Below are 60,713 nucleotides of genomic sequence, written 5' to 3'. Positions count from 1 at the left end.
ATTTGCTTTGTTGATTAACTTTGTTGTAAGTGAGCACATGCTATTTTTTTTTCCTGTGGACCTAGAAGAATTCAAAACTGCTTCTTACAGGTGACAGGCATGCTTACACATTGAAGCCTCTGTGCCATTGATAAAAAAAAACAGTTCACTCATGTGGGCACCTGCACTTCAAGTGAATGTTGTAAATGAGTGTGACAAATGGATGTCAGTGAGACTTTGGAGAACTGATCTTCTCAGCTGGTCCTCTTTTTCACTGCACGTTGGTGATGCTAGATTCAAGAGATCTCTTTCTGGCACCCTTTGTGTTTCATGCCTGAACTGTGCTCTGAAAGTTCTTGAGGAGAACAGCTTAGAAGTGCAGAAGTGAAGCTGTTTGTTGAAGCAGCTTCAAGTGGCACAAGCTAACTTGTTCTCAGTGAGCACCTGGGGATTTTCCCTGGTTGAAGCAGTGTGAATGAGAATGGCTTCTCAGAGCTGGTAGGCATGTTTGCATTTGGCAAACTTTGCCATGTGCCACCCAGAGTTCCTTGCATGAAACCTACATTTCCAGTGTTTTCAGAAAGGTGTGATGAGTGGGTTTCCATGGAATTTTGTGGAATTGATCTTTTCAGGCAGTCCTCATTGCCTTCTCAAAATTGTTGATCCTGGTGCAAGGGCTCTCTTGTCAGCCAACATTGTATTTTGGGCCTGACCTCGGCTCTGAATGTACTTGCTGTACTTCCCATCTTTCCTCTCTCTGGTCCACTCCTCAGATCCCATCCTTCTTTCAATAGGGCCTCATCCAGGAAGCCTGCCCATGTGCCTCCCACTTGATTTCAACTTCTCCAGTGCACTTATTGTCAAAGCAGGGACTCCCAGGAGAGATGGCTCTCCATTCTGCACACTGAAATTTCTCAGCAGGGAGGACTCCTCCATGCTTGGATGGCGGGGCTGCAATCACCTGGAAGGTGGAAATAGGAGGCTGGTGGTGTTCCTAGCCAGGATGCTGGTGACTGCAGTGCATTTAATCTATGACCCTCAAGGAGGTTTATGCTGCAGATTTGTGTACTTCTGCATCTGTATGCACACAGTTCTTCATGTGGGGAAAAAAGCAATGTTCTCAAAGTTTGCTTTATATTATACTCAACTGGTAATTTACAAACCCCAGTGTCCCATCTTTGCCCAGAGCCATTCCATCAGCCCAGGGCCAGTGGGTGGTCCAGCGGTCAGTACTATGCACAGCTCCCAGGTGGCTCCAGTGTGTAGCTGAATTTGAGAGCCAGTGTACTGTAGGATTTGCCCTTGAGGTTAGAATTCATTGACTTCCTCTTATGTCATTTCACTGGTTCAGGATATTCCTTGTCTCATGGACTATTCTGTGAAATCTTCAAGTTAGCCATCTCTGGTCATTTCTTCCCTTTGATGGCACCTGGTTCAACAGCTTGTTGTTGGGTGGGGTCGGTCATGGGCAGTCCTGGGTCACAGAGAGGGACAGGAAGACCCTAATGTGGAATGGTGGTGTAGAGAGTAAGGGTGGGGCCAGAGCCCACACTGTGGTTAGGGTAGGGAAGGGATCTGAAGAGACTACCTTGAAAGCGAGCTCTGGCTGCAGTTAACCAGGAATCAGGGCCTGGAAATGGAAGCCATGACAGGGCTTCTGACTAGAAAGGACACATATTTCTGGGCTCAGTTGGAGGTCCATCGAGGCAGAGGAAAAGAGAGAGGATGCAGGAGAGGGGGATGGTCTAGATCACAGAGCAGCTCCGTCATCATATCTTAGAGAATGGATTTTTTTCTTCCAGTTGTTGGTAAATGCTAATTCCTTCACGTGTTACATTCACATCCACCTCGTCCATTGGAAAGGCTGCTCAACCACCACAGGCAGTGGTATCTTGGTGGATGTGTGCATTCTAAAAGGAGGTGAGGTTGGCGCCAATAGAGTGTGTGGGCGCTCAGGCATTGGCAAGCTTGCTTTGGAGAGTGAATCCTCTAAATGTTATTGGGCTGTTTTTGAAAGATCGTGTGGTTTGGCTAGACCTAGAATGCTTCCACACAATTTAGCATGGTGTATATTTTAGAGAGCATGATCACTGAGGGTCAGGTTGCTGGTGTGAAGCCGTGAGCATTAACATCTATCAAGTTTCTCACCTGGAGTTGGCTTCCTACAACTGGTGACAGTGTTTTGCTCCTACGGAGCAATACTGAACAAGTCTCTGGGCCAGTAATCCATTGCTGAACTCCATCACCAACAAAAAGACACTGAGTGAAGGTGAGGACCAGAAGAGCCCGGGAACCACCTGACAGCAGCCCTGAAGTCCTGAGCTCTGGCACATCATATGCCAACTCAAATGGGTATCAACCTCTTCCTGGGCTCATTAGAACTGTGTGCTTCAACTTTCAGAAACAAATGCAGAATGACAGAATCTTCTCTGAGGACACTTCTCTAAGTCTTGTTTGCAGCATGTCTTCACTGGAATGAGTAGTCATTTGGCATTCTGTTGTACTTAAAATTTCATGAGATTCTACTCCTACTTGGTAGGTTGAGTGAAAGTGACTCGGCCTGAATGCATTTTACATCCCAAAATATGGCTTGTCTTTTCTCCTAAACCTATCAGTGCAATCAGAGCAGCCAAGGAGTACTATAAATTCAGGCACAAAATGGCCAGATAGACTGGGATCACTGTATATCTTTCTAGAACCTTCTTTCATGCTCTGGCTTCCCTGAGGTAAAATGGAGACTCTGTGATCCAGATTTGTTAGCAAGTAGTTTTCTTGGGAGGTGATGCTAGAAAACTCCAGGTGGGAACAGGAAGTGATTAGGAACTGGAAGACAGGGTGTACCAGCCAGTTGTTGTCACTGAGTGACTAAGCACAGTTCTGATAAGGAGTGCTGGGGTCCATGTAGATCATGCTACTAGTAGAAGCCCTCCTACAGGGTGAGAGAGCTGGGGTGTTCTCCACCCACTCCTGCCAGCCATGGTTGGAAGCTGCTTCTGGCCTTCACTGTAGGCAAATGGGCCATGGTGTTGGGTGCTGGAGGTCAGCTGGGTGTGAAGAAATGGCATAGTGCTGGACAATGTCATCCAGCTTTGAATCCCCAGACTGGGATCTATAGCAGGGCAAGGTCAGAGACTATGCTTAGTGCAGCGTCTACTTCTCAGCATAGTGCCAGGCACACAACGGAACTTCATCAATACCCGTGGAATGCTCTGACTCACCCCAGCCCTTCTCTAGGCCTCTCAGCTGGGCTCTCTCTGCTGGTCCTGTCTGTTCTAGTATATTCAGCTCTTGCTTCTTCGTAATTCGCTTTCCTGAATTGTGTCCTCTTTCTCCACACTCCTTTGGTCACTCTTTCTCCACACTCCTGTGGTCCCAAATGGCTGTGTGGTGGGGCTGTGGCAGAGAGATCTCATTACTACCAGAGATGGAGTTTTTAAGCCAAATAAGACACGTGCTCTGCTGCTAAGGATGGTCTTCAGCATAACGTGAGGTAGAAGGTTTGAAATTAGGATTTTCCTCCCAATCTTAAGGCATGTAATCCCTGTGTGCAGACCAGGAAGTGCCCTGGGAAGAAAGGCAGGTATGGGTTTGGAATCAGAGACCAGCATGAGAAGAACACTTTCACTGTTTACTGGACAATGACCTTGGGCATGTTCTGTAACCTCTTGGGACCTCAGTGTTTGCATATCTGAAATGGGGATAGTTGTATGACTGACTTCAGGAGGTGGGTAGAGAGAATCCTAGAAGTAGAGGAAGAAAACACACAGCATCTGTGAAGCACCCCGCCCCCACCTTTAGTCTTTCCATGATTTTCTAAGCGTGTGTTGATTGACTGTTGGTAACAGCATGCCTGTAGAATACCTGAGGGCCCGTCTAATTTTGCCCAGTTGCCACATTTGCAAGGACACCTTCTACTAGAATCCGATCTAGGAAGCTGGGGTCCCTTTGCAGAACATACAAGATCCACAGCAAAGTTCAAGCCCCTGAGACAGAGGGCTTCTGCTGGTGTCCTCATGTCCTCGTGGGCACTGCAATGCCTTTCTCCACCGATGTTCATTGAGAGCCTGGTCCAGGCCAGGCAGGGCTCCCTGCTGAGAATGTGGCAGAGAATGAAGCACATGCCTGGCTGGCTTGTAGGGGAACAGTCGGGGGCAAGACAGGCCAGTGATGGTGAAGACAAGACCAGTTAGTTGACTTGTCCCAAGGTCTTTTAGCCAAGCACTCTTCTAAGCACCTTTTCATAAAAGCTTCCTCATCCCTCAATAGTTGCACGAGGAACAGTACTTTGGTTGTCCCCATTTTCCATAGGTGACAACTGAGGCACTGAAAGATCAGGTCACTTGGCCAAGGTCATGGAGATAGCACAGGGGGAAGTGTTGGCTGCAAACCCTCCCATGTGGCTCCAGCTTTGGGCTCTTTATCCCCCCCGGCCTGCAACCTCTTGGTCATGCTGTGGCCCCTGTGACCTGTCTGTCACCAAATAGTGATTCACTGCAGGGCCTTTCCCGAGTCCTCTTCCACCTCAGAGTGCCTGTGTCTCACAGAGAGTTAACCAGTTTCCTGGGCCCCACTGGAGTTCCTGGTTTTGCCAATCTGGGGTGGGGTCTGAGAATGTGTGTTTGTAACAAGGTCCCAGGTGACCCTGAAGCTGATGGGTCTCAACACAGGTGACTTTCCTCCTCCCCTCAGGTCATTTGACAATGCCTAGAGACCTTCTGTGTTATCACAAGTCAGGGGTGCTGGTGCACAACTCAAGTAGAGGCCATGGGTGCTGCTAAATGTCTACCACTGCACGGGGAAGGCCTCTACAGACTAAGAAGGCAGGTGTGGGTTTGGCATCTGTGAAGCACCCCACCCCCGTCATTAGTCTTTCCATGATTTTCTAAGCGTATGTTGATTGGCTGTTGGTTACAACATGCCTGCAGATCTACCTGAGGTCCTGTCTAATCCACACGGATGGAGAAGCTCACTTTTGCCCAGTTGCCACATTTGCAAGGACACCTTCTAATAGAATTGGATCTAGGGAGCTGGGGTCCCTTTGCAGAACATACAGGATCCACAGCAAATTCAAGCCCCTGAGACAGAGGGCTTCTGCTGGTGTCCTCATGTCCTCATGGGCACTGCAATGCCTTTCTCCACTGATGTTCATTGAGAGCCTGGTCCAGGCCAGGCAGGGCTCCCTCAACACAGGTGACTTTCCCCCTCCCCTCGGGTCACTTGACAATGCCTAGAGACCTTTTGAGTTATCACAAGTCAGGGGTGCTGGTGCACAACTCAGGTAGAGGCCATGGGTGCTGCTGAATGTCTACACTACACGGGGAAGACCTCTGCAGACTAAGAAGGATGTGGCCTGATGGGCCAAGGGCGCCAAGGTGAGGAACCCAGTGTGGAGTACAAGCACATGAGCTTGGGTGTGTTCAGGTATGGCCTCGGGGCTTGTTTCAAATGTGGCTTCTGTCAGTGCAAAACTCCAGCACCTCTGAGTGGCAGCGTTTCTGACAAGCTCTGAATAGCAGTGTATTCTGAAATTTTTTTGTATACATATAATTTTACCCATTTTCACAATTATTTGATAGGTGTCATGAATGTTTTAATTGTTAGAATTTGTGTGTGTGTGTGTGTGTGTGTGTGTGTGTGTATGAGGTTTGGAAACAGGACATAAATTTGGCCTTCTTCATGGGCCATATTAGTATACACAACTGCTAACAGATGCTTAGCAGTAATTATAAGTCACATTTCTTTCCTTTAATCTTTCCATGAAGATGTGCCTTTCATGTGTAAAAACAAGTGTTTTCAAAATTGACTCTCTGGACAGATCTTTGGGCTCAGGTGTCAGTGTTCCAAACTGTGCCAGAAAACACCAAATCTGATTTCACAGACTGGGCTGTCCTTAGCTCTGGCCTCCAAATTCATTCCCCTTCCTGGCTGTACAACCCATGAGACTTGCCAGAAAGGAAGAGCCATGGAAGACTTTAAGGAGGACAGCCACAGGATCCTCTTTGCTCCTAGCCTCTTGAGAAAATAATAAAAACAATCACATCAAGCAAACACATGGTCTAGAACCTTCTTCTGTAAATAATTACTATTTACCATATTGATATGTGTGCCGTGGTCCAAATTGTATTTGAGAGAGAGAGAGAGAGAGAGAGAGAGAGAGAGAGAGAGAGAGAGAGAGAGAGAATGTGTGTGTGTTTGATTCTTAAGAATCAAAGCCAGAGAACAGAGATAATTCTATTAGCTGCATTTGAATAGCACTTGGCCTCCTTTCCTAGCAGGGAAGGACCTGAAGTCAATGGCAGAGCTTGTTCATGGTGTAGCCAAGTTGTCTCTGTGGCATTTTCAATGCTAGAGCATCTGTTCTGAGAATTTTAGTAGAGCACCTAATTTTTTTATCTTTGCAGGAACTTGCAGATGTGGGTGTTGAATGAGGGGTATCCATCAGAGGAGAAAAGTTCTTGTTTTGGAGATGGGGAATGTCTAAAGGCTTGTTAGAATGAGTGGAATGAGGTCACTTAAGACTTCAATGAGAGATAGCAAAAGCAGGGGTAGGGGATGGGGTTATGGCTCAGAGGTAGAGCACTCACCTCACATGTGCAAGGCCCTGGGTTCAATCCTCAGCACCACATAAATAAATAAATAAATCAAGTTATTAAAAAGAAAAGCAGGGGTGAGGGTGGATATACAACAAGCCTCTGAGATGTTCTTTCCATGTCAGGAGGTAGCAGGACATTGGAGCAATGCCTCTGCATCCACTGCTCAGTTCCATCTTGGGGGCAGACCCAGCACTGCAAGCTGATGAGGAACAGGACATAGGAAAGCCATTTACTGCAGATGACACGATTGAGCATCTGGCTCATCCCAGAGAATGGGGGGAGGCAGATGCAAGCCAGGCTTGGAAGACCCCATGGAGTACCACCAGGTGACCAACAGCCAGTTCAAAACTCTATTGTTCCTTAGAAAACTTGGATTAGAACCACCATTTAGCCCAACTACCCCACTCCTCGGTCTGTACCCAAAGGACTTAATATCAGCATACTGTAGAAAGGCAGCCACACCAATGTTTATAGTAACTCAATTCACTATAGCTAAACTGTGGAAGCAACCTAGATGTTCTGCTGTGGATACAAAAACATTATCCTATATAAACACAATGGACTAATGCTCAGCATTAAAAGAAAATATAATGATACCATTTGCAGGTAAATGAATGGAGTTGGAGACTATCATGCCAAGTGAAGTAAGCCAATCCCATAAACCCAGAGGCTGAATGTTCTTCTCTTAAGAACTAGATGCTGATCCAAAATGGGGGGAATGTGAGAAATGGAGAAATTTTGATCAAATGGGAGGGAGGAGAGGGAAGGATGTATGGGGCAGGATAGATGGTGGAATGAGATGGACATTATTCCCCCAGGTACATGGATGAGTAACATAGGGTGCAATGCTACATCGTGTCCAATTAGGTAAATGAAAAGTTGTGTTGCAATAGTGTACAGTGAATCTAAATGCATTCTTGCCGGGGTCCTGCCCTAGCGGGGTCCAGGGAGTCCTGAAGGATGAGTGGCGTCGGCGAAAAGATGAGACAGGAGTCGTTCCATTGGAGCAATCTCCAGAGAGAGATGCAGTTTTCTCTGGGTCATCTTTTATTACAATTTTTCTCATCATTATAGATTCAGAATACGTCATTGATTATATAATTTAAAACTTTGCCGAGACATGAAATTTCCTTAACCATGATTGGGGGTACAAAAAAATGTAACATTAATTTACATTTTTCCAGGATATGACCTTCAGTTGTGTAATTATTAAAAGTACAGAATCATTAATAAAATATGTCACTTATTTACATTTTTCAGATTTTCCCAAGATTTACTATTTTTCCCGAGATATGTTATATTCTTATTAACTAATGCCAAGCTACGTAACCAGACTCTAAGTCTCTTAACCAATCATTGACCTAAAGTACACTTGTACTTTATTTCTAATCTAAAATTCCCATCTAAAAAAGTCCCTTTAAATCTTATATTTAAAATATCCTAAAGCTTATGAAGCATGTGTGAGGCCCCAGGTTCCATCCCCAGTATCAAAACAAATAAAATAAAAATCCCAAAGCCATATACCCTTTGGAAGATGGAGGTGTGGATGTGGCAAGCCGTCATCAGGGCTCACCCCTTATTACACATCAGAGAATTCATGCTGGAGAGAACCTTGGGGTGTGTGTGTCGGGGGTGGAGCCATCCCTTCAGAAGCCGGAGAGCTCCCCCTGCTGGTTACAACCCTGGAATGTGGACCATGTGGGGAGCCTCTGCTGGCTCTTCTGCTCTTTGTTATACTGGATAATTTGTAGAACAGTCACCTTTTAGGCAAGTGGGTCTATCAAGCTCCTAGTCTACCATGCTAGAAGTTAGTATTATTAAGATTGTTGTTTTGAGATGGGATCCTGCTGTTTTGCCCATGCTGGTCTTGAATTCCAGCAATCCTCCTGCCTCAGTGTGTGGGACTACAGGTGCATGCCATTGTGCCTACCTCTAGAGCAACTCTTTGAATTTGGTAAAACTGAGAAAACCCACTAGTATAACTCAGAACTCGGTATACATCGATTCTTCACCCCAGAGAAAAACCCTGGGAGCTGAAGGAATGTGAGGAAAATTCCTTTCAGATTTGAAATCCACCACATGAGCTGAAAGGAAGCTGAAAATGGCCTGCCCGGTGCCTTCTACCTGCGGAGGCCAGTGTTTAACTGTGCCTGTCCTTGGTCACCACATCCTGTGGATCACAGGGAGGGGTGTCACAGGTGCCAGAGTGACAAGGCTGAGCAGGTGGACAGCCATCAGTGACCTAGCCCAGCCATGATTAGGCTAAGGAGATGGATCTTTAGAGAGCATTGCCCTGCAGACCTTCCTGGGCTGGCCTCCTCCCGTGGGTTCAGCTGTAGTTTGGGGATGAGACTGAAGGCCCTTGCTATAGGACACCCTGTGTCCTTGTTTCTCTGTAGCACATTACCTTCTCTGTGAGGCCACAAGTAGTCTGTATCTGAGCAAGAAGCAATTCCCATTGCAACTGCATGCTACTAGATTTGGAATTTTTGGAATGAAATCTTCTTTTAAGATGAAAACCACTAAAATATGGCTGTCATAAAAATAAAAACCTCAAAAACTTTTTTCTAAATGAAAGACGGCAGATATCAGAGTCCATATTATATGGTTTTATCCTTAGGAAATGTCCAGAAAAGGACATTTTTCAGAGACAAATGAGATTTAGTGGTGTCCTGAAAATGGCAAATGAGAGTGACCACAATGTTATGGGGACGGGGGGGGGGGGTGGTTCTAAAACTGAATTACGGAGATGATTCAATGTTTTGGTAAATTACAAATCTCTAAAGTGTGGAGAGCCACAATGAATGACCACACCTTCCAGAGGTTCTCTGGTCTTGTGATAACCATTTAAGTAATTTTCTGTTCATCATCTCACCACTCTTATCAGTTGCTGAAGGTCATGTCTCATGCTTCCTCTGAGAAGGGAGCTTCCAGTGGGTTCTCACCAGTTGGGAGTTACTTTGAAAAAAGAATTTGACTTTCCCACGTTGTCTCAGTGCACCTGGCTGATTTCATATTTTTGTACTAGTTGAAAAGCTTGCCTTCTAGAAAACTGCCAATTAAACATTTCCTTAGAAAAATGTAATGGTGCCTCCTGTTTTTCAAATTCAGAACTAGATTAGCATAGTTTCATCTTTAGGATAGTGTGGTGTGTTTTTGTGTGTGTGTAATAGAAATTGAGTGCTTTTAGATTTTGCACTGTAATAGTTTCTGATGCCAACTGCTCAGAATTGGGATAAACGTCATGGGTTAAAAACATGGTAGTTTACAAGGCTGCCCTCACAGATTGAGGAGTCCCCAGACCACCTTCACTTCTGAGAGCTGGCTACAAATTCAGGGCTCCCCACTACCCCTGTATGTTAGGTAACTCACTAGAATGATTCTCAGAACTCAGGACAAAAAGGTGTGTTTTTGTTGCTTGTTTTTGGTACCAGGGATTGAACCCAGGTGTGCTTAACCACTGAGTCACATCCCCAACCCAACCCTTTTTTATTTTTTATCAGAGACAGGATCTCTCTAAGCTGCCTTTCTAAGATGCTGAGTCTGCCTTTGAACTTGAGAACCTCCTTCCTCAGCCTCTGGAGTCACTGGATCATGGATATGCACCACCATACAATATTACATTGTCATCATAAATTTAATGATAGCTAAAAGAGACCCAGTAGAACCAGCCTAAGGAAGAGATGTAGATTGGGCAAGGCCTAGGAACTTCCAAATGCAAAGCTCCTGTCATTTCCCAGGAGCACATTAGGCTACCTGCACACTTATGTGTGACAATACACAGAGTACTGCCAACCAGGGAGGCTCACCTGAGCATCAGGGTCCAGGGTTTTAATTGGACTTTCATTACACAGATATAGTGGATTCTATCCTTGACCCCTCAGTTGAACCCAGTCACCAGCCCCCTTCCTTTCCCTAGAGGATGGACTGATACCACATGGCTCAAAGCCCCAACCCTCGAATCATTTGGTTGGTAATTCTGGCAAGGCCAGGCTGCCACTCTGCATATCATGCATGGTCCAAGGGCTCTCTTGTTGCTCAGGAAATTCCAAGGAACCAGCAACAAGGATCGGCCAAATACTTTATTACATAGCACCCACCCTAAAACAAATCAGTCAAAAATCCTTCTTCACTTATTATTCAATTAAACATGTACCGCAGTCTGTCTGGGCCAAAAAACTGGGAGGTGACAAGCAACTTGAAGGTTGAAGCGGGAACTGCTTCATTTCGGGAAAACTCAGCGGGAACTGAGTGGGAACTCAAGTAGTGGGCACCCAAGGTAGTAAGAGCCGCTTTATTGCAGAACAGCAGAGGTATACATACCTAACTGATTACACACAGCTTGACTCAATTAGCATTATCTAGATACAACAGTCAGCCAATAAGGAATCCCCACCAACTTAATGGCTCGGTGGCGTTGTCTTACAAACCACTCCTCCTGGCAAACTGCCAGGCGCCATCTTGATTTGCGGTCCCCAACAAACATGTAACAAACATGAAGATTACAGACATTCCTCAATAAACAACTGCAGTGTATCACTCCTGCTTATAGACTCCCTGTTGAGGAGACTGGAAACCAAAGTCTTTGTCTAACACAGCAGGAGTGAGCTCAGCTACAATTACTAAGGAAGAAGAGGGGGACAGGAATCTGTGCCAAATACTCCAAGACATTTGGAGGTCCCCTCGATGACCTTCTCTGGGACTTGGTTTTCTTCTCTAGAAGAGGAAGGGCTTTGCCCATGTGGAAATAAAGGCCTTTCAAATAAGAGCAGTCAGAGATGATTCAGAGGTTCCTATAACCAAGTCATCAGCCACCTCCACCTGCAGCAGACATCCAAATGCATGCAGGGAGTGAGACACCTTTACAATGAAAAAAAAAATAATAAAAGGAAGCTCAGGTGTGCCCCAGGTTGAGAGCTGTTGGCGTGGAAAACTGGGCTGACCTAGCTGGGAGCAGGACATCTCATGTGGCTGCTTCAGGGAGATATGTGACTTTCCATGGTTGGTCCTGAGTTGGTAGTGGGGGCAAAAGACAGAGGAGCTGCAGTGATTGACCAAGTTCAGGCCATGTCTGAGATGACTGCTGCACACGTCACCTTCTGGCTTCCTGGTTGCTGAAGAAGTGTGAGCCAGACCTGTGGCTCAGTGGTGTGGCCATCTTCCGCTTGTGTGCTTATGGATCCCCCTTCTGCACATTCTCTTGCTGGAGAGAGGCTGGCCAATTCAGGGACCACTAGAGATGCTATCTTCACCACGTGGGGAATGTTCCATTGTTCATGTACACCGTAGCACATGATCTTGTTATATCATCTTCATAATATCTGATAAGAAATGGAGGCCGTGCAGAAGAATGGAGCAAATTGTTCTCTTTAATGTGACGTCTAGCCTGTTCATTGATCCAAGTTCAGAAACAAGCGCAGATGCCACCACGTCAAGCCAATGAGAAATCCAGAGCAATGCAGCAGCCCATCACTTCCTTTGCCAATGCACAGACACAGATCTGTATCCCAGGGAGAGCTGCTGTCAATAACTTATTCCAGAGTTAGTGATACTTTTGTTAGTGGTTCCTTGAAAGGTCCTTTGCAAGGAGGTTCAACCTTTCCCCTGTGACTCTTAATAGACAAAATCTTGTGGTTTAATGTAACAAAGAGGTCTTTAGGAAGATGCTGTGGGAAGGATCTAGACCCAAGTCCTTTGCAGTACTTTTCCATGCCTGAGAATAGCAGTGTAGATTTATCATTGGAGGCAAAACCCCTAAGTAAGTGGGCCTTACTGTACCAGTACTCAGGGGAAGAACTGATGTGTCCCAAGTGAGTGAATCTTATGGCCATAAGGAATTCTCTGAGTAAAATTTTTAGCTAGGAGTTCAAGGGTTTCTGAAAAATTTGCTCATTTTAATTTAAGAATAATGTTGGTTCTTTCAAGCTTTCTGGGAGATTATGTATGGTAAAAACAGTGTCATTTTTAAACGTGGGGTAATGCCTTATGGAGTTCTAATGATTCCTGTAAAATATGTGCCTTGATCACTTGATATGAAAGTTAGGAGCCTCAGGTTGGGGGAAAAAAAGCAAGCAGCTGCTAATGGTTGTAAGGACTGTGCATGTTTAACAAGGAAATGCTTCAGCTCATCCTGAAAACAGATATACATTGATGCATACATATTCCAACTCTTTAAGAATGGAAGCTGGGTAAGACCCACCCGAAGGTACGCAGGGTGGCCCCGGAGGCCTTGGTTCCTGGCCAGGCCCCACCTTTACAGGATTTCCAGAATTATGCTGACAGGTGATCCATAATCTGAAAATAACCTGTTAAAAAGCTCCCTTTTAAAAGTTCCTTCTCCAATACTAATTTAAGATAGTGACCAAGTTGTCTGTATTATGATGGGCAACTACATGGAGAAATTTAGATAATATCCATCTGAAATAATCTGATACCAGAAAGCAGCCATTTTGGGAGCACTAGAGATTATCCAAGTGAAGGTTATAATTTTTAATATTATTCTTTTTTCAGAACCAGGGTCTTCACGTTGATAATGTGTAATACTCTCTTTGAATCACTCTAGATTTACTCTTTGGGGTCCATTTAGGAGCATCATTTTGGCTGAGGCTGCTACTTTGGCATAACTGCTTGCTAGAGCATTTCCTTTCACATCCATGGTGCCATTTCTCATTCTGACTTTGCAGGGGCCACAGCCCTGATGATAGCCGGCCCTCTAAGAAGGAAGGAAGCTGCATCTACATGTTCCTTAATTTGTTCATTTTTATGGGGGTTCTAGCAGAGGTTAGGAAACCCTCCTTGTTTTCAAAGCATCCTAAAGTCACATGATGCTGCCAAGCAAACCTACTCTCAGTGCACATGAGTTCACAAACTCTGTGTGGTAAATGCAGTACATTTTGCCATCTGGTCTGACATCCCCTCAGGTCGACTATATTCTAAAGAGAATTCAAATTAGTGATCACGTATTCTGCTTGATAACCTCCAGTTTCAGTTCTGAGAGAGGATTCATCAACAAATAATAAGACAGGTTTCTTAATTGGAACTTCTAACAAATCCAAGTGAGCTACAGAGATTCTGTGATTAAGGAAAGACAACTGTGAGTGTCCCCTTCTGTTAAAAGCTAGAGAATGTCAGGATCCAGAGCACGAGAGTGGTAAAAAGAAATGTGAGAGGGAGAGAACAACACATGTCCTAAGAGGCTAATTAGCTAGCTGAAAGTGAAAACCTCTTTGTTCACAGATGACATGATTTTGTACGCAGAAAATCCTAAGCATCCACTAAAACCTATTAGAATACAAGAGTCCCACAACATTGCTAGAATCAAGATCAATATACAAAAATCACTACTACTTCTGTACATGCACAACGGGCAATCCAAAAATGAAATTGAGAAAACAATTCCATGTATAATGTCACCAGAAAGAACAAAATACTTAGGGATAAAATAAAAAAGGAAGTGCAACATTTATATTCTGAAAGCTAAACACACTGGTTGAAAGAAATTAAAGAAGTTATAAAAGAGAAGTGGAAAAACATCCCATGTTCATGGTCAGAAGACATGCTATTGTCAAGATGACTGATCTATACAGTAAAGCACTCTCTATCAGAATCCCAGCTGTATTATTTGTGGAAATTGACATGTTGATTCTAATATTTACATGGAATTGCTAGATATCAAGAGTAGCCAGAATAACTTTTAAAAAGAAGAACACAGTAGAAAACCCCATACTTCACAACTTTGAAACCTACTACAAAGCAACAGCAGTTAAGATAGTGTGGTACAGATGTTGTAGATCAATGGAATAGAATCGAGAGCTCAGAAGTAAACCTACATGTCTATGGATGGCTAATTTTCAACAAGTGTGACAAGACCATTCAATAGGGAAAAAATAGTCTTTCCTTTCTTCTCCTTATCTTTTTCTTTCTTTTTTCCCTTCCCTTAACCAATGATGATGGAACACTTGGAGGGCCTATGCACAAGAATAAAGTTGGACCACATCTCGCCAATATGAATACAAAATAGATTAAAGACCTAAATGTAAGAACTCTTAGAAGAAAACATGGATCAAATCTTCACGACCTCAGATTTGACAGTAAATTCTTAGACATGACACCAAATGCATAAGCAATGACAATAAAATAGAAAAACACAATTGAAACTCAAGTCTTTGTGCTTCAAAGGATACTTATTAAGAAATGGAAACAAAACCTACAGAATGGAAGAAAATAATTACAAATCATGTACCAATAAGGAACTTATATCCAAAATATTCAAAGAACCAATAAAACTGGATAATAAAAGACAACCAGATTAAAACAGCAATGCTGGAACTCCAAAACTATTGGCGAGAAATCAGAATCCTAAGGACTGCTGGTAGGACTGTAAAATATTGCAGCCACTTTGAAAAACAGTCTGGCAGAGTTACCATGTGACCTAGCAATTCTGCTCTTAGGTACATATCTAAAAGAACAAAAACATGTTTACACAAAAGTTGTACATACATGTATATGGCAGCATTATTTATAATGGACAAAATGCAAAAGTAACCCAAATGTACATCAACTGACGAATGGATAAGATGTAGTATATCCAAGCAAACAGAATGTTACTCAGCCATAAAATGTAAGGAAGTACAGATACCTACGACAACATGGGTAAACCGCAACAATGTTATACTAAGTGAAAGAAGCCAGCCACAATGGACCATGTGTGACTGCATTGATAGGAATTTTCTAGAAGAGGCAAATCTATAGAGATAGAAAGTAGACTAGCTATTGCTTCAGGCTGGGGTAGCAGATGGGGATCGGGGGAGTGGCAGAGGGTATGGGGATTTCTCTTTGGAGTGATGAATGTGATCTAAAATTGACAGTGATGATGTTGCACAGCTCTGGGAATACACTAAAAATGGCTCCAGGGCCATGTGGATGGCTGACCACACAATGACAGATGAGCTCAACAGTAGTTTATAAAAGGAAGATACAGAATGTCCCACTGGGCAACATGGGGATGCATGTGGGTGCAGAGTGGACTAGCAGTGGCTGTGGGAGGCACTTTTGTAGAAATGAGGATAAGGGGACCCCTGGCTCCTGGGGGAGGAAGTGACTAGCTTGTCTGAACCCTTCTGCAAGCCGACTTCAACCTCACACATCTTACAAAAAGAAAACAAAATAAAATGGATTACAGACTTAAGTGTAAAGCCGCAAACTACAAAACTTTTATAAATTAACAGGAGACAAGCTTTAGACCATGAATTAGGGATATGGTTCTTAGACACGACACCAGAAGCACAATGCATGAAGGGAAATTAATAAACTGGACTATCAAAATAAAAACCTGTTGCTTGGTGAATGGCCAAGTGGCCTTGCTAAAAGAATGAAAGGACAAACTGTGGATTGTGAGAAAATATTCGCAAATTATCTATTTGAAAATGGAATTGCCTAGAATAAATAAAGAAATGAACAGTAACTGAACAGTAAAAGAAATCATCAGGGTGGAGCTGTAGCTTAGTGGTTAAGCTCTTGCCTAGCATGTGTGTGGTCCTGAGTTCAACCCCCAGTACTGGGGGGAAAAGAAAGAAAAAATAAACAAACAAATAATCCAACTAGAAAATGAGCAAAACATACAAACAGACATTTCACCAAAAAGGATATGCAGATAGATGTTTAAGAAAAGAACACACACACACGGAAGGAGTTCAGTGTTATTAACTATTAGGGAAATATAAATTAAAGCCATAAGGAGATGTCACTATATACCCGCTAGAACAGCTTTTAAAATGGTGATAATACTACATGCTAGTGAGCATGCAGAGAGCATCTATCTCTTACACGTTGCTGATGGGAATATAAAATGCTAAGACCACTTTGAATAAACAGTTTGGCAGTTTTTTTGTTTGTTGTTTGGTACCAGGGATTGAACCCATGGGTATTTAACCACTGAGTCATATCCCCAGCCCTTTTTTATATTTTATTTAGAGCTAGGATCTCACCAAGTTGCTCAGGGCCTTGCTAAGTTGCTGAGCTGGCTTTGAACTCATAATCGTCCTGCCTCAGCCTCCCAAGCCACTGGGAGAACAGGCAGATGTCACGGCACCCAGCTGGCAGTTTCTTTAAAAACAGAGCATATACCGACCATACATCTAGGAATCTTAGAACTTGGCATATTCCAGAGAAATGAAATCTTATGCCCATGCAGAAATAGGTATGGGGTTGGTATACACTTCAGAGAATTGAAAGCAGGGACTCAAAGACATGCTCATACACCCATGTTCATGGCAGCATTATTCACAATAGACAAAAGGTGGAAATAACCCAATTGTCCCTTGACAAGTGACTATATAAACACCACAGGGATGGAGTTATATATAGGCAACAGCTGTATACATGACATATATATGGAGTTATATGTGTGTGCACACGCATGTGCATGCAAATGTTATTGATCTCTAAAGGTCGATTCTGCCAAATGCTACTAAAGTGAAATCAACGAGAAAAAGGAGAAATACTGTGTGACTCTACTTGTATGAGGTACTCAGAGTAGGCATACTTCTTGAGACATAAAGGGGAATGGTAGGGCTGAGAGACAGGGAGGGGGAGTTAACATTTGGTAAGTACAATTTCAGTTTTTCAAAATGTAAAGAATTTTCCCCCCAGTGCTAGGGATTGAATCCAGGGGTGATCTACCACTGAGCCGTATCACTAGCTCTTTTTATTGTTTTTATTTCAAGATGAGGTCTCATTAAGCTGCTAAGGCTGGCCTTGAATTGTGATGCTCCTGCCTTAGCTTCCTAAGCAGCTGGGATTACAGGTGTGCGCCACCACACCCAGCACAGAGGAAATGAATACTATGAACAGAAGGTGATTATGATAGCACAACAATATGAATTTATTTAATGCCAATGTTCTGCACACTTAAAATGGTTAAGATGGTAAAGTTTACATGTATTTGCTACAATTTTTAAAGTTTAAATGTCTAAAATATGTACATGAGTGTTTATGATAGCTTTGGTTGGAATAGCCCCAAACTGGGAACAAGCCAAATATGCTAGAAAGGGCAAATGGTTAAAAAAAATGGCAGTAATAATAAGTACTTAGTAATAAAAGTAAGAAACTATAAACCAACTTGAATAGACATCAACAGTCTAAAAGCCAACTCAAAACATCACACACTATGTGACTCCATTTATTTTTTTTATTTTTTATTTTTGTATTTGTTTCAGTTTAAACTTTAATGAAATACATATTTTATTTCAATTTCTTCTCTCTACATTTGAATGGTATCTATAAATAAATTTTATTCATCTTATATCAACACATGAATTTCTTCTTTTGTGAGTAGGATGGTAATAACTAAATGTTCTCAAGTTTACAAAATTATAGATATGAAGAATAGATTGGTGGTTGCCATCTTCCAGATGTTGGGAGGGTGGATGAGTGTCTCTACAGGTGAAAGGAGGGATCTTTGTGGAGATAGAAGTTTTGTACATCGATGGTGGTGGTGGTTACATAAGTCTACTTCTGCTACAATTGCATAGAACTCCACACACACACTTTCACAGATGAGTCCATGCAAAACTGATTAATCTGAACAAACTCAGTGGGTTACATCAATGCCAACTTGCTGGTTTTCATATTATAGTTCTGTAAAATATTACCATTTCGGGAAACTGGGTGAATGGTGCATGGGTATCTTTTTGTACTAATTTTGCAACTTCCTGTGAATGTATAATTATTTCAAAAGTATAATTATTTAGGTATAAACAACATGCCAACCAAAATAAAAAACAAACTTGCTAGTGACCTTACAGCATTTGAAGGCTTGACCACAACACAGACCAGAAAGTTGCCACCGATCTGACCTGGGCTGTCCATACTGAACTGGCTTTTGTCTCACTTAGCCACAAAGGTCAGCAGTGCACAACAACTGTGTCACTTTTTTTCTTTTAAATATATACTTTTTAGTTGTGGTTGGGCACAATACCTTTGTTTTATTTATTCATTTTTCCGTGGTGCTGAAGATCGAACCCAGGGCCTTGCATGTGCTCTACCGCTGAGCCACAACCCCAACCCAACTATGTCGGTCTTGGTCGGCTCTGCCACGATTTCTACTTTTCTGTATATCTGAACATTCTAACCCTGATCCGATCGATCTAAAGACTATCTGAGCAGGAGTCCGTTTCTCACAACACATTCCTGCCGTCCTTTGTGGCAGGTTTGTGCATCATTTGTGCAAGAATGGACTGCATAAAGCGGAGCCTGAGATGAACGGGAAAACCCTGGGATACGCGTGTGTGACGACCACACGTTGGAATCAGAATAAATGCAGAAATGCCTGTGAAACTGGAGAAAGTACTTCATCTGCAAAACTCCAGGGCTTTCCTGGAGCGGGTTTCAATCTCTCCACCCTGTCTTATCCACCCTGTGGATCCTCCCTACACTTCGTGGGTCCCGGGCCTGGATAGCTTGGAGAGCTCCCTGCGCCAGCCCGACCTCCCAGGCGCTCACAAGCGGCCGCCTCCAACTCGCAGACCCGCGCCCGGGGCTGGCCCCGCCCCAGCCCCGCCCCCGGGCCCTAGCGCGAGGACCCCGCGGAGCTGTCCGCGGCTACGCCTGATCCAACCTACCCTGTGGCCCATCCGGATAATTCTTCCAACACGATATGCGCTACGGCGTGGTCCTCGGGTCTCGCACCTCCAGCCGAGGGCTGGGGCCCGCCGTTTGACGAGGAGCCTCGTGGCAGGCGAAGGACCGGCTGCCCCGGAGGGAGGAGGCGCGGCTCGCGCTTCAGCATGGCGGCGGCGGTGCGCGCTGAGGGCCGCTTTCCTGCGCTGTGCGGTGTGTCGACCGGTGAGCGCGGGGAGGGGGCGCGGGAGCCGGGGGTCGCCGGGGCCTGCGGGAGTCCAGGCGGAGGGAAGTGAGCAGCGTCCCGCGGCTCTCCCATCCAGCCCGGGACCGCTGGGTGACCTTGCGCGCGTTCCCTGCCTCTCTGGCGTCGGGGCGCTTGGCTGTAAAGTGACCGTGAAGTGTAGTGGGTTCTTCACGGTTCGTTTTGGTGAAGAGGAGGGAACTGGCGAGCCTTGCTTTCCCGGCGGGCAGGCGCGACCCCCCCCCCCCCCCCCCCCGTCACATGGTGATGCCCACCGGGTTCGGGGCTGAGAGGCGCCCGCGGGGCTCTGAAGGTGATGGTGGTTGTCCAGGTGGAGTCGGAGAGCACTGGCCTCCGTCAGCTGAATTCCAGCTGGCCGGTGGCCTCCGTGCAGAGACGGATGACTCGGACGTCAGCCCTCAGTGTCGCCTTTCCTGTCCCCCGGGGCCCTGGTGGGTTGTGTGCACCCTAGGAAGGCGCCCTGCTGCTGTGTTGCCTAAGGTTGGCTCCAGGGCCGCTGCGTGGCCGCCGCCTGCCTTCTCTGCCCTATTTTGTTGTTAAGTCCACAGTTCAGCATTTCCAATTGTGGAACTCAAAGCCCCCTAAAACCCTCAAAGTCCTTTTTTTTTTTTTTTTTTTTTTTGGTAACTCATTTTGTAGCAAAAAATTTCACCAGCAATCTTGGCAGAAAATCTGACCTTAATATTCTTTTCTTTTGTCTTTATGATTGTCTCTTCCCTTTTATTTTTCTTTCCCCATCTCCTAGTATTTCAAGGCTCTCTTCCTTCATGAGTCTAAACTGTGTGCCAGCCACTGTCTTCCTCTGTTCATGCGTTTTCCCTCACTGCCTTCCCAGTCCCTTTATGGAGTAGATTCTGTTATTATACTCTTTATACAGGTGGTGGAGGGAGCCACACAGATTGAGCAAGGGACATAGGTTTTTGCACCCAAAATTCCTGCCACCAAAGTGTGTTTCCCCGCCCCCCCTTTTTTGTCTTCTTGTGTATAACTATTTTTTTTGTTTTTTTTTTTTCAGCTTTCTTGAACTATAATTCACATACCATACAGTTCATCTATTTGAAGTGCACAATATTTGCACAAACCTGTGCATTTATCATTATAATCTAATTAGAACATTTTTATCACTCCAAGAAGGAAGCTTTTTAGCTGTAGCCACCACTGATCTATTTTCCACTCTTCTTAGCTCTCCTGTTCTAGACATTTCATGTAAGTAGAACCACATACATGGCTGGCTTATTCAGTGCAAGGTCATCAAGATTCATCCACATTGTAACATGTATCATCCTGAATTTCTTAGGGCTGAATTGTAACGTGTCCATCACCACACTTTATCTGCTCATCAGTTGAGGGACACTTGGGTTGTTTTCCATCTTTTGGCTATTATGCCTAATGTTGCTGTAAACATCAGCATGCCATGTTTTTACATTGTGTGTCTATTTTCTTTTCTCTTGAGTATGTGCCTGGTAATTCCACACTTGAGGGATGGCCAGAATGTTTTCGAAGTACCTGAGGGTACAGTGAGGGTTTTGATTTTTCTTTAGCAACATTTCTTATTATCTGTTCTTTTGATTATAGCCATCCTAGTGAGTATGAAATGGTATTCATTTGAAATTTTGATTTGCATTTCCCTGATGGATAATGAATGTATTTTCATGTGCTTATTAGCCATTTTTACATGTTTTTTTGAGAAATGTCTGTTCAAGTGTTTTGGCTCTTTTAAAATTGGGTTTTCATTTTATTATTGAATTGTAAGGAGTTCTAAAGATGTCTAATCAGATGTATGATTTGCAGAATTTTATTCCATATGTTGTTTTTTAACTTTCTTAATAGTTTGTGGGTTTTTTGTTTTTTGGTTTTTTTTTTTTTTTGTACTGAGGGTTGAACCCAGGGGTGCCTAATCACTGAGACACATTTCCAACCCTTGTTTATATATGTATTTTTAGAGACAGGGTCTCACTGAGTTGCTTAGGGGTTTTCTAAGGCTGGCTTTGAACTCAACAATCCTCCTGCCTCAGCCCCTAGAGCTGCTGGGAATATAGGCATGCACCACGAAGCCTGGCTTGATAGTGTTTTTTTGAGGCATACAAGGTTTTTGTTTATTTGTTTTTGTAGTGCTAGAGACTGAACCCAGGCATGCTGGTTCTTCTACCGCTGAGCTGAGTTTTATCCCCATCCCCGAAACACAGGTTTTAAATTTTGGCGAAGTCTGGTTTATGGGTTTTTTCTTTTTTTTTCTTTTTATCACTGGTACTTTTGGAGTTATGTTTAAGAAACATTGCTAGACCCGAGGTCATGATAATTTACCTCTGTTTTTCTTCTAGGAGTTTTATAGTTATAGCTCTTACCTTCAGGTCTTTAGTCCATTTTGAATTAAGTTGTACATAAGGTGTGAGGTAGGGCTCCAACTTCATTCTTCTTCTTCTTTTTTTTTTTTTTTTTAAAGAGAGAGAGAGAGAGAGAGAGAATTTTTCATATTTATTTTTTAGTTCTCGGCAGACACAACATCTTTGTTGGTATGTGGTGCTGAGGATCGAACCCGGGCCGCTCGCATGCCAGGCGAGCGCGCTAATGCCTGAGCCACATCCCCAGCCCCAAATAATTAAGTTGTATTTTTTAAAATATCTTTTTTATTGTTGTTGTTTATTTTTTTTTTTATGTGGTGATGGGGATTGAACTCAGGACCTCATGTGTGCTAGGCAGGCACTTTACCACTGAGCTATCTCCCCAGCCCCCCAACTTCATTCTTCTATGGGTTGACACCCTGTTATTCCAACACCATTTATTGAACACATTCCTTTTCCCCTATTGAATGGTCATGGTCCCTCTGCCAAAAACCAGTTGCCCACAAATGCTGTCTAAGTGTGTTCTGGAGAACCACACTGTATGAAGGGTTGCACAGGGAGGTACAGTCAGCCTGGTGCTGTGGGGGCTCCAGAGGGTGGAGGTTTCACAAGAGCTGCTGAGCCTCCAGGATCTGGTGGATCCAGGATCTCATATACAAAAGTGTATGAGAGCGAATTCAAGACTAACTGTGTGTTTGGATGGCTATGGGGAGGGTGGGGCAGGGGCAGCAGGAGGCTGGTGTGGAAGCCTGGGGCCATGTGGCAGTCCTGCAGGCTGTGCCCAGAATTTGTAACTTGGCAGCAGGAAGCCAGGGAAGGACATGTCAGGGCTGTTAATTGATGAAGCCTCTTACTGTAGAAAGGTGGTAAATACAAGGGGAGAGGTGGGAGACCCATTAAAAAACCTTGAACCTGTGTCTGAGTGATGCTAAGGCCTGAACAAAGAAGTGGCAACAGGACCACAGCAGAGGTGTGGCCCACGGCAGAGGGATTTTTAAGGTGACTGCCAAGCATGAAGCCTGGTTGATGGGAGGGTGAAGAGAAGGTGCAGCATGATGGCAGCTACCTGGCCAGTGGTCACTAAGCCTGGAAATCACTCATCCACTTCTCTTAGTTCTTTAATTCTGTGGATGGTATTATTCTGTGAATGTTACTGTTTTATTTATTTTTGGGGTACTGGGCATTGCACCCTATTGTGCTTTACAGAGCCACATCCTCAACCCTTTATATCTCGAGACCTGAATTTGCACTTCCCCTGCCTTAGCCTCCTCGGTATCTGTGGTTGCAGGTTTGTGCCACAGTAGGTGGCTCACCTTATTATTTTAAATGTCCCTCTTCATGTAGGAATGTATCTTTAAAATTTATTTATTCTTGTTGGAGGCCTGTGGACATAGCTAAGTGGTAAAGCACTTGCCCAGCATATGTGAGGCTCTGGGTTCTATTGCCCACACCATAAAACAACTCCACTTTTTGCTGAGTGCAGAGGCCTTCATCTGTAATCCCAGCAACTTGGGAGCCTGAGACAGGAGAATTGCAAGTTGGAAACCAGTCTGGGCAACTTAGGGAGACCCTTTCTCAAAAAACGAAGAGGGGATGTGGCTCAGTGGTGAAGCACGTGCCTGCAGGCTCCGGGCCCTGGGTTCAACCCCAGCACTGGAACCAAAAAATATTTATTTACTTATTTTTAATTGACAGGTCATTTCTGGAGCTGGCAGCTTTCCCTGAACACCTTTCCAACAGCTTCTGTTTTGGCGCTGAAGACCACTCTCAGCAATGGTGAGATTCATTTGGGAAGTATCTGTTCTCATAAGATTTAATAAGAGTTTCTGTAGATTTGAAAATGTGAATGGACAAGGCATGTCCTTGATGATGGTATTGTACCGTCTTGAGTATTTTTCAAATTTTTTATGAGTGCAATTGTTGTAGTTCAAGGCTTTAAAAAATAATGGTTGCCATTTTTGAGTAGGTATTGTGCACTAGGCTTGAAACATATCACCTTGTTCAGCCCTCACACTGGCTTTCATGAGCTTATTCGCATTTTAGAGATGATAAGGTGAATCTCTGAGAAGCCAAGTGACTTGTTCAAGATCATGCAGCCAGGCCAGGCACAGTAGTGCACACTTGTAATCCCAGTGACTTCGGAGGCTGAGGCAGGAGGTTGCAAGTTCAAGGCCAGCTCTGTCTTAAAATAAAAATAAAAAGGACTAGGGATGGGGCTCAGTGGTTAAATACCCCTGAATTCAATGCCCAGTACCTTCCCCCAAAAAAGAATGAAAGAAATCACACAGCCAGTGAAGCAGGGCTGGTCCCAGAGCTTTCTGGCTGCTGTGATGCCCCCTCCTGTGGACACAGACTTCCTTGACATAGTGCAGGGCCTCTGTTCAGCTGCCTTCTGGGAAGTCCAGGCCAACCTTGCTGTGCAAGGAAGCCTGGCCCTTTCACCTTGAGCTTCTGGGACTCCTGAGTGCTGGGCTTTCCTGTGAGTCTCCTGCCTTTTCCTCTTGTACACCCACCTGTGAGATGCCTTGGAGATCCTGGGAGAAGTCCAGCTGACAGGGCTTTCTCCCTAATGGCAGATTTCCTAGGACCTGTCACACCCACTGTGAATCAACCAGTTTGATTTGTTGCTTGGTTGATTCACTCACTGATTTATAAACAGTTTATTTACCCCTTAACATGTGCCAGGCACTGCCCTGACCTGAGCCGGTGTAGGGCCTGATAGGGATAGCTGTCCTCACTGCAGGTTGCTGTGCTATTCATTAAAATATTAACTTTCAGGCTGGGGGTGCGGCTCAGAGGTTGAGCCTTGCCTAGGGTGCCCAAGGCCCGAAATTGAATCCCCAGCTCCACACCAGAAGTAAAAAAAAAAAAAAAAAAAAAAAAAATTTGAGTTTCCAAAAGGTCGTAAAAGGCTCAGAGCTTTCATTCCTAGTCCTTTTCTGCTCCTTCCCATCATCTAGGAACACTAATTCTTTCACCTTCCTCTGGTTATATTTCTAAATACACTCAGTCTTCTTTAAACAACATTGTTATGCTAATTGGAGATGTAGCAGTCTATCCTTACCCTTACTTTCTTCCAGTATAGGTAGAAGCCAAGTTTGGACTGAATCTCTGGGCATTGTTTTTGTTATTAAATTATGTGCACATTCAGAGTGGAGCTAGGTAGTATTCTACTGTTACATTTTTTCCTGAAATTCATAATTGCCTGACTTTTAAGAAGTTGATTGCTTTCCTTATCACTCTATTTTTCTAAATGCTGCAGCAAATTAGTCAGAAACATAGTAATAAATTTTCTAAAATCTCTCACCAACCAGTTTTCCTAGAAGAGACCCAAGTGAGAAGGAAGGAGTTCTTGGTGTAGAACGTGATGTGTGCTGAGGTAGAACCCTGGGGGCCTCTCCGTCCCCACCTGAGGGGTTGTGGCCTATCCCACTTTAGGCTGCAGGGTTGTTGCTTCCTGAGTCTGGGGTCTCATGACCTAAACTTAATAAGAACTCAAAGGATCAGAACAGAGTTGATAAGTGAGGTGGATTGTGATCTGTAAGTGAGCTTCAGAACGTGACTCAGCCTGAACTACTGAACTTTCTTCTTTAAAAAATCATAACACGGGGCTGGAGATGTGGCCCAAGCAGTAGCACACTCCCCTGGCATGGGTGCGGCCCGGGTTCAATCCTCAGCACCACATACAAACAAAGATGTTGTGTCTGCCGAAAACTAAAATGTAAATAAAATATTAAAAAAAAAATCGTGACACAATGTAAGCAAAACCATTTATACAAGTGTGCATGAAAATTGACTGTTGTTTTGGTGGTACTGAGGATTGAACTGAGGGGCACCCTATCACTAAGCTACATAACCAGCCCTTTTAATATATTTTTTCTTTGTTTATTTTTTTGATGGTGCTGGGGATTGAATCCAGGGCCTTGTGCATGCAAGGCAAGCACTCTACCAACTGAGGTATATCCCAGACCTATGTTTTATTTTGAAACAGGTTCTTGCTAAGTTGCTAAGGCTGGCTTCGAACTTGCAATCCTTTGCCTCAGTCTCCTGAGTCACTGGGATTACAGCCATGTGCCATGCACCCAGAAAAAGTGACTATTTCTAATGTGTACAAAGCCCTGGGTTCAATCCCCAGTTCTTCCCTGCCTCCCATTAAAACAAACAAAAAATAAGTGGCTATTTCTAAATTCTAAAGTTGATTTCTTTTTATTTTTGACAGTTGGTTTCTTTTAGGCTGGGTACATTATTAGCTATGAGTGATATTTCAGTCTTTCCAAAAAATCTGTTAATAATTTTTACACTTCTTGAACTACATTAAAGATTATAATGCTGAACAGAGCAAGATGAAATGTTTTAATATTAGATATGTGTTGAAGATGAAGGTGTTTACAAGAAAGGCTGTGTATAGCAGAATGAGATTTGTAATGATAAAATTCTGGTTTGTTAAACAATGAAGACCCAGGGCTGGGGTTGTAGCTCAGTAGCAGAGTGCTTGCCTAGCATGTGAGGCACTAGGTTTGATCCTCAGCACCACATATAAATAAATAAAGATCCGTCAACAACTTCAAAAAAAATGAAGACCCAATGTTTTCTGGCTACATTTTATTTGGTAGTTCATCAGGTGGGCTACAGGTCTAGAGGACATCTGTGTGCTAGGTGCGATCTCCCTCCCCACAGGTGAGCAAATCATCTGGAATCGAAATTAGTGTTGAAATCTCATCCAGTCATCCAGTTCCTTGTGGCATTGGCAAATGTATCTCATAGGCCTACATTTGAAACAAAATGGTCGTATTAAGTGCTGTCCAGTAATCAAAGATTATCCCTTTGTGTTTGGGTCTCTGTATTCAGTGGAACTATTTCGATGGCTTCCTACCACCCTTAGATGTCACTCTCCCTGTCCTTACCCGCTTTCTTTCTCTGGTCCTGTGAGTCATGGTTGATGCTGCTGATGAATCTGCAGTTACTGTCCTCTGCATGGCTTCACTCAGACTTGAAAACAGCTGTTGTCAGGTTTTTGTTTTGTGTTTATCAAGCCAATACCCTAAAGGCCACTTTCCCTCCAGGGCTGTTTGGATCCTGTCACTTCTCTAGTGAAGCACAGAGCTCAAGAATCTGTGCATGCACTGATCTTGCCAGCACTGTCCCACTCCTTCATCACCACCTGTTCCTGTCACCTCTGCCTTCTTCCTCACGTGAAACCGCCATCCCTGGGACTGGTCAGATGGCTTCCTCTCAGACATGGCTGTTCTAAAACCTTTTCTCAAGTAATAGATGCATGTGGTTAAAAAAAAAAAAATCCCTCAAAATACAAAAATGTGGGTCTTTCACATCCAACCTTAAGTGCCCCTGTTTTCTTCCACAGAGACAGCCGCTCCTCAGTCTCTTGCCTGATCTTCTGGAGCTGTCTACAGCATGCCTTCCCTGCTTCCCTGTGTTTTGAACATAAAGGGCAGGGTACCCTCTACACATTGAGTCTTGTTCTTCTGAAGAGTTTCACTTGAAGGTCTTTCCTCATCTGTCCACTGCCCAGCTGCATACAGCAGAGGGCGCCATTTGCCCAGAGCAGCCCAGGAGCTTGGGCTGGATAATGCAGGGCAGAAACCCTGGCTGTACAGAGCTTTCTTGAGACTGGGACATCCACTGTGGAAATGAACCATGACCTCTCTAGGAAGGGCATTTAGGTGGCTTTCATTCCTAAAAGTTTGGTTTTATTTTTTAAATAACAATTGTCCTCAAAATATGATTCTTAAAAGATTAGAATTTTTAGAGACTTATTTTCATCAAGTCACAGTTATTTGGTGCTGGCAGCTCCACAGCCAGGGAGCATCTAACTTGGTTTTGTTTCATCTCTCTGTAGGCCCTTTGTCACTGCAGGGAACCAGAGACAGCCGACACTTCACCAGCTTGAGTCATGCGCTACAGACACAGTGCTGTATCTCTCCTCCCACCAGCCGGTCAGGCCAGCAGTACAGACCCTACAGCTTCTTCACTAAATGTAGGTAGACTGGCACACACTTCCACTTCCTGCAACAGGAAAGTAGGGGTGCTTTCCTATCTTAATTTTTCTTCTGTCATAAACGAATTAACATTTTAGTGATTATTCAACTAAAAATGCAACTAGAATTATCTCATGTGCTACAGCTGTATTTGGAGAGCACTAGTTTATCTGAGCCCCTCATTTGGGGCACCCAAGGCCTAGAAGTATTGAATTGTGCCCCAGATACCCTGCTGATTTAGAGTCACACCAAGAAGGCCCTTACTGTTTTTAGCTGGGCCTTTGCTAGGACGTATCATTTGGAGAAGTTCAAGAGACGTCACTACTGAGACCTGAGTTGTGATTGGCAGACATCAGGGAAGCAAGTCTACTTACTGGTCAGGGACTTACTGGGATTTAATGTTAGCCATCTTTTGTGGAAACAAAGTGGAATTGTCTCCTCTTGTGTTTTCCAAATGTAATCATGTTTTATGTTCACTGTATGATTTTATTTTATTTTCATTCCCTCAGTGACATGGATGAAGCTGGGCTTTGTGGCCTTTCTTATTCTTAGGAGAGTGTAGATCTTTGCTTTACAACTACAGAGTTTTTCAAAACCCCGTTTCCTTACAGTGACAGCAGATGAGCTCTGGAAAGGTGCTTTAGCAGAGACTGGTGCTGGGGCAAGAAAAGGAAGAGGCAAAAGAAGCAAAAAAAAGAGAAGGAAGGATCTGAACAGGGGTCAGGTCATTGGTGAAGGTAAACGTGTTTGGTTGTTTTGACAGTTTTCAGATTTGGTCCTGAACTTGGGGTGGGAAACTGATGATCTTGGGAAGGGGAGAAATAGCAAGCAAGCTGGGTCTGAGGGAGGCCTGGGGGGGCCCAACGGCAAACTTTGTTCTAAAAAGAGTCTATGTGCTTTTAAAGTGTTTTCCCCCGATTTTATGGATATTTGGCAAACTGGAAACATTCTCATTAAGTGCATAAGAATCCATGGTTTAGAGTCCAACCAGGGGGCTTACCAGCTGCCCCAGAGTGTCACGTACTCCATGGGGCACAGCTGTGATAGGTCCTGTGCTGCACACAGCCCAGTGCAGGCAGGTGGAGCTCGCAGAGAGCTGGCAGGCTTCCCCTGCCCAGAGAAGACAGTGACCAAGAGCAGATCTGTAGTCACAGGGCCTGTTGCCGCTACTCAACTGGGCTGCTGTCACACAGAAACTGCCCTGCACAGCGCATGGTTGGACAGGCCCAGCTGTGTTCCGGTAAAACTTTATTTACAAATCAGCTGGTGGGCCGCACTTGGCCTTGGTCCTTCACGTGCTGATGTGATTGTTTATACTTGTGCTTTTGAAAGCAAAAATAGGATAGGTGAACTTGAATTGGCTTATTTTTACTGTTGTGCAGACTCATCGCTTTTGATACTAACAACCTTTCAGAAATAAAGGAAGCACCTTGTGCTGCACTTCTAAGATTGCACATCTGCTTGGGTGCTTTTACTACTTGTATCTTGTTTTAGTTTTTAAGCATTTGTTATTTATTTTTAATAATGTTAATAATAATAATAATAATAATTATTATTATTATTCTTGAGACAGGTCTTGCCATCTGGTCTTGCCAGGCTGGTCTTGAACTTGCAGGTTAAAACCTCCCTCCTGTCTCAGCCTCCCACCTAGCTGGGACTGCTCACATGCACCACTGTGTCTGGCTATAATTTATGTTTTCAAATTATAAAAATCGTATGCATACCTTCTCAGTAAAAACGCAGAGTGTAGAGAAAACTAAAAGCCCCTGATGTCCTTCCTGCCGTCCACATTCCCATTGTCTCCCCTGAGGGGCCACTGGTCTCATATTGGTATTTCCTTCAGTTGTTTTTGTGTGTGCTGGTGCGCGCTTTTGTATCAATTCCCTAAAAGAAATAGATATCGTCTTTAAAAAGAAAAGAAAAGAAAAAGATAATTATACTATATGGTACATGCAATTGTATAATCTGCTTTTTTTTTTTTTTTTTTTTTTTAACCCAATAAGAGGTCTCAGGGCTGGACATGGTTGGCAAACCCCTTAACCCCAGCGACTGGAGAAGCTGAGGCAGGAGGATGACAAGTTTCAAGGCCCGCCTCAAGAATTTAGTGAGACCCTGTCTCAAAATAAATAAAAAGGGTTGGGGATGTGGCTCAGTGGTAGAACGCCACTGGGTTCAATTTCCAGAACCAAAAGTAATAATAATAACATGTCTTAGAAATCATTCCACATCAGAACCTGGAGAGCAACGTTTTTTTTTTGTTTTTTTTTTTTTAAGAGAGAGAGAGAGAGAGAGAGAGAAATTAATATTTTATTTTTTAGTTTTTGGTGGACACAACATCTTTATTTGTATGTGGTGCTGAAGATTAAACCCCGCGCCGTGCGCATGCCAGGCAAGCGCACTATTGCTTGAGAGCCACATCCCCAGCCCGAGAGCAACGGCTTTTGATTTTGTGCAGGATATGGCACCTGCTGGCTGTGCGTTCAGCCGTTCCTCTGTTGCCGACTCTGTTGCCGACCTGCATTACAGGTCGTGTTTCAGCAGACATCTTAGCGCTCACAGGCCTCACGAGTGTTTCTCTTGGTAAAAGTGAAAATGCGGTCACATGCCTGTAGGGTAGATGTGCATAAAACTGTGACAGTGCCAGGTCACCTGCCAAGTGATCGCATCAGCTCCAACTCCACAATACTGTGCTGGTGTCTGTCCACGCGTTCCCTGGCATCTTAGCAACATGAAGAGTGAGCACCTTTTAGAAGTTGTCACTTACCTATAATCTTTACCCTTCAGGACGCTCCGGCTTCTTGTGGCCGGGTCTGAATGCCCCTCTCATGAGAAATGGAGCCGTGCAGACCATTGCCCAGAGGAGCAAGGAGGAGCAGGAGCAGGTGGCGGCTGACATGCTCCAGCAGAGGGAAGAGTGGGACTGGAAGCAGAGGATGAAAGTGAAGCGGGAGCGAGGCTGGAGCGGGAACACATGGGGTGGCCTCAGTGTCGGTCCCCCGGACCCTGGTCCCAATGGAGGTAGTGGAGGCCTGGTTTGCTTGCCTTTGGTAGAGGACGTATCGTCCTACAGTGTTTCTGAAAATAATTTTATTGTTTACTTGTCTGTTTAGATTACCCTTTCTGAAAAAAGAATTTGACCTCTTTGACTAACTTTCCACATTGTTATCCCGGTTGCATTTGTGGGACACTAGAGGCCTGTAACCAGGAAGTGTTCCTCCAACAGGATGGAAAGCCCTGGGTCCCAGTGCCTTAGCAGGTGCCTTAGACATGGTGGTGTGCATTATAGATCTGTAGGGCACAGCGTTTCCCAAACACGTGGCCTCAGGCTTGGAGTGCTGTTTAACAGCAGAGTTGAGAGACCCCAGAGAGCTGTCACTAAGCCTTCGTAAAAGCAAACATGAAACAAAAACTGACGACACTTAGGCTGAATTAGAAAACAAAGCCTCCCCCTCCCCACAAAGGCAGATTCACCTGAAAATCTTGCTCTTGCCAGTGAGTGGGAGAGGAGGAAGCAAACAGGAGTTTGGCTCAAAGTAGAGGAATGGTTGGGCTGGAGAGGATGGGGCGAGCGTGCAGGAGGGTGGAGGTCTGGGAGGGAGAGGACCTGCCCACGAGCCAAGTCCCCAGTAACCAGATCCAGAGTTTAGACAGACAGGCTGCTGTTAGCCAGCAGGGGCAGGGTGCAGGTTTGGGTGAGCCTGTGCAATGGGGGTGGAAAGGCGGGGAGGTCACCTGGTATCTGGTAGCTTTGGTGAGGAGTCATCAAGCCAGATAGTGGCATTGGTGAACATGGCCACCAGAATATTTCTTGATGAGAAGGTGGCACTTGGCACTGGCTTCACTATCACCCAGTGGGTGGGACCCTGGCAGTGTCCAGGAAAGAAGATTGACTCTGGAGCTGACCGCTTTCAAAGCCGACTGCTGGGTACAGAAGCTTTTATTCTGCTCTCCTATTTTATTTTGTAATTGAGATTTTGTGTAATAAGTAAAAGCAAGAGAATTGGGGAGTGTTGGAAACAGCTGTGGTGGTAAGCAGAGGCTGAATTAAGAGAACTGAAAGCTGAGGAGCCGGGAGTTCCCGAGCGGGTCAGACCCGCAGTTGAGAGTGGTGAGCGTAGGCCAGGCTCTGATCTCTCCTGGCAGCAGCAGCAGGCCACTTGTGACCAGACAGCTGCGTGGGTTCTGGCCTGGAGAGGGCGGTAGAGACAAAAGTGTAGGGATTGAGGACGTTGGCGAGATCTATGAGGAGTGAGGGACTTTGGTGTCTTTGAGGGACTTTGGTGAGAGAGGCTGTGAAGAGCCCAGGAGACCAGATGGGAAAGCAGCGAGGAAGGCTCTGGAGGTGTCGGCGCTCCAGGAACCTGTGCCTCGGGAGCCGGCAGCAGGGAGCTGGAGAGGGGGAGGCTGCGGTCAGAGAGTCGTGGCTGAGCTCGTGAAGTCAGGCCAGGCAGTCCCCGTGGATGATGGGAACTGGGGCGCAGCCTGGAGAGCGGCACCAGAGAGCTCATGTTCTTCCCATTAGAAGTCTGAGGGCACCTGGGAAAGGCTGTCACACGTGAGCAGCGTGGATGCTCTTATCTGTGTGCTTTTTCTTCTCTCCTTGTAGAGACCTATGAGGACTTTGATACCAGGATACTCGAGGTAGGCCTGCCGAGCTCAACTCCCAGGGTCCTCTGGAGAGGTTGCCGGGGTCGGGTGGGCAGGAGGAGCTGAGCAGAGCTGTGGTGACAGTGATCTCTCGGACACAGACTCAAGTTCAGGGAGGAATTAACACAATTTGAAGTTCAGTTCCTTCATGTTGGTGGTCCCCACTGCTGCCTTGGTTTGTGGGGACTATGAAATTGAGGTTTGTGAGGGGCAAATTCAGGAGCACAATTTGGAGATTATGTTAAGTTCCTTCTTCCTGGAGCTAGAGTGTGCTATGTGGTGGCCTCTTGTGGAGCTGTACACCAGTTGTATCTAGGACACAATCAGAGAACAGGTTGGGAGGAGCAGGGGCAGGGGCAGAAAGCCTCAGGTTATGGCCAGTGTGCAGTTTGACTAGGGCAGTGGTCTCTGGGCTGCTCACAGATCCTGTATCAGGTGTGCTTGAACCACCCTTCCAGGGTGGTTCTCTGATGGCCAGTGTTCCTTGGAGCTGGCACTGTGCATTTAATCAGTGTTTCATAATGTGGAACAGAGCCGGGCTCGGTGGTGCACAGCTGAAATCCCAGTAGTTTGGGAGGCTAAGGAGGGAGGATGGTGAGTTCCACAGCCTCAGCAAAAGCAAGGCCCTAAGCAACTCAGTGAGACCCTGTCTCTAAATAAAATACGAAAAAGGGATGGGGATGTGGCTCAGTGGTCAAGTGCCCTGAGTTCAATTCCCAGTACCTCCCCAAATTGTGGAATAATTTATATATCAAATTTGTGACAAAGCCTCTCTGAATATGTATATTATTTCTTCAATATCAGTTATATTATGGAATTTTTAAAATATGTTTACAAGTGTTTTATGTTGGTATCCCATTGTGTGTTATTCCCCCCACCCCAATTCTAGAGATTGAACCCAGGGCTTTGTGCATTGCTAGGCAAACACTCTGCCACCAAACCACATCCCCAGCCCTTTTAACTTTTTATTTTGAGAAGGGTCTCGCTAAGTTGCCCAGGCTGGCCTTGACTTTGCCTTCTTCCTGCTTCAGTCTCCTGAGTCACATGGATTACAGGCGTGTGCCCCTACACACACCCCAGTTCATAGCTTTTGAAAGTTAATCCCACTGAAAGAGTCTTTCATATGTAGGTTGTTTCCTATAAGATCATTCAAAAGTGTGGCCTCAGCCTCCCTTTTCCTTAAACTTCTTCCTAGGAAGGAAAGGGGACAACTGTCATTTAAGCAGTTTAGTTAATAGTTTCATAATTCCTGGCCTTTAAAATAGGCTGAAAAAATGGGAGATTTTCCTGAAGTTTATAATGAATAGGTGTTTCCAAATTCTGTATTCTTGTTTAAGCCTGATCCTTAACATAGCAGTCCAGTCCTGCGAAGTTTTTTCCTTACGTTGCATTTCATCATTTCTAAGATATTTTAGTACCTTTGATACTGGAATTTGTCTTATAATCAGTGTTAAACTATTTCAAAGTTTAATCCATAGTGTTTTCTTTCCTGTGTACATTTATTAAGATGGGGTATATTGAGTTGTGTAGTTGTAAATTCCTTTAAAGATTATCTTAGTTAACTCTCCTAATAACCCAATGAAATAGGAAGAGAAAGTCTTATTTCCATTGTGTTCCCGAAATGCTTCAGAGGGAGGGTTTGTTTGGGAAGTTTGCTTTTGTGCCTACAGACTGGAGGAGGTGCTGGGTCCTGCACCAAGCCTTGTGTGGCTGAGCCAGCAGGTCCTCGTCCTCTACCTCAGAGTTTTCTTCAGCTGTCCTATTGATGAAGCATTTTGTCTTTTAGGTCAGAAATGTTTTCAATATGACAGCCAAAGAGGGAAGGAAGAGATCAGTCCGTGTCCTGGTGGCTGTGGGGAATGGGCAGGGAGCTGCAGGTGAGTGGGGTGACGCTGGACACAAAGAGGCCTGGCTGCCCGGCTGGAAGCCAGGGCCCTGCTGCCAGTCTCACTTTTTCTACTAATAGAGCCGCCTAGAGGTCTGGGCTCACAAACCTGGTGGTAAACCACGAAGCTTCTCAGAGAAAGAAAGAAAAGCTCTTAAGGCCTACATCTGAGGACTGGGTATTTTAAAGGGCTTAAGACACTATTGTATGGTGCATAATAGTAAAAACTTAGAACAAGTTCAGTCGGGCCTGGTTACAGGATAGCTGTCCAATATAATATTCTTTTTTTTAATATTTATTTTTAGTTATAGGTGGACACAAGATCTTTATTTTTTATGTGGTGCTAAGGATCAAACCCAGTGCCTCACGCATGCCAGGCGAGTGCTCTCCCTCTGAGCCACAACCACAGGCCTCCAAAGTAATATTCTATAGCCATTAAAGAATTGTGAAAAATTACTTACACAATAAGTGATTTTGGTTAAAAATTTGTCATGTAATCATGATTTTTTTTTTAAAGTCATTTATATGCAAGGAAAAAAACTAGAAGACTGTACACTGACTGATAAGTGTTCACTTGGGTTAGCAGGTTTGTCAGTCATTTAAATTTTCTTCTTTAGACTTTTAAAGTTTCCCTACTGAACATCTTGTTTTTGAAATGTGTTCACATAGAACTGGAAAACTGTTTGTTGCTTCCTTTTGAAAATTTCAAAGCAAAAGCAAAATACATGATAGTGCGTTGCTGTAAGAGACCATGGTTAGCAGTTAGTGTTGTCTCTTTTCAAAAATATCTTTTCTGAAATTTTGTGTCCATGTTACCTCCCTTTACCTTTTTATCAAAAGCTTAGCAGAGATCTTATTATAGCCATGAATTTGCACCTTGCTCTTCTTGCTTGGTTTTGCCCTGAGAGGTCTTCTGTTAGCATAAGCAGATTTCTGGTATTGGTTTCATAGTGTTCCAGTGTGTGCATAGACATGATTTTTGACCCAATCCCTATTGTTTCCAAATTTGTATCATTTATTACAAACAACAACAATAACATTGACCTTTTTGTACATGGAGCTTGTTGAACTTTTGGAAATATAGAAATAGGAGAAATGTCTTGAAATTGCTGCCGCACTGGGTGTAAATGTCAAGTATTGCCAGATCTCCTCCTCAAAGGTTGCATCAGTTTATGTCCCTCTGTACCACCCATCCTTGCCCTGAGTAGTATCAGACTTTACTGATTGTCAGTATGATCCCTGAAACGTCTCTCCCAGTTTACACCTGTACTTTCTAAGTTAGGAGAGTGCCGACGCCATTTTGCGTGTTCATTGGCCGTTGCGCTTTCCCTTTGGACATCTGTCAGTCCAGGTGCTTTGCCTATTGTTTTAATTGGGTGGTTTTCTTGTCTTTATTGATTGGGATTAGCTTCTTGTAAGTTAAGGACATGAGCCTTTTTTGTCTTATCATCTTTTGACTTAGTTTTGAATTTTTTTCCACATCGAAGCTTTAAAATCCACAGAAGTTTTAAACCTTAACATAGCAAATTTATCAGTCCTAGGTCACTTCTGGTTTGTGTTTTGCTTAGAAAGTCTCCTTTTGAAGATTATAAGTAAGTCCACTCATATTTCCCTCTAGGACTTCCATGGTTTACTTTGTTCTGTTTAAACTAAGAACTGGAATTCAAGCCCTTTTCATCCCAGGCCTCAGATGTCTTGCCTATTTTATTTTCCTGTGGGTAATTTTAAAACAAAGTACTTTTTTCAAATTAAATAATAAATGGTGGCAGCAAATAATGGAAGCATTTCTGCAACTTGTGATAGACCTCATTTCCTAGGGTAAAGCATTTACAAATTGGAAACTATTAGGTTTATTTTTCTGGTTAATTAAAATTGAAATTCTACTGAAATCATAGTTTTACTCTATAACAATGTATTTTTCCCCTATCCCTTCTTGTCATTTTAATCTCTTTGCACAAGTGCCCCAAAACATTTGCCTTTTATAAATATAGAGCATACTTAATTTTAAAAATTGAGTATATTTCATTTTATTAGAGATTTATAAAAGGTAATGTTATGTATCTCAATGTCAAGTCTGTCGAATGCCTCAGAACAGATGAGCACATCTCTGGCTTTCTTCATGGCTGGTTGTGCAGAGCAGGTGTTCTGTGGGCAGTTGAAAGAAGGGCGTGAAATGCTGTAGAGCCCAAACTGGGAGCTGGGGAGAGGCACAGGCTGGGTCAGAGTAGCTTTCCTTTTCATAAGTTTTGCTTTTTCTTTTGAAGGTTTTGCCATTGGGAAGGCCACTGAGCGGGTGGATGCTTTCAGGAAAGTACGTGCATGTTTTTCTTTGTTAACATTTAGTAGAAGATGAAAAGCTCTGTGTTCACATGGGGGCACTGCAGGCACACAGTCACGTATCACGAAGGAATCGTCAGTGTATGTGTGATAATGATATTGTGGCTAAGTCCTTATGTTTTAAGGTGCATAGGTGGAATTTTTTATAATAAAATACTTTATAAAATAGTTTTGAAACCCAGCGAGAGATTTAGGAGAATTTGTTCCTTCCTTTCTTCAGGCAAAGAACAAAGCCATCCACTATTTGCATTACATAGAGCGGTATGAAGACCATACAAGTGAGTGTGGGTCTTTTCTTGTAAGATTTGCAGAATGCCACTGTGTCCTGGTGTGTCTGTGACATGCCCAATGGGTGTCTTTGTGTTGCTCTGACTGCATTCTTACAAATGTGCAAAATGAGGAAACAGCCTGGCCTCGGGGGTGTGGCAGGAGAATGAGTGGGGTCAGCGTCTGTGTGTCCTGTGGGCTGGCTTCTTAGGGCAGCACCCAGTGCTCTGTGGCTTTTGCAGACATTAAAGCCACATGCCTGACCCTCCTGTGTCTGCTTTACCCCCCAGTATTCCATGACATCTCTTGGAGATATAAGAGGACACACACATCAAGATGAAGAAACAGCCCAGAGGTAACTGGAAAGCTCTGACTCTCTGTTGAACATAAAGCAGAGAAAGCACCACAGTCCCACCCTCCCCCCTGGGGTTGTTCGCCTCTCCTTGAACTCATCCTGAGAGTGACAGATGGAAGTCCTGAATTAGGCTGAGGAAGGGCAGGCTCCTGGGGAAGAAGCCAAGGTCGGGCTGCACAGGCCCAGGCCTGTTCCTGGAGTGGCTGAGGCATGCAGAGCAGGTGGTGGTGGTCCGGTTGGATGAGTGGGCACGTGGTTCCTCCTGGAGCCTTCACCCAGCTGGACGGTGTTTTTTCCTGCCAGTCACGTGCTGTTCCTCTACAAGTGTCGTGGTGTTAGGCTTGTTATTTGGTGCTGGGGATTAAAGCAGAGCCCCACACCTGTGAAGCACGCGCTGTCACGGAGCTCCCCCAGCCCCTCACCATTGAGTACTGTTGAACTTCTATGATCTCTATTCATTGAGGCACTGGGTGAGCAGAAATGGCCTTTCTTGTCTTGTGGACAGGCCACAGGCAGTGTTGGTTATGGGGACAGTCACACCCAGTGCACTCTTGGTGCAGAATTCTTAAACATTTGGATTTGCATTTTGCTTGCAGTTCTGTAGTAAGAACCTGTTTCATTTGACTGTAGTTTTTTAAATCTCAGGAGTTCAGGTCAGGAGCTGGGCGCAGTGGTGCACACCTGTAATCCCAGTGACACTCAGAAGGCTGAGATAGGAGGATTGCAAGTTGCAGGCCAGCCTCAGCAACTTAGTGAGGCCCTAAGCAACTGAGCTACTGCCTTGTGCCTTCCTCAGTGCTGTCAAGAGGAGGAGGAGGGCCACCTTCATCAGGGTGGCCAGAGGTGGCCTCTGAGCAGGGGCAGTGTGAGTGAGATCCTGAAGGAAGAGGAGCAGAGGGGCAGGTCTGGGAGAACGTTCCAGGCTGGTGCGTGCCCCAGGTACAGTGTGCCCTACTGCACAGGCCATGTGAGGACAGTGCAGTAAGTGGGGTCAGGCACGGTGTGTGTGTGTGTGTGTGTGTGTGATAATGATATTGTGGGGGGAAGATCCTGCAGATGTCTTTGTTTAATTCAGAGAGCAATGGCCAGTGAGAGGTTGTGCCCCGGAGCCTTGATTTGCTGAGGATCAAACCCAGTGCCTCACACATGCCGGGCAAGCGCTCTGCTCTATAGCCCCAGCCCTGGCTTGTGTTTTTGATGCTCTTCTGGAGGAGGGATTGCCGGTGGCCAAGAGCAGGGCACGTGGCTAGAGGGGAGGAGACCACCCCAGCACTGAAGGCCATCAGGGAGGTGAGAAAGCACTCCAGGAGCCACCAATTCAGGAGACGCTGCCACTTAGGCCAGAAGGTGTTCCCAGGAGAGGGAAGTGGTGTCGCTGCCAGGGCAGCTGAGTGGTCTAGGAGGGTGAGGACAGGCGTCTCCCTTGATGGTAACCAGGCATGGACACGGGAGCTGGCCTGGGCAGAGGGCCAAGAGTTTTCAGGCACTAAAGTTTTAATGTAAGTAACATCGTGGTTTCCCCCCCACTACGTTTAAGGTAGATATTCTGTTTAATTTTTGTACATACCATTGAATAAATGTCGTCCTAGAAGTCACACTAGCTGGGGGTGGTGAAGCCAAAATGTCATTCCCTAAACCCAGAGCCACACGAAAGACAGCATGCTGGCAGGTGCTCAGTCCATTTCCTGTCTCCTAGGATACGGCCTGCGCTGCCACAGGGCCATCATTACCATCTGCCGGCTCATTGGCATCAAGGACATGTATGCCGAGGTCTCTGGGTCCGTCAACATGCTCAACCTCACCCGGGGCCTCTTCCATGGGCTCTCCCGCCAGGTAACCTTCCCTGGGGTTTGAGCAGGTCTGGCTGTGCTGCAGACCAAGGTGCTGAGGGTCTCCTAGGGGCTCCCACGGCCACCTGCTGCAGTGACCCCAGGGCTCTGCTGCCCAACCAGAGCTAATCTTGTTTCTCAACATCACCTCACCGAGTCGTTTTGAACCAAATCTCAGGTCCCATTTTATTTCATTCGTAAATATTTCACTGTATTTCTAAAGGATCCGAATCAGAAACCTGAGAAGTGGTTTCTGATTCTGATCCTTTAGAGGATCTAAAGGATCCGTTTACTTCTATGGTAGAACGCTTGCTAGGAACACTTAAGGCCCAGGGTTGATCCCCAGCACTGGGGAAAAAAAAATGTCATGGTACCCTTAGCATTCCTAAATATCATGACTCAGTATTATCAAGTATCGAATCTGTTCATTCAAATCTATCCATTCGTCCGATTTAAAAACTTTTTTTTTTTACACAGTTTTTGATTCAATCCCGTTGATTTGATTCAATCCAGTTGAGAAGATGTCAGCACTTCTAAAGTTTCTCCTGTGTCTTTTAAGTCTCTCTTGGTCTGTCCCTCTCTCTTCCCCCCTTGCTGCTGTTATGTTGAAAAAGTCAGGTGTTTTGTCCCATAGTGTTTCCAGGGTTGAGCACCCGTGGGGTCCTTGATGTCCTTTCCCCCCTGGACCTCCTGTGATTTGGTTGTTAGATCTCAGGGCTCCACCAGGTTCAGGCTTGGTGCTTGGCCCGGCAGGCACGTGCTTAGGGAGTTTGGAAGGCGAGGCCTGGCGTACCCCAGTTTGGGGTGGGAAGGTGGGCTGAGGCATCCCCCTGTGACAGCCACTGTGGTTTAACCACCCAGAATCAGCTGGCACTGCTCTTTCCCCCAAGCTCTCTGGTGGGTTCTGCACTCCCACCCCCACCCCACCCCTGTGGTGGTGCCTCTCACTCCTATAGCCACAGGGACCCTCGGAGACCTAACTGCTGTTCTCATTTTGGTCTTGCCCAGGAAACCCACCAACAGCTGGCCGACAAGAAAGGTCTCCATGTGGTGGAATTCCGGGAGGAATGTGGCCCCCTGCCCATCCTGGTCGCCTCCCCCCGGGGGGCCTTGAGGAAGGATCCTGAGCCAGAAGAGGAGGTTCCCGACATCAGGCTGGACTGGGAAGAGGTGAAGGCTGCACAGGGAATGAAGCGCTCTATTTGGTCAGGTCTCAAGAGGGCCTCCACCTGACCTTCCTGCCACCTGGCTCCCCTACTGCAACACCGTGCCTGCTGCCCTAGGCGCCTGGGACTCCCCCGTCACATCTTGCTGTGTCACCTCTTTTTTCTTTTTTGAGGTAATTTCAACCTTCTTTATTTACAAATAAATAATTCTAGTTTTGATTTATTGATCACGTGATCTGTGCCAGGCAGTGTGACAGGGACATTATGTACTGACCTCAGTTCAAGACTACTTTAAATACTCCATGAAACCAGCAAAAGCAAATGGAGCAGGGAGACAGGAAAAGACCCACCCAGGGGTAATGTGCACAGGGACATGAAGGGCTGTGGTGGCTGTGCCCGATGCCCGCTCGGGCTGACCCATCCCTGGGAGGTGACCTCCTGCCCTGTCCCTCACAGCTGCACCCACCTCCAGCAGGGCCCAGGCTGCCCTGGTGGCAGGAAGTGCCTCATTGTTCCAACTTGCACATCAAGTGCCAGCAGCAGGAACCTCTTGTCACACGCTTGACACCTCTTGTGTGGTGTCTGGAGAAATGTCTCTTCACCTCTTTTTGCCCATTTGAAAAATTGAGTTATTTGTGTTTTTATCATTGAGTTGTAAAGATGCTTTAGTATTGTGGACACAGGCCCCTGTAAGGGGTGTGACCCACCATGTTCCTCCTCCGTGGGCAGATCATCATTTCCTGTTTCTTTGAATACTTTCTCTGCCCCCATCCTCCCCCAATCCTCTGCCTACCCAGGTAGGCCCTTGTCACAGTCCCCCAGTTTATTGCCTTTAAGACAATAGAGTAGTTAAAGCACAATTAATGCCAACATTTTTTTTACACATGTAGATGTGCAATGTATGATAACAACACAGAGACCAGGCAGGAGTCCTGGAAATATGCTGTCACCTGGTTCTCTCAAGGGGTCATTTGAAGGTGGACTGGTTAAGGTAAAGATGTGCACTTAAACCCTATTGTAAAGGAGTCACTAGCGTGACACAGAGCTGTAGCTATTAAGCCAGCAAAGAGAATGAGGTGCAATCTTAAAAATAACTCATTGTGCTGGTGCAGTGGCACACACCTGTAATCCTAGCTGCTCAGGAGGCTGTGCAGGAGTTTCCCAAGTTCAAGTGCAGCCTCAGCAACTTAGCAGGACCCTGTCTCAGAAAGGGCTGGGCAAACATACAATGCTCTTGATTTGTTGATTATACATATCCTTTGATTAAAGTCCAAACATAACGAGTCTTTAGAGACATTTTGTATCAGAAAAAAATAAACTTTTCTTTTGCAAGTTGCTAGATAATGTAGAAATTTGGTACAAAAAAAACAAAATGCAAAAAAATGTGTATGTATTTATAGTGAATAGGATTGCCTGAGGCGCGTAATACTTGTTTATTTAATGTGTGCCCTTGCAGACAATTTTACATGTTTGTATGACAGGACATACATGTATGTGTGAGTGTGTGTGTGTGTGTGTGTGTGTGTGTGTGTGTGTGTGAGAGAGAGAGAGAGAGTGTGTGAGAGTGTGTGTGTGTGTGTGAGTGAGAGAGAGAGAGAGAGAGGGAGAGAGAGAGAGAGAGAGAGAGAGAGAGTATGTGTGTGTCTTTTATATACAAAAGAGGCTGAAATATCTATCCAGGCAGAATATGTGATCAGACCCAAGCCTGTGCAGGGAGTTGGGTGACCATTAACTTATGCTGATCTGATGGGTCACAAGTCCCAATGTGTATCACCCACACTTCAGTCAGCAACAGCAGCCAATCTCCCAACTGTAGCAGCATTAGTTAGTTTCCCTGCACACTCTGTGTTCCTGACATCACAGTGCTGTAAGTTGGTGGCCCTCGTTAAGCAAAGTCATATTTGCAAAATAGCATTATTTGTTTTTAAAGCTTTTAAAGACATGGTTTTCTTGGGGGGAAAAAAAAAAGGCTTGGGACCCAGCTCAGTGGTGGATTGCTTGCATCGATGTGGGAAGCTATGGGTTCCATCCCCCGCACCACAGAACAAACTCAAAAAACCCTCAATCCAAGAGAAGGCAGGAAAAGAGGAGAAGGGGAACAAGGAACAGGCGGCCCCAAAGAGAAGCCTGGGAAGTTCAAAGCAGCCGTTCCTAGACCGCACTAAGTGCAAGCCCTCTGAACACCTGTGCACATCCTGTCAGCGCACTGTGCTGTGTTCTGTTGAGCTTAACTTTGTCCTCCTGGTGTTCCCCTTCAGGGTCTGTCCACTTCTGGCAGCAGGCTGGTCCCGTCTCCAGCTCTGGTCATGGCGTCACCCACCTCTCCTCGCAGTTCTCAAGTATTTTAATGTTCTGCCATACAGTGCATGCTCCCTGAGTATGGTACATCTTGGAGAACTGTCCCATCATCATTCAGGTGGTGTCCCTCTATATGATTGGCAGTTTTCCTTGCACGTAGTTAATATAGTCTGAGCTTCATACAGTGACTACTGCTTTCCTTCACTAGAGTTGGCCCTGTGTTTCCCTCTTCAACACTTCACTCTTAATCTACGGTGGTCCCCTCCTACCCACGGTTCAGCTCGCCAAGGTTTCAGGTACTTGTGGTCAACTGCAGTCCCAAACTGTTAAGTGGAAAATTCCAGAAATAAAAAAATTTCCTAAGTTTTAAATTATATTTCATTGTGTGTAATGCTATGAAGTCTCGCACTGTCCCCCTGAGGTATGAATCGTCCCTTTGTCCACTGTGTCAACACTGTATATGCTCCCTGCCTGTTACTCACTCTTGGTAGCCATCTTGGTTATCAGATGGACTGTTGCAGTATTACTGCTGACACTCACATACCCCTGAGTTTACTTAAAGCTTAAGGGGAGCGATGGTGGGAAGTTTATTGAACTATGTTAAAATTATTCTATTTTACTATTAGTTACCATTGTCAATCTCCTCCTGTGCCTAATTTATAACAGTCATAAGAATGTAGATATAGGGGGAAACAGTGTATATAGGGCTCAGTGCCATCTGCAGCTCAGGCATCCACTGGGAGTCTCGGGATGTATCCCTGGGTGGGGGTACTACTGTATATTTTAAGTGGACTTCTAGACACCAAAGGGTTGGAACCTGTTTTTTGAACCCCTCTGATAATCTCTGATAATTGGTACGTTTAGGCCCCTGACGTATAATGTGATTATTGATCCAGTTGAAATAGCATCTGCTGTGCTTGGTACCGTTCTGTGTAATTGCCCTGGTTCTTTGTGCCTGTTTTTGTCTGTCTCTTCTTTTCCTGCCTTTTGATTCCATCTACTCACATTTCTCAGCACACCTGTTATACTTCTTTTTAAAAACCTTTTTTAGTGGTTGTAGCGTATACTGGTAACTAACCCAGGTCCACTTTCGGATGACACTGCCGGGTCGAGACTGGTGTCAGTACCTCACAGCAACAAAGCATTCCTGGTGCTTCTGCCACCCCGCGTCACACTGTCATCTCACATGTACGTATACAGTTCTCATCGAGGACATTTGTTAATTTTGTTCTGAACAAACTTATCCAAGAAAACTTAAGTTGTTTTTCTTTTTTATGTAAGTCTCTTTCTGGCCGGGATCATGGTCCTTGTCTTTAAAGGACTTCTTTTATCATTTCTTGCCAGGCAGCTTCCTGGTGACACAGTCCCTCTGTGGTGTGTCTGAGAGTCTCTATTTCTCTTCACTCTGAGGCTGAGTTTTCAGGACATGGCTGTAGGTTGGGGGGCTTTCACCTCAACACTTCTAAGTGTTTTGCTCCACGCTCTTCCTTGAATACTTTCTGAGCAGTTGGATATATTGTGTCTCTGTTCCCAGAGGCCGGGCTTCTTCCTCTGGCCCCTTTAGGGTGTGTATGTTTGATGGTGGTTCTGTTTTGCTGTTGGCTTGGCTTTCTCTTGGTACTGCAGTTTGGATTCCTGGAGGCTGAGGCTGGGTGGAGTTGTTTTGTTGTTCCTTCTACTTGAAGTTCTCTGAGCCACTTTGATTTGGTACTAATTTGGGAAGTTCTCCTCTTCCGTGGATTCCCATCTTGTCTACATGACACCTCTTATCTTCCCACAGTTCTTAGATGTTGGTTCTTTCTCTCCCTGTCTCCCTCCCCCTCAGCCTCTCTCCCTCTCCCTCTCCCTCTCCTCCTTTCCCTCTCCATCTCCCCCTCTCCCCCTCTACCTCTCCCTTCTCCTCCCCCACTCCTCTGCATGTCTCCCTTTCTCTCTCTCTGTCTCCCTCTCCCTTGTTGCCCCCTCCTTCTCTCTCTCTCTTTCCCTCTCCCTCTCCATCTCCCTCTCCCTCTCCATCTCCCTCTCCCTGTCTCCCTCTCCCTGTCTCCCTCATCTCCCTCTTTCTCTCCCTCTCCCTCTTCTCCCTCTCCCTCTCCCTATCTTGCTTTGCTTTCGTGTTTTGGAAGCTGAGACATTCTTTGCTCAGTGGAGTCCAGTATGTTAATGAGCTCATCAAAGCTCTTCCTCATTTGTGTCCCACCATTTTGTGTCTCCATCTCTTTCTGCCTTGTCCCCTCTGCTGGTGCCTGTTCTGTCTTTCCATGAGAGCCCTTGGCAGGTTAGTCGTGGTTGTTTGAGGGGTTCCTGGTCTGAGGGTCCCAGCATCCCTCCTGGTGGGAGTCTAGTGTGCGTGCTTTCTCCTCTCTCAGGCCTTTGCCTTTTAGTCTGCCTTGTAACTCTAGCACTGGGGAAGGGAGCTCCTGGAAATAGGCCTTGGGGAGTTGCCAGTAGTGGGAGGCAAGCTTTCTGTGGCCCCTCCAGCGGGTCCCTGTCTCCTGAGCCTGCATCCTGGGCTGGGAATGTCCCCAGTGCTTCTCCCTGTTGCCCTCTTAGGTGGAACAGCAGGACTCAGGGTGCTGGAGCTGGGTGCCTGCCTTCCCCCAGGTGACACAGGCTCTGGTGATTCCCACTTGTTCAGACTCTGATAAAGCAGTTTCTCTAGAGGGCAGCCTTGTTAGGAACAGAATGCTCTGGCATATGTCAGAAAGGTCCAGAAACATGAGGAACCTGGAGACAGTCTCAGTGGGAACACTGAACTCCTACAGCTGAAACCCACAAAGGTGGAGGGCCCCTGTGATCTGGCGGTGGTTCTGAGTTTTTCTTTTTCTTTTTTCTGTTTCTTTCTTTTTTCTTTTCTTTTTTTCTTTTTCTTTTTCTTTTTTTTTTTTGGTGCTGGGGGTTAAACTCAGGACTTCACTCTGCAGAACAAGCTCTGCCCACTGGGTTCCCTCCCTGGAGTTTTCAATATTCAACTTGCCTACTGAGCCTCCAGAAATCCATCAATTACAACCTGCCTTTGCCCAGACTAGTATACACATTTTCATAGCAGCTTTGTTTATAGACAAGAACTGGAAACAGTGTAGATGTCTATCAGCAGGTGAGTGGATGCAGACTCCCCAGGCCCACCTTAAGAGATAGTTGATCACTCAAAAATAGGAAAGGGTGAGTTATTGGCACTTAACCTTGATGATGCTCAAAATAATTATGTTGAAAGAAGCCAGATTTAAAAAAAAAATAAAACATGCTGTATGATTCCGTTTATTGAAACTTCTAGAAAGTATATAGTAACAAAAAGCAGATCAGGGGTCACCTGGAGATGTGAGGGGGAATGGTGGAGGTGTGAAGGGATTGCAGAGAGGCAGGAGGAAACTTTTAGGGTGATAGACATGTTGTTTACATTGATTGTGGTGCCCTCACAGCTGATGCATAGTATTGGAAGTCAGCAGAGTGTGCTTGAAATGTGCAGGTTGCTGCCCTTCATTGAAACTGTTTTTTGAAATTAGCTACAACCAACAGGGGACAGAGAAGCCCCCAAGTGGTCTCTTCCTTTACTGAAGACTATGATGTAGAAATTGATTGCAGAAGAAATCTCTTTCCTGTCCATGCAATGTTTTGAGCTTATCAGTGCTTACCTGCTGCGTGGCTAAATCGATCCTGCTTCAAATGCTGGGCGAGATCTTCAGGGGTGTAAGTACCACGTAGGCAACATGATGCCAAAGCGAGGTCTATGCCCCCAGATGCAGGTCCCTTCCCTCATGCATCAATCCTTTGGGGATTCCAAGGCCTTTGGAAAGAAAGTTGAGGGGTCCTGGGAGCAAAGAGGGTTGGGGATGTGCCAAGGGATGAGTAGGAGGTGCGCACTGGGAGGAGGACACTCCACACGGGCCTCCACTGTGCACCCAGTGTTCCACGAGGCTGGTTCAGAGCCAGGGCTGCAGGCCAGGCACATCTGGGCACATTGCAGGTTCAGGGGACTCTGCCGAGCCTAGAGAAGGGGATACTGGTGCTAAGCAGCATATATCAGGGAAATCGGTCGCTCCCACCTGACAGATCCCTTTCCAGGGCAGTCTTGGGGCCCTGCTGCAGGGACACCCAGTGAGGATGCTCGAGGAAACCTTTCTGTCCAGGAACGGGGTGGGGCTGGTGAGGGCTGGGATCCTAGGGCGAGCTGGCTGCGGCTTTTTACCTGAAGTCCCCCTGTCCCGCCCCTTGATGATCCTCCTGGAGTCGGGCCCCAAGTGACTTCTCCCTTGGCAGCCTTTGGGAGGCACCGAGGAACTGTCTGGGGCCCTGTCCCTGAGGGCGACAGGGCTTTCAGTGTTTGCTGACTTGAGTCTTGGGGAGTTTGTAAGGAGGACTCCAGCCCTCCACCTCTACCCGCAGACATCCAATGGATGGCTAAAGGCAGAATTAGAAGGGCAGCATCTCTGCCTCAATATATGGCCCATCCATCCCCTTTGCCTGAGTCACCTTGGATTTGTTACTGGACCCTGCTGGCTGCATCAGTGCCCACCAGCACAAGGAACAGGCAAAAAAAAGAAAGAAAAAAAAATAAAGAACTTTGATCAAACTGGGGAGAAGCAGCCAGAAGGCTTGGAAGAAGCCCCTGACCCACAGAAGTGGTTACAGTTTATAGAAACAAAACCCAAGTGATCTCCATACGTGAATTTCCTTGGCCTGAAGAAAAGCAAAAATGGAAAAAACATAGAAAATGCCTAGGCAGATGGCCTGTGCCCAGGCCTGAGGAAGGGCGGGACCCATCTTAGCTTTCCTGGCTCCTGAGGTGGGCGTGGGGTTGCAGCCCGTCTCTATTTTCAGCAGAAGGAAGTTGCTCTTCATTCAGAATCCAGACCCCCACCCCCATGCAGTCTGTTTCTTGTCCCAGGAACAAGGTCTGATTGATGTGCATCTGAGAGCCAAAGCAGGTGACACAGCTCTCCTGACAAGGCACCACCTGGCCAATCCTGGGAAGATGGACAGACCTCAACTGGTCAGGACCACCTGCTTTGGCAGCTGTGCAAAGCCCAAGCCCTTGCCCTCATTCCCCTCTCTATAAAAGCTCCAAGTCATTGTCACCCCCTGAAGACAGGCTAAGATGTGGGTCCCCTGCCTTCCCCGTGTGGCTGCACTGATAAAAGTTCCTTTCCTGCTGGGCATGGTGGTGCATGCCTGCAATCCCAGAGATTCTCGGGAGGCTGAGGCAGGAGGATCACTTGAGGTCAACCTTGGTGATTTAGTGAGACCCTCAGCAACGTAGCAAGACCCCTTCTCAAAAGAAGAATAAAAAAGATTGGGCTGTGCTCAGTGGTAAGGCACCCGGGTTCAATTTCTAGTCCTTTACCTGGAGCTGAAGCTCCCTTCCTACTTTTCTTTTGCGGGTTAAAGCTTGCCCTGTGCATTCAGTGTCATTGGACTTGGAGTTATCATTGACCCAACTCATAAGTTCCCATCTCTGGTATCTCCACCTCCTCTTGGTACTGGGGATTGGACCAGGGGCTCTGCCACTGAGCTACATCCTCAGCCCTTTTAATTCTTTATCTTAAGACAGTGCCTCAATAAGTTGCTAAACCTGGCCTCAAACCCACAATCCTCCTGCCTCAGCCTCCTGAGTCACTCTATCACAGGTGGGTGGCACTGTGCTCGGCCTGTGGTTGCATTTGGATGCAGTCCAAGCTGCTGCAGGTTTGAGGAATGTTCTGTGGGCATGTATATAACAGTACCTGGACGGGGGTGCTTTCTGCAGGGGGCGCCAGACCCTCTCGCTGTTTTTTTCTGTGGATGTCTGCCTGGCCTGCAGTGGGTTGGTCACAGGACATTCAGGAGAGATCTAGGGCACTGGGAAGTGCCCTCCATCCAGCAGGTGACCTGGCAGGAAGAGCCCTTGCAGCAGGGAAGTGGGGTGGCACTCTGTAGGTGAAAGCACAGAGCTCTCTGATGACTAGTGACTAACACAATGTGAAGCAGAAACATCCCATGAATTTCATGTTCAAGTACAAAGCTGGCTAGGATGACTGGGTGGCATTGCAATCTCCTGAAGGTCCTTCTTGGATTCATACAAAAAGAGAGAGCGAGGGACTAAGGGGCAGGAAGGAAACACAACTTTTTCAAACACTGAGATCTGGAGTCCAGCTCCTGCCATGTAGTCAGTGAATGAATGGATAATAATTGTTTTTACAGGACCATGTGACCTGGGGCTGCTCGGCTTCCTGTGGGCCCTCAGCATCCCTATGTATAAAGCAGGGGCACAGACCAAGGGTGCTGTCAGCTTTCTGTTGCTGTGACAAAGCATCTGAGAGAATCCCCTTAAAAGGAAACAGGGTTTCTTTTGGCTCATGGCTGCATAGGTCTCAGTCCATGGCACCTTAGCCCTGTTGCTTTGGGCCTGTGGCAGCACAGTAGGACATCCTGGCAGCTGGAGCACATGACAGAGGAGGCTGCTCATCTCTGGGTAACTGGGAAGAGGGTGGGTAGGACTGGGCTGGGTCCCAATATCCCCCTCAAGGTCACACCCCTAATGATCTCATTCCTTCCAGGAGGCCCCACCTACTAAAGTTTCCATTATGTCCCAAGGGCCACAGGCTGGTGACCAAGCCTTTAGCACATGGGCAATGGGGACATTTGACATCCAAACCACAATACCAAGTGATCATTAGCTGGGGGCTAACCCCTGGTCTCCGGGCCAACCCCTACCCACAGCCCAGGCCTGGGGAGATTGACTGCATTCTGCAGGACACCCACTGCAGGCAGCTGCCTCAGCCAACATGGAAGTCCTTAGCAGAGGCTCTTTTATTTCACGGGGGGTGGTACCAGTGATTGATCTCAGGGATGCTTGACCACTGAACCCCATCCCCAGCCCAATTTTTAATTTGATTTAGGCTCCGGGTCTCACTGATTTGCTTAGTGCCTTGCCATTGAAATTTTTGATCCTCCTGCCTCAGCCTCCCGAGGTGCAGGGATTCCAGGAGTGCACCACTGCGTTGGCCAAGGGGCTCCTTTTGGGCAGTGGGGTTTCCTTGGAGAGAAAGCTGACCCTGTCCTGGGGTCATCCCTGATTTGCCCACACAGCAGAGCTTTGTTACTTTTTCTTTTCTCTGGAGGGCAACTCAATTCATACCTAGTAAACATAGCCCCACAGGTTCTCTGATTAAGAATAGTGCAGAGCAGGGGGCAGTGGTACATGCCTGTAATCCCAGACACTCTGGAGGCTGAGGCTGGAGGATGGCATGTTTGAAGCCAACCTTAGCCATTTAGTGAGGCTCTGAGCAACTCAGTGAGACTCTGTCTGTAATGAAGTATTTTAAAAAGGGCTGGGGATGTGGCTCAGTGGTAAAGCACCCCTTGGTTCAACCCCTGGTACCAAAAGAGAGAGAGAGAGAGAAGTGAAGAAATAAGGGAAAACAAAACTCAAGCTAAGATCTTAACCCTGCAAACGCAGCTGGTAGAGAAACGTGTTGACTTCAGGGCTATGAGGATTCACCTCACCAAGACTCAGGTAGCAAATGCTCTCCAAACCTGTCACCCTCAGGGCTGGGTGAGCTCCACGGTAGAGCACTTGCCTAGCATGTGCAAGGCCCTGGGTTCAATGCCCAGTGCGGCAACAAAAAGAATTTCAAAACCCCATGTGATCCTCAGGTCCAGGGAGAGCAGTCAGAGCAGCTGTCTGCCCCTGAGACTGGGCCTGGGAGGACTCACTGGGAGGATGCCAGGGGGCTCATCAAAGGTCCGGGGAATTGCCACCAGTGCGGCCAAGGTCACTCCTAGATGGCAAAATGAAACCTGTGAGCCACGTTTTCTGTGACTCTCAGGAATCCCTTCCACACCTCTGTCCTTAAAACAGGGAAGAGTAATAATGTCACTCAGTCCCTTTGTACTGCTGGGACCACAGTGGTCTTTAGAGGAGATCTCATGGCTGCCCTGGGTCACCCCCTGCTTCACATCCCCTTGGTGACCAGTGGTCTCTTCCCACCTGAATGCTGTCCAGACCCGACTCCTGGGGTGCAAGCCTTCCCCTCCACCCTCCACCAGTGCTCACCAGCTGCCCTGGGGCATGGGAGGCTGTGACCCAGGCTTGGGTAGGGCTTCCCCCTTAGCCAGAGCCGTCCTGAGAGCCCCAGGCTGCAGCCCCAGCCTGGAAGTGGCTGCCTGGAACAGAGCAGGAGGTTGCTCCCTGTGGCCCCTCTGGCCCCTCTCTTCCTCCTGTTGAAGGAGCATGTGAGGAATGGCTTGTCCTTAACCCTGTGCAGAAGCTCCCAAAGAAACCGCTTCAAAGCCCTGGAGCAGGGGAGGGGGTTGAAAGGTTTGGAGATGGAGCCATCTGAGAAGAAATGGCAGAACTTCAGAGACGAACAAGAGAGCAGGAGTTCCAAGCCTCTTTCGATGGAGTTTCTAGCAAAACAGGATGTTGGTTGCAGGAGCCAGATGCAAGCCAGGCTCAGATGACCCCATGGAGTACCATCAGGCGACCAATGGCCACTTGAAAACTGTATCGTAAAAGAGCTTCCAGTCCTGAAGCGCAAACTATGCCAGGGGCCTCCAGGCTAAGTGACAGAAGCAGGCACACAATGACACATGGCCTGTGACCTCACTCATGGAGAGTATAATACAGTTGTACCATAGAAGCAGAAAACATTATTGTGACCAATATTTTCATAATGATGATTATTAGGATGGCCTTTCATGTTGGTTGTGATAATTGACAGCTGTCATTTTACAAATAATGTTGATCAAACGCTCCCTCTGGGCCATGCTCTAGGCCAGCCACTCTACCTGCCTTGCCTACCTGATCCTCACAGTGTCCCCAAGAAGCCAACACAACAAACCAGAAAGCACAATGTCCCTGCTAGCAAGTGCAGGACCTAAGTCTTGAACCCAGACACAGAGACCAACCAAATTCAATGAAATATTTACTGGAATACTGGTAGAAATCTAGGAGAAGAGGCTGTGGCCTAGAAATGGGGAGGGTTGGCTTCAATCCTCAAAACCCAAAGCTGTCAAGATGGTTCAATTGACCATCCACGTTAGAAACTACTCTCCAACGAAATATGCCCCAAACATTGTCAAAACTGAGGGACCGATTGGGAGGAAATGGCAACCCAGTAGAACAGGAGGCACGAGGAGAAACACAGATGAGCACTATGCACGGGAGGAGGTCACTGGAACACAGCTGGCAAGAAGATGAACACAGGCTCAAATGATGTGTTTTATTTATTTATTTTTTACCCAAATTAAGGATGTTGATAATATGTGCTGGGAGGGGATAGGAAGATAAGCTTTTTTCATACACTTTGGAGGCACATTTAACATTATCCATGAAACTTAAAAAATGCACGAATGCTATGCTCCCTACAACACAGAAATTCAGGTCTTGGGACGTGCCCTGGGAAGCTCCCAGAAGGAAGTTCATTTCAATGCCGTGTTAAATTATAAGACGTGTACAATGCAATGGCCATTGGCAGGAAGTCTGTGGCCACAGTGAATAAGGAGGCACGTGCTGACTGCAAGTTCTTAGGACCTGTGGGTGGAAAGAAGACCCTGGACCACATGTTTCAGCTGTGGGACACAGACACAGCCCTGAACATAGGCTGGTCCAGCGGCACTGTGCATCTCTCCAGATCCACACAGTGTGGAAACCGCAGCCATCACTTGGCTTTAGGGACAGAAGCTGAGGTGATTTTCTTTTCTGAGAGATAGGGGACCACGGGTGACTCCCTAATAGACAGATGACCAGAGCCACCTCTGGGGAGAGTCTGGGCCAGGAGGTGATGGGAGAAGAGGAATTCGATCATCTGTTTCCATTTTTCTGTGATTTGGTTCAAGTGGTAAAGCGGTGCTATTTATTAATTAATGGATCAAATAGGTTCATCATTGTTTTAGAGTACAATTAGGTGCCTTCAAACTTTAGGCTACATGGGCACATTTGAGAACGGTTCCAGCCATTCTCTCATCCTTTGGGTCATTCCCCTCCTATGTCCTGTGAGACATTTTCTATGTGAGGCTTGAAGAAGAAGAAGAAGAGAATATTCTGTAAAGAAAACCTTATGATCTGTGCATTATAAAATTGAATGGGTTCATTCAGAAATCAGAAGTTCTATTGAAAGCTCTTTGCATGAGGCAAATAAAACTTATTTTTAGGCATCCTGGTGAAGACAAGGTTTTATCTTTCTGTCTCATGTCTGTGTTTTTCTTTTTATTTGTTAGAATGAAATCCATAGGTTGGCAGACCATTCTATCAGATGTGTACCTAGATGACATTTCAATTACCCACTTTTACATGGTAGACATTTTGTACATGAACACTGCCTGTCTGCAACTTTTTTTAAAACAGGACTGGGCTCAGGAGCCCAAATACCAATGTTAGCTGGAACATGTTCTCCAGTTTGGCCTATCTGTCAGTATTCCCTGAGGTCATCTGTTCCATGAGCTTCGTTACTCCTGCTCCCTCACCAGCTTTCATAGAAACCACATGCTGTCTATGAGTCAGAGACACCAATCTCACAACATAGCATTCTTTGAGTATCCAAAGTCCCACTTTTCACTTCGCCATGCCTGACATTGTCGGTAATATTTATCGGCAAATGTGAGATTTTCAAAGATCCAATTCTATGTGCTCCTTTCCCAAAGAGCCTTAGGCAGGGCTATAGCATACATAAATATGAAGGAAAGGCCTAGTTTTTAAAATGTCATCCATCGAATAGTTGACACATGTCTGAGATATTTTTTATTTTGGAGGAGGTATTATTTAATAGGGAAATCCAACAGCTACATGATAGTGAAATGAGAAGTCTTGCATCCATTTTATTCTTTGTGATGATTTTGATGAGTAAGGATAAGATACTTCCTTGTTCCAATGAAGATGTTGCCCACTTCTGTGAATGGATGCACCGTGTCACCCACTACTTGCATATCTGCATGTTGTGCTTGACATTACCATCGTACTCGGCACGTGGCAGAAAGTCAATACTGAAGTTCAGCTCTTGTGTTCTAGCAGCTGTGCTGCAGATCCTTGGTGTGCCACCTTGTGCAATCCATGCTGCTCTGTTCATGTTCCTATTGACTTCCTGGTGATGAGCATCATGGTCTCCTGGTCTTGAGAATGGCCAAGCATTTCTCTGTGAATGTGGAAGGTGGGCATGTGGAAGGCTTCAGGGAGGAGGGATCATTGATCATGTACTCTAATCCATGTGCCTGTTTAATGACCTGTTTTTCTTCTTGGGTTTTAAGGGAGACACTGCCCTCAAACACTTCTGTGTAGCTGGGAATGCAGGCTTCTGCTTCACCTTGAAGGAAGCATTCATGAATCCTTTCCAGAAGACATGAGAAGAGAGAGTGAGCCTCTGGTAACATGCAGGTTCCTTGCATTGCCCATGGGCTAGAGGAGAGAAGAGTTGCTTCATGAGATTTGATCCCCTTTTTCCTGAAAAGTTCCACACGGAGGTGAGTCCCCAGCATGTTTAGACATCATTTCAGACATCTTTGTTGATGGAAATGAATCACACCCCCTGATGATGTGGAAGAGCTAAAGATGGGTTTGCTATGAATTTTCTATTTCATTTCTCAGGGCCTGAGTCAAGCCAGCCATTGTGCTGTCAGCGCATGAGCTGCTGGTCAAATGTGAGGAAGTGGTCTTGCTTTATGAAAACACCATCCTGAGTCAGTGAGCCAGAGGCAGCCTGCAGTCCCTGTTTTCCTGTAAAGGCAGATTGCTGTGGATGGCCTCTGGCCTCATCATGCAGCCCTGCTCAGAGTAGGGGATTGAGGGTCCAGGCAGATCCCAGTTCCTTTTGACCTTTATTGCCATTGGGCCACCCCAGGGTCCTTGGACTCTACCTGGTCTTCTGGCCTGGGTCAGGGGATGTGAGGTTTGGAATCCCCCTCTGTGGCAGGATCCCAGGCCCCCCAGCCACTTGAGGGCAGCACATCCTTCCCTAATTGTGTTAGAGGGGGAGGATTCTCCCGCCCATCCTCATCCATGCTCATCCCTCATTTTGTAGCTTCGCACCTTAGGACCTTTATTCATTGACTTACGCTAAGATGAGTCAATCAGCAGTCTCCCAAGGGTTTACATTGTGGTAATTGACACCGAACATCTGTTTTGTAATTAAACCATTTTGGAGGACACAGTTGAGTGGCATTAAGCATGTTCATGTTGGTGTATAGGCGTCACCACCATGCATCTCCAGAACTCACGTGGACGTACTCTTGCCATCAATGCGGAATTCTAGTGCCCTTGAGGCCCAGGAAAAGAACATTGTACTTTATCTTTTTATGAACCTGATAATTGAGAATCTGAGATAAGTGAAATCCTACAAAATTTGCCTTTCTCTGGACACGATCATTTTCAAGGGATGCAGTTCACCCCCACTCGTGGGCATATCAGGTCCACTGCTAACTCTGCGGGTGTTTCAATTGCACTCTCGGTGACGGTGGTGACTGTGTGCACATGAGCTGTGTGTCCAGCTCAGATCCCAGGATCTAGGGTCTTTGGTTCCACGCAGCCTATAGGTTGCCTGTTCCTCCAGGTGTCTGCAGGCCAGTGGCACGAAGGCCCTGGGCCTGGTGGTTTCTTTAAGTGAGTGCAATACGTGTCCACAGTGTGGTGGGACATGATGGACTATAAATAGAAGCAATGCCTGGATACTCCTGGGATCTCAGTAGGCTCAGCCTGTGTGCTGAGAATTGTTGTGACCTCCTAATTAATGGGGCCCCAGAATCCCAGAGAAAAGGGCAAGTCCAGAGCAGTGGAACCTCACTGTCTGTGAGAGAACTTTTGGGGTGGGGGGCCGGGATACATTGATGTGAGGACTCTGATGCAGAGTCACGTGCTTCGAATCCAGGTAGAGGTGCTCAGGAACAGCCTGGGCTGGCACGTGGGTTCCCCACCTGCACACCTGTGGAACATCTTGGGGCTCTGATTAGCACAGCAGCCTGACCACGTGAGGGCATCTGCTGTCTCTGCGTACAGTGAGCTGGGTTTTCTTCACGTCCCTCAACAATTCCACATAACACCAGCTCTGAACCCAGAGTCCTGGGCACTTAGTTGAGGCTCCATCAGCTCCCACCTCTCTCTACCTGACAGCGCCCTCCTGGCTCCCTCTGCACTCATTACATTGAAGATGAAACCCTGGAGGGTGGGACTTCCCGTCATCCAGAAGTTCCCAAACACATTCCACTGTTCCTGGAACTCAAATGGTTGGGGGGTCCACAAGCACCCTGGCATCCATGTGTGGGAACCATGGTAGTATAATCAAGAAACAGGAAGGAGAGGGGTTGGACTGATCAGTACAGATGGCAGGGCCTAGTACAGAGTGGAACGGAGAGTTCTCACCCGGGGTGATTGTTGTGATGTGCACAAATGCTCTGCTGGTGCTGGGGTGCCCGCATGGTTTCTGGGGTCTTGAAAGGCTACAGATGCCCACAGAGTGTTCTCAGATGCACAGTGGGAGGCCCGTTGCAATATGTACATGTGGAAGAAGTAGGAGACCCCCTTAGTGTGGAGGTGCCATCTAGAAGGCAGCCTCACTTCTCTGAAAAAGTTGATTGGAAAAAAAGGGTCCGTACCTGTGCCCAAAGGGCCATATATGCTCCTGGAAGTTGGTGGTGGAAATAGTTCTCCATCCATTAATCACTCCCTCACTCACTAATGTCCTTGTGTCCTTGAGAAAGGCTCTCCCTTTCCTGGTTTTCCTGAATAGAAATCCTCTTGCCTCTTGGGTGAATAGGGTTATGGGTTGTGCAGAGGGTGGTGGTTTACTGAGCATCTTAGAGACTGTCCTTTATGGAGCCTAATGATCCTAACTGGGGAATGAGGCCAGGGTCCTAACTGTGGTTAGTGTGAGGACACCATGGGTTCAGAGAGGGAAAGAAGGACAAGGGAAACTCAGATGTCCCTTCATGGCCCCTGGAGTTAGAGGACTTACCCCTTTGCACCTGGGATCAGGAGACCTCGTTTCCTCGAGGACACGCACACTCAGACGTTAATCTTGAGTGTGGGTTCCTTTCTGGGGTCCAGGGCTGTTGTTAGCCACCAGGAATGACAGTGCTCTCCATGCTGAGTGGAGCCAGTTTTTGCCAGGAAATAGCCCGTGGTCACGCCTTGTGCAAAGCATCCCACGCCAGGGGCTCCCATCCCTACATTCCTGTCCTGAAAGGAAACCACTCAGAGGCAAGGTGGGTCCAACCACCTCCCATGTGTTCACTCATCACTGTGTTCCAGCATCACCCCAGTTTACAGTCCTGATGGGATTGGATGTGGCTCAGAATGTCACCTTCATGAGCTCTACCCTGCCACGGCTGCAGTTCTGCAGTGGGAGAAACTCAAAACCTCAAAACACATGCACATGAAAGAAAAGAGCAAGAGCCAGAGCCCAAACAGGGCCACATGTGGCAAGGACAGCTGGAGTGCCTAGGTTGGGACTCAGAATTATGTCAGTGGGGTGGCATTGCTGCTGACACCAGCATGATAACAGAGAGCCAGCCCTGCTCCTTTTGCGGAGCAGTGTGTTGGGGAAGGCAGAAGAAATTGAGAGGCAGGATTGAGTTTGGCCCTAGGAGGAGGTTGGGTAAAAGGCCAGTGTGAGTTGGAGGGCCTGGGCAGATAGAGAGAGGCCAGGGCACACCCCAAAGCCTGGAGACTGCACTTGATGTCCAGGGTTGTGAAACACCACCTCCCCTCTTACTCACAACTGAGAGCAATGGGCATTGATGAGTTCCGTTTGTGTGCGGCTGCATCCAAGGTGGCTCGGCTAGGCACCTCTGTTTCCTTGACTCAGGAGGCTGGGAGTCCAGGCTCCACTGAGGCTCGGCCGGGAGGATCGGACTCTGAGTTTATGCCTGTGTTCCTGGTAGGATCCATGTTGGCTGAGCCTCAGTGTTTTTGCAATGAGAGGATGGGTGACTGTCATGTCTTTATCACAGGACACACTTGCTAAATGGATTTGTTTGCTCTGGGGAGGAAAGAGAGAGAGGGGAGTGGTGCTGGAGACAGGGATGCAGACAGGGGTCATGGACTTGGCATAACTCAGTCTTGGAGGTGATATCCCATCACCTGTACCCACTTCAATTCCCATGAATGCAGAGGCTGAGCCCCCTTGAGGTGAGGGGTGAACCGGTTCTGGGCAGCAGGATGCTGTGGTACCTCGGAGTCTCTGTGAGACCCCAACACTAGACACACTTGGCCCTTTTGAAATCTTAGGAGAAGCCTTGGGAAGTTGTATGGCAGAGGGGAGCAGCCTCTGCATCTCAGTCCCCTCCAACTTGCCATGGTGTAGAGAGGGAACTGCAGCCACGATGGGACGGACATTGGCCACGTCCCTGTGTGGGACACAGGCCTGATTGAGTTGGGGTGCATTCTTTGTCTCTGCCCTTCTTGTGATTGTCCCATCTCTACATTTGTGCTTTAGCCACCTGTGAGTCCCATCTCTGGTTTCAGAGAGAATAGAGGGTGTTATGGGCCAATAGACACAATAAACCCTAGAGATTAGATGCTACCCTACTTTCCAGAAAAGACTGGGCACACCATGAGTTGCACAATGATGGGACCAGGGTCCAAAAGCTGCTGAGAGGGAAGGACTGGTTGTGAATGCATTTTTGAAGGCTCCAAGCTGGAACTCTAGTGGCACCAAGCAGGGCAGATGCTGGTGGGGATGTTTGGGTAGTTGTTGGTGAACACCTGCGCACCTGAGATGTTTAGGCATGGAGGAGAAATCAGCAGCTCATAGGGCTTTTGAAAGTGGTCTTATGTGAAAAGAGGCTCAGGTATGGGCACAGGAAATGACATCATTGCCTTGACAATGGATCAAACAGAACATGGAACCCTGGTATCCAGGCACCCACTTAACTGACCAAGCCATCCGAGCTCATTTGGTTGGAGAAACTGGAGTGAGAAGGATGTTCTCCTGTGGTTGCAAACAATGCCGAGCCTCAGGCTCCCAGGAATCTCAGGGGGGCCAACTAGCCCTTTTGTGGATGCACTGGGTGAGGCTTCATCTTAGACGCCAGAGCCTCTGGCGATTGTCGCAGAGGAGCTCAAGAGTAACAGTGAGTAGCACAGGGCAGGTGAGCCCAGCAGGCCCTCTAGTCTGATCCCTGATGAATGGCCCAGGACTCCTATTCTGACTGTGTGTGTGTGTGTGTGGGGGGGTGTTTGTACTGATGGGAACTGTCCCATTGTGCTTTGACTCTAGTGTATTGGCACAAGTCATTTTTCTGTTTGTCACCATTTCCATTTTAAACCAACATTCTTGGTCCCAACACAGGATGAAAATGATGAGAACACGGAGGAGCCCTTCAGGGTACAGAGCCTTGAACCTTACAGGCAGGACCAGCTTAGGAATGAGCTCCTGCCTGTCATTTTTGGGAGGAACCTACATTTCAGCGGCAACATGGGGTTAATCTCCTGGGATTCCATCCCCACCCATCAGGTGCTGGATCTCTTGTTCCCAAGGTAAGCACCAGACCACCAAGCCCAAGTGTGTAGCCCCCTCATGCCTGGGTCTTGGGGCTGCCATGTACCTCTCAGGGACCCAAAGGTTTGTGATACCTAATGAGATAGAGGACCACACTCATAGTGGAATGTCAGTCCTGAATGGGACGAGTCCTGGAGGTGCCTGCCACAGCCTTGCAAGGGGAGTGAACTCCGCTCTCAGGCAGAGAAACCATCCTGACTCCAGCTGATCCACAGAGGTCCGTGGAGCAGTCCCCACACACTGGGCACCACAGCTCAATGGTGTGCACTGAGCTCATTCCCAGGTGGACTCAGCGAGGCCAGGTGGTCTTTCTGGTGTGATATTGGCTTTGTGAAGAACGTAGATCTGTGCCAGAGGCGTCTCAAAACTCAGGCCTTGGGAAAAGCACTTTTGGGTTAATAAAGACATGTTAATTTCCATAGTGGGACAGAGCATCCTAGCTGGGACATAGCTGGACAGGGGCTTTGGACATGGCGGCTCCCACACCCAGAGATATGTGGGAATCAGCAGTTTGGGCTCATTCACTGATGAACATGGAGAAAGCACCCACTGTGTGAAGACACGTTTCCAGTCACATTTCATAATTCATTGAAAAATAGGGTGCAAATGACTGCCATTGTGTCCCTTTTCGTGGGGGTCAGCCTCAAACCGCAGGTGCCATGAGTACATATCCTACATGTGACTGCATCCCTGACTCCATGGGGCATAAGTGCACGTTGTCCTCTTCAGTGACTATGGTGGACCCCTGGACCAACTTCAACATGGAATGGGCTTGGGGTCAAGAGGGTGGGCTCCTGTTTCCAGAATAGGGACCTGCAAGGTGATTTGACTTGGGAAGGCTGAGGAAAGACTGCTCTCCCCAGTGTAGGGTCAGAGGTTTTCTCTGGAGGCCGTGGTGAAGGCAAGGCCAGGGTTTTGCTGACTCCACACCTTCCTCCCCACAGTGCCTCACCTTCCTTCCTGGGGACCTGGGTGAACCTCTACTCCGAGGCTTCCCATCAGCCTCCAGGCTTTCTGAGTCTGCAGCAGCTGCTATCCATGTGGCTCCTGCTGGGAGGCTTGAACCTGGAACACCACGCACACCACCTCCTGGCCGCAATTGAAGATGGCAAATCAAGCCAGGCAAAGCCTGAGAGCCAGGCGGACTGTGGTGAGTACCTAAGGGTATATGAGGAAAGGTCCGACTGTTGTCCCACTGCAGGGAGTCTGTATGCCTGGTGTTGGGCTGGAAATTAGGACAAGCCTTTGTCCATTCAGGAAGTGACCCCAGTCTGCAAAGAGGTCCTGTGTGGGCCAAGGGCCTGAGTTCTTCCTGGCAGCAGAGGTATTGTCTGTCTGTGGAAAGGTCAGGGCAAGGCAGTCATGTTGGCATCTTTTCTCCTCTAGCTACAAGCTCAGTTCCTGTCACGGCTCCTCAGCCAACCCCAGAGCCAGAGCCTTCTCCCAGGGAAGGGGCAGAGCCGGAGTCCAGGACATCAGGGGTCTCTACTCGGTCCTCCCCAAGGCCCCAATATAACAAGCGGATGAGAGGCAGGTGCCTCATTCACGTCTACCTGGAAAAGGAAAGGACAACACAGTATAGGAGCATCCTGGTGAGTCTTCGAGCAGGGGAGTCTCCTGGGAGCCCACAGTGGGGAAGACCGAGTCCACAGCAAACACTTTGGACTAGGCCT

General features: G+C 46.5%; 1 protein-coding gene and 1 pseudogene across 2 annotated transcripts in view; both read left to right on the top strand.

Moving 5' to 3' along the window:
• The first annotated feature begins 19,342 nt into the window (after positions 1 to 19,342).
• LOC144369242 (small ribosomal subunit protein uS5m-like) lies at positions 19,343 to 40,498 on the top strand (annotated as a pseudogene). The gene is made up of 12 exons (XR_013428710.1): positions 19,343 to 19,415; positions 23,493 to 23,573; positions 27,655 to 27,792; positions 28,405 to 28,530; positions 30,578 to 30,811; positions 32,400 to 32,434; positions 34,227 to 34,317; positions 36,590 to 36,636; positions 36,883 to 36,940; positions 37,220 to 37,284; positions 38,981 to 39,117; positions 40,122 to 40,498. The product of XR_013428710.1 is annotated as a small ribosomal subunit protein uS5m-like (transcript).
• Positions 40,499 to 47,734: 7,236 nt separating this feature from the next.
• Positions 47,735 to 60,713, top strand: part of LOC144369243 (uncharacterized) — a 14,575-nt gene continuing 1,596 nt past the window's right edge. Inside the window, exons 1-5 of the mRNA XM_078028446.1 lie at positions 47,735 to 48,201; positions 53,798 to 54,010; positions 58,831 to 59,018; positions 59,985 to 60,190; positions 60,427 to 60,632. Of these exons, the coding sequence (XP_077884572.1) occupies positions 53,969 to 54,010; positions 58,831 to 59,018; positions 59,985 to 60,190; positions 60,427 to 60,632 (642 nt within the window). The 5' untranslated portion in view covers positions 47,735 to 48,201; positions 53,798 to 53,968. The remainder of the gene's footprint in view (positions 48,202 to 53,797; positions 54,011 to 58,830; positions 59,019 to 59,984; positions 60,191 to 60,426; positions 60,633 to 60,713) is intronic.

The sequence above is a fragment of the Ictidomys tridecemlineatus genome, chromosome 12 (genome assembly GCF_052094955.1).
Source record: "Ictidomys tridecemlineatus isolate mIctTri1 chromosome 12, mIctTri1.hap1, whole genome shotgun sequence".
Classification (NCBI taxonomy): Eukaryota; Metazoa; Chordata; class Mammalia; order Rodentia; family Sciuridae; genus Ictidomys; species Ictidomys tridecemlineatus.
This window is presented reverse-complemented; position numbering and strand designations above follow the sequence as displayed.